This window comes from Symphodus melops (genome assembly GCF_947650265.1).
Source record: "Symphodus melops genome assembly, chromosome: 18".
Lineage (NCBI taxonomy): Eukaryota > Metazoa > Chordata > Actinopteri > Labriformes > Labridae > Symphodus > Symphodus melops.
Window position 1 is genome coordinate 15,841,831 of NC_136708.1, and position 72,089 is coordinate 15,913,919.

General features: G+C 39.5%; 4 protein-coding genes across 5 annotated transcripts; all 4 read right to left on the bottom strand.

Moving 5' to 3' along the window:
• Positions 1–386: 386 nt before the first annotated feature.
• rrm2b (ribonucleotide reductase M2 b) lies at positions 387–5,163 on the bottom strand. Its single transcript, XM_079367707.1, has 9 exons — positions 4,965–5,163; positions 4,253–4,417; positions 3,958–4,074; positions 3,680–3,813; positions 2,493–2,587; positions 2,246–2,379; positions 1,601–1,705; positions 1,321–1,434; positions 387–949 (listed from the first exon to the last, which is right to left on the bottom strand). Exons 1-9 carry the CDS (start codon positions 5,010–5,012, stop codon positions 797–799), a joined length of 1,065 nt encoding a protein of 354 aa, XP_079223833.1. The 5' UTR covers positions 5,013–5,163; the 3' UTR covers positions 387–796.
• A 184-nt stretch (positions 5,164–5,347) lies between these two features.
• On the bottom strand, positions 5,348–9,643 carry LOC306839178 (nuclear transport factor 2-like). Its single transcript, XM_079367720.1, has 5 exons — positions 9,543–9,643; positions 8,802–8,923; positions 7,612–7,683; positions 7,252–7,350; positions 5,348–5,641 (listed from the first exon to the last, which is right to left on the bottom strand). Exons 2-5 carry the CDS (start codon positions 8,904–8,906, stop codon positions 5,525–5,527), a joined length of 393 nt encoding a protein of 130 aa, XP_079223846.1. The 5' UTR covers positions 8,907–8,923; positions 9,543–9,643; the 3' UTR covers positions 5,348–5,524.
• Positions 9,644–10,653: 1,010 nt separating this feature from the next.
• Positions 10,654–14,749, bottom strand: bloc1s4 (biogenesis of lysosomal organelles complex-1, subunit 4, cappuccino). Of its 2 annotated transcripts, none has more exons than XM_079368927.1 (5): positions 14,298–14,749; positions 13,060–13,131; positions 12,857–12,958; positions 11,941–12,075; positions 10,654–11,711 (listed from the first exon to the last, which is right to left on the bottom strand). In XM_079368927.1, exons 1-5 carry the CDS (start codon positions 14,625–14,627, stop codon positions 11,613–11,615), a joined length of 738 nt encoding a protein of 245 aa, XP_079225053.1. In that variant the 5' UTR covers positions 14,628–14,749; the 3' UTR covers positions 10,654–11,612. The 2 variants fall into 2 exon arrangements, with proteins under 2 accessions (XP_079225053.1, XP_079225054.1); XM_079368928.1 differs by having other exon boundaries at positions 14,310–14,748.
• A 2,250-nt stretch (positions 14,750–16,999) lies between these two features.
• On the bottom strand, positions 17,000–47,645 carry pard6gb (par-6 family cell polarity regulator gamma b). Its single transcript, XM_079367704.1, has 3 exons — positions 47,262–47,645; positions 41,093–41,315; positions 17,000–18,615 (listed from the first exon to the last, which is right to left on the bottom strand). Exons 1-3 carry the CDS (start codon positions 47,331–47,333, stop codon positions 17,549–17,551), a joined length of 1,362 nt encoding a protein of 453 aa, XP_079223830.1. The 5' UTR covers positions 47,334–47,645; the 3' UTR covers positions 17,000–17,548.
• Positions 47,646–72,089: the final 24,444 nt, after the last annotated feature.

The following is a 72,089-nucleotide window of genomic DNA, read 5'->3' on the forward strand; positions in this document are numbered from 1 at the left end:
TATTAGAGAAGAGTGATTAAAAAGATTCTGCAGATGTAAGTAGAGTAACCAAAACTAAACTGTACTCAAGCAAAACTACTTTAAAGTTGCAAAACAAGCACACAACTATTATTCAAGCATGCACAGATAAAGAGCCTACCATCAGCCTCAAAATGTTAACATTAAGATTCAAATGTCAGTTTACTGATGAAAGTGGTGCATTTGGGGATATAGCAAGATTAAACAAATTGTACTGTATATGATTATCTTCAATTAGATTATAATAAAAAACAATGGTTGAATGGTTTCAGTTGCTGAACGTATGCAGGATATAAAATAAAAATGGAGAATAGTTTGAAAGTAGCTGAAAAAGCATTAATAAAGAAAACAGCGGAATTAAGAAATAATCATTTTCAAAACAATTTATTGTACATTAAAAATGTGTAAAACAATCATCACCTTTATCATCTCATAAACGTTGGAACTCAAAACTGTTCATACATCTGCCTTGAAGTTTGTTGAAGTCTGAAATAGCACTTACAGCATTTTTGTTTTCATGTTACATTTCGCAAGCTATTTGGATGCTAACTAACTGACCCAAGTTATAATTCTGAAAGACTAATATAAAAAGAAAACAAGATAAGTGGGTGCTGAAAATTGCAGCTCGTACCTGACAGTCATGTTTTGTTCTTTAATATACTGTAAAAGTATTTCAACCATATTTTAGATTTATTTTGCAAATAACTTTATACAAAAAAAAAAATGTTAAAAGTAACAACAGTAACACATCTTGATAACATTATTCAATCTTATTTTTTTAGAAATCTGCATCCAGAGTGAATTCACAATCCATCATGTTCGACATCACTCCAAATCTCTGATACTCTCCAACTCGTTTCTCGAAGAAGTTCGTTTTCCCCTCTAGTGAAATAGATTCCATGAAGTCAAATGGATTTTCTGCTTGGTAAACCTTGGATGAAGGGAGAGTAACAAATATTATGACACACATGTTGACCACTTTTACAAACAGAAAACTAGAGTAAAACCCACATATCTTGTGCTTAGTGGTACAAACATAAAATGTACCTGGTAAATAGTTAAGTCCTAGCCATTAGAGTCCAATTTACTGTATAATGAGACTTGAATTCTTCTCAACCCAGGGGTCATTCACTTTAACCCAACAGCTACCATTACTGTTCTTATATCTATTTTCAGATCATTTAAATTACCTTAGACAGGCTACAATCCTCAAAGGCAGGTTCTCTCTCTGATTTACAACTTTACCCACTGTCTTATCTCTCTCTAAAAGGCAATATAGGCCAAAATATACACATATTTTACCTTAGCCAGTCCAAGGTCATTGAGAAGCCTGTCAGCCACAAACTCAATATACTGCTTCATCAGACAACAATTGATTCCAATGAGATTCACTGGTAAGGCCTCAGTCAAAAACTCCTGCAACACCAAACATTTGTGTTAATATACAGTTCCACATCTGTTATGGTCTGCCCAGATTTTGGCAGAAAAATGACAAGTGACTGTTAAGCCACAACTGATATAATTGCAGGCAATATTGAAAAAAATAACCAATTCTAAACAGTATCCTCCATAAATGGCTGACCTGCTCAATGCTAACAGCTTTGGTGATGATGTCCTTCACACGGTCCTCTGACGGCTTCTTCAACAGATAGCTGTACAGCAGGCAGGCAAAGTTACAGTGCAAGCCCTGTAACAAGAAACACATCCATATACATGTTAAAATAATGGATACTTGTAGAATAGACATTAACCATGCTTAACGGTATATGGAAGTTTTGACTACAAAAAAAAACAACCATAAAAAATATAAAATTAATACGTCTACTAATTTTAACCATTTGAGGAATGATGTGATTGTGGAGTATAAAAAAGCCCACCATGTAGTTGCAGGGCCATGCAAAATTGTGTTAGTTGACTAAGGCAGACTAAGGAAAAGGATCTGCCCTCACACTTTCTTAAATGGCACAAGAAGTTTTAAATGATCACATTTCGACCAAAAGACTTCTTAGGGTGATCATCTTTAAAATTATTTAAAATAAATAAATAAATGAACAATAAGGTTCAATACTGAGTAGAGAATTGTTGAAAAGTCTTTGCATTGCAACAAAAATGACCAAAATCAAAGGCTTTGACAAATCCTTCCTACCATTGGATGGACAGGTATTACAAAAGGAGCTCTATTTGACAGATTAAACAACATATTATTTTGTCTTTTAATATATCTCACCTCATCCCTGCTTATCAGCTCATTGGAGTAGGTAAGGCCTGGCATTAGTCCTCTCTTCTTCAGCCAATAGATGGCAGCAAATGAGCCAGAGAAGAAGATGCCTTCCACTGCTGCGAAAGCCACAAGTCGCTCTCCTGAGAGAATAAAGTGTAAAATCTTTGTTCAATAATAGGTAATAGTAAGACTCGTCTACGTGAGGAGCTTTCACTATTAGGGGATCAACACTATCAAGCTTTATCTCCCTTACCAAACGTGGATTTGCTGTCATTTATCCACTGGAGGGCCCAGTCTGCTTTTCTCTTCACACACTGCATTGTCTCAACAGCGTTAAATAAGTATTCCCTGCAACACAAAAGAAGAATAAACACAATATAACCATCACTATACATCCAGCATCAGCATTAAAAGACACATTGCATATGAGAAGTATCCAGTAACTTGCACTTGTTTTAGAGACTCGACTGTGAATTGAACTAGATGTACTTAATGTTTTAGGAGAGCATGAATTAAACTTAACTGGTCAAAAAAAAAAATTCAAATAAAGATCAAAAAAGGGACTCAAACAATGGAAGGCTTGTTAAGATAGTTACATAAATGGAGCAAACATGTAAAACAAAACAAAAAAACATTTAGTTCATATACTTTTTGAAAAGCAGGTTGGCACAAAGTGAGTAAAGCTGTTGTCTTCAAAGTAACGGCAGCTGGGAATGCAACAGACATCACCACAAGGTTCTGTTGGTGTAGCCTGTGAGAGCAGGTGCTAGTCTTACAACTTTGTCATATCTTCAGAAGATTACATTTCTCTGTATGTGGTTATACAGTTACTCCAAAGGCCCTGAGGCAGAAGGATATGGTTGGCTTTATCATATCATTTCAATTCATAGCAAGTGTATAAAACCAATTTTATGTATCTGACTTGTTGATATTTATTCTGAATTTAACTGTTTCACGTAACAGTTATCGTACCCTGCTGTTGTTCATTAAACCGGGGATTCTCAAACTTTTGTAGAACATGGATCCCTTTCAGATGAGAAATTTTTCCATGGACCCCCTAATTATCATAATGTTGATAAGCACATATTGGTGCGACGTATTCATGTACTATGGAATACTTTGCCACAGTAGAATTAGGCGACATTCATACTTTTCAAATAATTTGTTTTATAAACTTTGAGAAAATGTTGGCCACGAGGTTTTTTTTTTCAGAATCAGAATTAATATATTGGCACAACACTAAAGTGGGTGGGAGTATTGGACAAAATAACTAATTTTATGCATTCCCAATTTGTGGTGCAAGTCACAATTTTTTGTAAATTATTCCACGGACCCCACTTTGAGAACCACTGCATTAAACCACAAAAATAAAATGAGACCCTGTGCATCACAAGTTAAGACTGGACTGGACCATATACACTACATATCTTACACACCAACCTTTCCTTAAGGTCCCTGATGTAAGTGTTGATAAGCATGCTGTACATCTCTGAGTGAACTGTCTCAATAAGGATCTGAAAGCTGTAGAAGGAGCGTGCTTCAGGGACCTGCACCTCCTGGCAAAACCTTTGCACCTGTTAGATGAGACAGAAACACACAAAGATTCAACCCCAAATTCAATTGAAACGTGACTTTGGTTGTAATAATTGAAAAACATATATTATGTTATATGTTTTGGCAGCTGGAAAGTTTGCCAGGTTGAAAGTGAACCCTCTTACCAGGTTCTCGTTGACAATGCCATCACTTGCAGCAAAGAAGGCAAGTATGTGGGAGATGAAGTGTTTCTCCTCAGGTTTTAAACGGTCCCAGTGTGCCAAGTCTTTGGAAAGATCAACCTGAAAAATCAAACATCAAAATACACATAAACTCATTTAGATACAATCGACTACATTTTATCAATACAACTAAATCGTTCATCTTTACTATGTATCTGTGCGTCTTAAATGCCACGTGTTTATTAGATTAATCCAGCAAGATTCAGATCATCTCTTTGAAAGTGAAACAGGCACCTACTTCCTCCACGGTCCAGAATGAGGCTTGAGCCTGCTTGTACATCTTCCAGATGTCGTGGTACTGGATTGGGAAGATTACAAACCGTCTGGAGTTTTCTCGGAGCAAAGGTTCCTCCTCCGTAGCAGATCCATTTGCGCAGTCTTGCTCTTTATCTTTCAAGCCATTCTGAAAAAGAAAAAAAAAGCAAGAGCCCCAAGAAGTCAAGATTAAGAACATAAGCAAACACATATACCAAATATTTATTAAAGTCGAAATAGTTTGCTAATTTCTACTCAGAATTTTGCTTCGACAGTGAAACTGTACCTTTAAAAATAAAACTAGGCCACTGCGCATGCTCAGTATCGCATGGTATCCAAAACAAAGGATATATCCCAATTAAATGTCCCTTTAAGGTGATTTAAATGCGTATAAAAGCTCCTCTCTTACTGTCATTTTCTTCGTCTACAACCAACTTTACAATAAAGGTTTTTGTATTGTTATTGCTTTCATTTTCTTCAGGCTTTAACGTCGTCACCCGACAGTTAACTTACTTAACATTACACATTTAAATCATCTATACTGACACTTAACGTTTACTCTGATATACACATGCTTTTGTGTAAGATAAGTATTAATACCTATATTATCTAGAAAAAAGGGTGACTTGCTAATAAATAACAGCGAGGATACTTATCGACGTGATGCTAGCGTTACAACATATAAAGCTGCTTACCGTATCATTCAGGCTAACACATTGCACATCTATTTTCAGTACATCCATTTTTTGAGACTTTCTTCACAGTCGATGTCATCGAGTTTGAATCTTCTCTCTGCTCCGCTGTGTCATAATAACCTTGCAATGTGAGTGCAGCTGCAGCTTTGCTGGTTGGGTTAAACAGACCACAGATGGTGTAGCGCCCCCTAGTGCTCATACAAGGGAAATGTTTGATTACAAAACCTCACATTCTTTCTGGTAAGATGACTAACTTTGGAAATTACAACGATTAGCCTACACATAAAGCTCCCACTCTCTATCTTCATCTTGATATCAGTCACTCCAAATGCAGTCTTGGTCATAAAGAAAGTGAGTAAAGAAGAGGAACAAAAATAACTTACTCAAGATTAATTGACAGGTTTATTTGACAGGAATGTGTTGTATTATATGACATCTCTAGCACAGAGGACATGCTTACAGTTGCATTGTAAACATGGAGGAATTTACATTTCCCAGCATGACAATGATATAAATTCAAAGCTGGATGTCAATGTGTGAAAGTTAAGATATCTAAACTGTTACACTGGTATGTTGTGTATCCCCAACCGGAAAACATCGTTCGTGCAGGCCCACGCACAGTTCTGGGACTTGAGCATAAACACCTGGTGAAAGGCCATTGGTGGATCATCATCGACCTATAATAGAGACAAGAGAGTATGAGACGGCAAAACTTTTTGCAACAACAATCAGATTTAGCAGGTGTACATTGTTTAAGAAAGAAAAGTAGGTTGCAATTGAAAAATGTTCAAGGTTTTATATCTGTGGATCTACTTTGTGTACCACATATCAAGATTAGTGGGTAACAGGAAATGTCTGGCTTAGTTTCTGGGTATCAAAAAGCTATAAGGGTAACCAGTACCAAGTGGCACCAGCTCCGGGCTACATAAAAATGTGGCCCAGTCAAAATGTCATTTCTACTTTAGAACAGAGTTTATGCACTACTAAGATTTAGCTGAGATAGTTTCAATGTAGGCAGAAGTTACACCTTACATCTTAAACCTAGTAGCTGTAATGTCATTAGCAAAATATGGTGGTCATGTTTATCGCTTTGAGAGGTGAAAAACACTTTGCAGACCAAATTGGAGAATGTTTTATTAGCGTCAGCAGAGCGTTCTCCAAAAGAGGGTATGTCCCTCAGAAACGTATGATGACTTTTCTTATTTCCCCCTGAGAAGAGAAAATCGAATCTGTCCAACAACAGAGTACTGTTAAATCACTTTGTGTTGTAGTTAAATAATTTACCACTTGGCATCACTGTTGTCATCTGCACTAGCTGTGTAGCCTAATCATAATGCTTCTTCATATTTTTTACAAACATTTTTGGTTTTTCAGCAGTTAAGTCTACTTTCAGACGCAAGACTGTAACAAACACTGCCTTTACAAAAATGCTCGTCACTGATTGGTTACATCATTTATTAGTTTGGACGTTACATCCTACAAGTTCATATGAATCATACGTCTCTGAGGTGTGACCAAACAATGATGACTCCAGTGACAAACTAACTAGTGGACACTTAGGGTTTAGACTAGAGTGAACTTTATATAATAACTTAAGACCCAACTAACACAAAGCCAGAGCAACAGACCATTGCCTCTAACATGTTCACTTCAAAAAAATTTAAACATTCACTGCCTTATAAGGTCAGTGGTAAAACTAAAATCAAATGGCAGGATTGTGACAGGTTAAGTACAATTCATGTTTTTATAGGTGAGCTCAATCATTTGGTAGTGACAGCTTTAGACTGATAACACACAATGACAGCTACATTTGGTTTTCTTTGGTTTCTTTTATTGGTTTCCGTGCACCACATATTTATAGCAGTTGGTTCGTTACCCAACCTCCTTTAGAGGGAAAAAAAGGGATTTAAAAAAAATGCATCAATCAAAAAACTCAATCCATTCACTTATAATACTTAGCACAAGGGCAGAGTAAAAATATTGATTCATAAGTGCATTGCCATATATTCCCCCCCCATTCATTATCGGTTCGGAAAATCCTGAAGTCCATTTTTCCATTGTAATGAAGCCCAATGGAAATGACTGCATTTCATCTTCTTTATTGACACTTGCGCTGTCATTCTAGCCAATGTTAATCTATTTTATACTGAGTTCTTTCTTCAGATGTGTTGTTGCCATTAATGAATTACACACACACTGGAATGGACAATGACTTTACACAGCCTGTTGACACCGGGTAACACAACCAAAAAAAAAAATGGAATGATTTTATTTTTTACTAGCTTACCTGTAACTGTCCAAAGACCATGATGAGGATACAACTGTCTATTGTGGGTTGGAAGTCCTGTTTTGTGATAATATGCTTAATACGCTTGAATGGCAGCCCCTGTGTAATCAGAACAAGAGTTCAAAATGAATATACATCAGAACACATTGTTTTGTCTTTTTATTTTTTTTTGTGGTAAACCCAGGACACCAGAAAAGGTTTGAAGAGTGACAATGACAACAGAAACTGACAAGTGTGCACATTTCATCATGCCACCCGTCTAGTCTACCCAGAAATGACTGTTTTATGTCAAATCACAGTCGGATAAAAAACAATGCACACATCCATACTAAAAGATGTTTGACTCTCAACTATACTTACAGCTAGTTTAGCAGCAATGGCTTCTCTCCCTTGAAAAGGTGCTCCTTCCCATGTCAAACAGGCCTCAGGAGACTAAAAACAAACAAACATTAAATGCATATGTACCTTTAAAAACACAAAACAAAACATGGTTTCAAATAGAGCTGAAACGATTCCTCGAATAATTCGAATTTTCGCTGCCTCGAGGCTTCGTTAAGTTGTTTTTTTTGCGTCATCAAAACTTTGGTATGAGTATAAAACACGTTTAATGTAGCTGCAGTTACCTGCTCCTCTCTCTTACACACAGACACTTCAGCGCTAACACACACACACGAGCGCGGCGTGCCCCTTTTAACTTTTAGTCAGCACACAGTTGATCCGTGATCCATACGACCCAGTCGGGAACACGTGATCCGGTCAAACGGTCGGCTTTTCTCCGTTCACTCTCTCCGTGTTTGCAGCTAACATAACGATAGCAACGTCCTCTCACAGTCTGTCATAGACGTATGTCTATGGTCTCTGTAGTCTGTGAGCGCGCTGCAGGAGCAGACAGAGATACACTTTTAACAATATACAGGCTGATTATATGAAAAGTCTAATGTCTTCAAAGCTAAATCAAGACAGAACTTGTTTGCGGAATAATAATTTAGCAAATATATATTTAAAGTTTCTCAAATTTCCTTATCTGACATAATGATTGATTCGGTGATTGATTCAACAGAACATAATGCTTTCTCAATTAAATGTACTGTAACAGATGTGTAGGCTACACAAAACACTATTTGCTATTTCAGCCATTAAAACGTGTTTGGCCTGTATTTTTCATCTACCTGCCGCCTTGACCAGTGAATCAGTAAGTGAATTTGGGACCCTGTCAGTAATATGGTGAGCATCATCAGCAGCTGTAGAGCAGAGGTGGTTGGCTGTAACAAGCAGGTTTGTAGGGACGACCAGAGACGAGTTAAACCTTAATTAAGCAAAAGTATGATTTATTCGATTACTCGATTAATCGACGGGATATTCGATAGAATACTCGATTACTAAAATATTCGATAGCTGCAGCTCTAGTTTCAAAGCATTCACAACAATGAGTGTCAAATATGTATAATAGTCATTATGCTTGTAGGTATGGACATCACATGATGATGTCGATTTTTAACTTTAACTTTATCAGAGCTGGAAATAGTTAAATGAACACTTGACAAACGTACATATAGGTTACCCAACTCCATCCTGTTGGTATTGTCAAACTGGTTGTAATACGCCTGCACAAAGCCTTCTCCAATCTTCTGCCATATTTCTTTCTCTCCAGCCATTTTTTGAAGCGTTGGATCTGTAAGAAGAGACGAGTGTGGTCATGAGCAGTCAGTCAGAATTCACAGTGGATTGAAGGCTCTTCAATAGTCTTGTTCTAGTAGCTTCTTCAAGCAAAAAAACAGATTTTTCTAATAGGTTAAACAATAATAACAATAAAAACAGACGATAGATAAAGAGCTGGAAACACTGTTCGTTTATGTTATAGATATTTTAATTTCTAGTGTTCTCCGTTGGTTTCTAGTGTTCAGTCCGTATATTTGAACATTGTTTTCTGAACCTTTATTAACTGTGTATGATGTTAGCGGAGGCTACACGGAAAACAGCTTCTGCTGGATCACAAGTTAAAACCGACCCAGTCTGAGACTTTTTTACAGGTAAACTAATGCAGCCCTCGTTATATAGAAACTATCAATAAACCATTTCTACAGCAGGAGCCGCCGTCCTAACTTATCCTATACAAAACTTTCAGCTAGCATTAGCTCACTCTGGCTTCTTCTGTACATCATTGTATCATGGTGAACACCGACTAATCATAACCATTGTAGCATTTAGTAATGTTTAGCACGTTTTTGCTGGTAAGCATTTGACTAAAAATAATTTCTGGATTATGTCTGTAAAAGAAAAAAAGTGCTTACTTTTCAATCCGCAGACAAACCAGCGTGGAGACAGACTCAGTACAGTCGAGGATGTTGCTGTTCCCGCTGCCTTCCGACCTTCTTCTTCTTCTATTGAATTTGATGGCAGTAGACATCCACAGGCGTTGCATCATCGCCATCTACTGGACAATCAAACCTTCTTCTTGTCCGGGTCAGCGTCTTAATATTTACAGTGTCTTAATATTTACAGTCTATGGTGTGTGCGGAGATCTCCATCCAAATAAAGATGAAGTTTCACTTCAGGTGCCCCTGTGAATTATTTCTAATATACATATATGACTAGTTCTTAAATTTAGAAAAAGGAACTGAATCCCTGGTTAACAATTCGTCAAATATATTCGGATGCGCAAAATGTCAAGTGCACATAAAAACACAATGCTGCTTTATGTGTCACTTAACACTTGATTGTAACAAGTTATCTGTAGACAGACTTAATGCTTAATTGTAATGTTCACAAAGAATTGACTTGAATATACATAGCCATCAATGAGTGTCAGAGGCTTCTTGTCATTCTGACAGGAATTTAGTGTTTTCATTCTTGCTTTGGGAGTGAGTAGACATTTTTCATAGGCTGACAACTTTCCCTCTTTGTTGAATAAATTAACAGACAAGCAGTATGTTATCTTAAAATAATTTGCTAAAAAAATATATATACCTATTTACATTTCAAACAAATACTCCTTATTCCAAATGTACTTATTGAAGTGGTTTATGTTTATATACCAGAGACCAGCAAAACAGTCGCTCTCTGTGAAAATGTAAGAGCTTTACAGGAAATGTTTCCAACATAACATTGTAATTTCATCTCTGTAAAAAAATTAATCCCAAACTTACTTTTAATACATGTTGAAATTTAATTCCCTAATGAATTTTGATAACCTCTCTGGGTTCCTGCTTGCGTTCGAGGTATGATTCATTTAGGATGTCTCATGCTGGATGAACAAAGGTCAAATGATTCGGTCCTTTTTCTGTCCAAAGTAAAGACTCCTATGAATTCTTTAGCTTCGTCTTAAACCACATCAGCACCCCCATTAGATGAGCGAAGAACCATGGCTTTTTTGGTGCACTGACAAAAACATCAACAAAAATGTATCTCAATTAAACCTTTAATTGTTGTATTAAAAACATAAATTATCCTGTAAATGAAAAATTTGTTTTTAAAACTACTTTGGCAAATAATCAAATAATTAATCACAGCTGTGACCATTGTTGTTGTTTTTTTGATGGGTGAGGGCATCGTCACATTTCAAAGGTACAGTTGTCTCCAAAGGACGACATCCAAGGGAACAAAACTCTACCACAACTCCCGCCTTAGGCCAAACTTGAATTCATCACAGTCTCTCTAAGCAAGATAGCTCATCTATCGTGTGCTTTGTTAAAAAAAAGGTGCTATCAAAGTGCCATGAGGCAACTCTTACCCATAACCTGTAACGTAAGGCTATTAGAAAAAAGTGAATCTTTTAAAATGGAAGACATTAAATGCTTGATGGGATGAAATCTATTTTGTTTAGGGAGAGTGCTGAGACATTAAAAATACATATTAATGCAAGAACAGCGTGCAGGTCTTTACAAATACAATTTACAGGAATGTTATTTATAAAAAAAAAAAAAAAAAAAAGCCGGGTTACCTTCATGTGGTACATCTATAGATCTCCAGAGCTCTTTCTTGCCTACCTTCTTTACAGTGTCCTATAGGCATATTGGATGACTTTTAACCCCCCCCCCACCGGCATGTCAGAAATCCATCAGCTGACATTGTTTTCTTCAAACATTGTGTAAAGAGAAAACTAAGATCCATTTAGGCACTTTTTTTTAAATCATTTTGCTACAGTTCAGTGCTTTCTTGTTGCTGTCAGTAAAATGACACTCAAAATGCAGAATGTCATGATACACGTCACATCCAGTTACTTGTTCATAAAGGCTACTATTGCTTATTTGAGGCCACTGCACCAATAGCTCCTTATTCAATGGATGGCAGTAAAAGTTCTCTCTACAACCCAACAGGCCTCTGAGGTTAGAACCGAGTTATGTGTTAAATGCTCCCGTGTGTCACTGCTCTGGCTGTGATGGGAAATAATCATCTGTTCGGAACACGCTGGGAATTTCTTGACGTTGATGCGGTGCTGGTCTTCTTGGGCTGGATGGTTTCTGTTCATGAACAAACAAAAGTACATCTCAATTAACCAATAACACAGTCAAGAGCAGAATTACAGAAATGTTGAGAAAGATTTAAAGAAAATATTGGAAACGTTTTTTTCTGTTTAATGTCTCCACTGGTTGGTTCAGGTTTGTTGATTTAAAAAAAAAAAAACTCAACCTCAAAGGTTGATCAAAACAGAAAATAAAAAGCATTAAAAGTACATGAAGGAGCTCTCACATTTAGGAACCCTGGTACACTCATTGTGCGAAGGATTTTCTTGAAAGCACCCGGCAGTGTTCCTAGCTCTCCTTCTGCCTGCGTGACCTGTTCCTCCATCGCATTGACATTGGAGCCAACCATCTTTACGAAAGCCTACAGGCAAAGCAAGAATCATACAGCAAAAGCTGATAAAATTGAGATTCTATGAAGCATTGGTGAGACAAATTAAATGCCAGACAGTTAAACGTCAAACAATTATAAATGTCAACGACTTCAAAAGCTCATGCATTTGGATATTTGTGAAGAAAATAATATTTGATAATTCTTATAAGGGAGGCAAATAATTGATTTTTAAAGGTGTTCGATACAAACAACATTCAGGAAAAAGTAATAATTAAAGCAAAAAATATAATTCATAAGGAGAAAATGTACTTAATTAAACAAGTACAAGAAAAAATTGGAAAAAATAGCTCACATTTTGAGTACTACAAAATTATGGTCTTGGTTTAAAGACCAGTCTCGAGACCATTTTTTGAAGGTCTCGCCTTGGAATCAAAAGAATTTTCACTCTGTCTTGTTGGGCAGACTCCAGGTTTGAAAACATTGGTGCCTTGCTCAAGGGCAGTGCTCCAGCATCCAATCCCATTTTTTTTTTCTCCATAACATGAACTGAACTGACGACCCTCTGGTTTCCAAGTTAAGTGACAATTCCGCACAGACTGAGTTACTGCTGACCTAATTAGCTTCTTTCAATCGATAGATTAGAATATGACCTTCTTTTCATCTGAACACCCACACCACATTACAGTATGTTAAATTTATGGTTAGTTTCTGTAGTTTGCAGTCGAAAAATGTGTCTTATAAAAACCATCAAACTGATTTTCTGTATATATAGTAGAAACCTTTTTAAATGTGTCTAAGTATGATGACTTACCTCTAACTTATCAATTCTTCTGTATATTTGTCTCATTTCTTCAGACTTCTGTTGAATTTGAGGTAGATTTTCATTTACTATCTGGGAAGTATCGGTACGGATCTACAATAAAAACAAATGATTAAACAAACATGCTAAAGTTCCATAAAAATCAGATGTGGTTCATGCATATTCATTCACAGTCAAAGCATGACTTAACTCACCATGTCCAGCATTCCTACAAACTCATCCACCCTGGTCAGCATTTCTTCTAAGCTCTTCTCCAAGCACAGGATCTAGAAACAATATTACAGGAGAAGGCTGTGAAATGATCGCAAACGTTAACTATGTAGAAACCAAAGCTACATCACATGAACAAAACAGACCAAGTCTGGTGACCCTTTATATTCACTTCAAATTCAAGCCCACATCGTCATTTAATGCTGTAACTCTACTAAATTGTGTTAGCAAGAGAAACCAGAGTATAAATACAGGGTCCTTTGTCTGCCCAGTCAGCCAACTAGCTAGCTAAGCTTCTTCCCAAACTGCCTGGAATCACACATTTCCACTTAATATTAACTCAGAGCCTGGTTCAATCTGTTTCAATTAGTACTGAAAACTCTCTCCCAGGTTTCCTCTCTTAAATGGGACATATTATGAAAAACCCACTTTTACTGGGTTTTTGAACATTTATTTGGGTAACATGAGTGTCTATCATCCCACAAAATTTTAAATAAACCCACCCAGTCCTTTGTTTGTGGTCTGCCTTAGTCTTGCTACACAGAAAATTACTCAGTTTGTGACATCACAAGTTGTAAGGGGTGGGGGTGGGGTCATTGCATTTAAAAAGACACACACCCCAAAATGAAGCGTTCTGCGAGAAATGGTTTATATAGGCTCACAAACCTCCTCTGTTGCTTGATTCATGTTATATTTTGACCAAAGCACAGTACAGATGTTTCATTTAGAGCATAGGGGGCTGTTTAAAAAGATGGGTATAACATGTCCCCTTTAAAGAGAACCAGTGGAGTTCCCCTTAATACACGGTTTATGTTTTGTAATTTGCTGCAGCTTCTTTCGCGGGCAATACATTTTAATTAAAAAAATGCCAGTAAACTGACGAGTGACTAAAAAAACCCACCATAGACTGTAAAAAAGAAGATTATTTACAGTCTATGATAAATACAAACCCTCGGACTAGGACTTAAACCTGTACAGAACCAGTGGCAAGGGACCAATCAAGTTACGACTTCAGTGTCGCTTAGCAACCGCTCTACTTAGTCGTTGGTCACAGCTGCATTGCTCGTTGGCTTTAAAGATTTATAAGCCAAGACCACTGCAGAGATATACAGCCGTATATGTAGCTACACATTTCTAATAAACGAAGAGCTGGCGTTTCGTTAACTAATCTAGCTAGTAGGTAACGTTATGTGAGAGTTGGAGGCGCGTTTGCGTAAAGCACCTCAGCACACACCTCCTCTCCAGCTGTAGCCCTGATGTAGGCCGAGTAGCTGAAGGCGGTGTGTCTCAGGATTTCGTCGTCCTGCTCGGGGTAGTGCTGGTCAGATGTCCCAGGATCTGCTGATTCGTCGTGGCTCGGGCTTTGAGGGATCACGTTAGCGGCTGCGCCAAAGCTCGGGCTCTCCGACACGGTACCGCTGCTGAGGATTTCGCTCACCATGGACAGACTGCTCGCACTTTGGGACACAATGCCGCTATCTCTGCTAATCTCAGCACTGGACTCCTCCAGGGGAGACAGTAGTCCAACTCTGTCCACACGATGAAGGTCCATGTCTGTCGCCCGTCTTTCTGAACCACTGCCGTGTTTTGCCCTGTCAAATGACTGGGTCACGTGTGTTGTGCTGTCTATGGCGACTCATGTGGGCCAAACCAGTGTAATGCGCAATAAAGCGTTGATCACTTCATGTCCATTTTTAATTTTAACCCTAGTTTATTATTTACATGTACACAATTAATCTACGACTAAATAAAAACTCACATTAATTGTCCCTTAAGAAAATTAAAATTATATATACCACAAACACTGTGATAAACCACTGCAGTATATCATTACAATAAAATAGCTTAGTCAACACCTTGTAGCATCTGAAAGGACAGAATAGTCGTTATTTGAAACAAATAGGAAATGAAAAAAAAAAACACGAAGCGGATTCTGATCATTTGGTTAAACAATGTCAGTATTCAAAGGCGTGAATTGACTTTAAAAAAAAAGTTAGATAAAAGTAAGTACCATAAAAGACAATGCAAATGCCAGTAGCCTACATTAATGAGACATTTTTTAAAGACAGGCTACATGTCTCAAGAGTCTCGGCCAGCAGATGGCAGCCAGGATAACTTCATTGCAAGACTTGAGCTGTCTTGTCATGGATGTTGCAGGCGCATGCATTTTTGTTTAAATAGTTTATCTCATCTGTCATCATAAACAATATGCAAACCAAAGACTTGATCTGCAGATTCTAAAACAAGTATTTGTACACGGTCAGGTCAAAAACTCAAATGGTTAGCATCAAATGGGCGATCTCTAAGAATTTTTGACGTTATATTTTAGCTTTATTTTTAAATGAGAGATCAGTCTGTCTACACTTTAAGATAAAATATATAAAAAAAACTAATAACACATCTGAATCACGTGGGTGAAATGACTTTAACTCTCGTAATCGTAATCTAATCAACTGCAGTTCTTCAAAAACACCCATATCTGCTGATCAGTGTTACAGACCAGCTAAAGTAAGCCAGTTTGGTTGTCAGTGATCTATTAGCTGTTTGAGTACTCCGGCGCCTTGAGTAAACACAGCAGACAAACATTCATTAGCAGGGAGGTGAGAGGAGTTAGCTGCTGCTGGCCTCTGACCCAGGACAGAGATGCATTCCTGCTGCAAGACCATGTTAGATATATTGGCAGTCGAGGATGATCGTGATTAGAATAGTAATTTTCTGTAATTAATAATTTCAAATAGCAGCAGAATGGCAATAGTATTTTCCAAAAGAAGACCCACACCCTGCACAATGTTTTGTGGTTGTGCATTCCTTGTGTACAAATGCTGCAGTTTGTGAAGAAACTGGGATGTCAGCCTCCGCCTTACTTGTTCCATTTGCTGACTGTGAGCATCTGACTTTTGGTTCTAAAGGGGTAGAACAAAGACTTTAATCTTTGTGTTGTTTTAATAGTGTCCTCCTACAACCCAATCCAGCTGACCGAGGAGTTACTGAAATGTATTTTAAGTCTTTATCCAGCAATTTCGTTTCAAGAAAGAAAGTTTATTTGAGAAGACCCACGTCAACTTCAAGTATTCTGAGTTTTCAAAATATAACCCCTTATGATTAAATATAAGGATTTAAATTGAAGCTTAACTCAAACTAAGTGATAAACTCTGATTCTTCTGTGCAATCATTTCTTTAACTTTAACATTTTCTGACTTAAGCCACCTCATTTTTAGATTTTCAATCTTTACTTGTCACTTTATATATCAGACTACTTACAGTTCAAAACACAAACATTATTCTAATTGGTAGAAAAACTTTTGCACATCAATTTCCATAAACAGGTGCATAGCAGCAACCTGCAGTCTTGAAAAATGAAGCCAATGCGAAAGTGCAACATTTTCCAGTTTCTTGAGCAGCTGCTTGAGGTTAGCTCCAGGAGCCCTTGAAGTCACAAACAGACATTAAAAAAAATACTGTTTATAGTAGCCCCCTGCCATAACAGATGGCTGACGTCACTCAGGCTTTCAGTCCATTAATATTTTAGTCTATGGTAGGAGAGCAATGTGTTTCAATAAGTTTGCCGGATGAAGGTCTAGTCCCGAAACATTGCCAATAAATGTTTGTTTGCAATTTAGAAAGTGTGCAGAAGTTTACTTTCAAGTTTTTGCTAATTGGTAAAAAAAATAAACCAAACAAACAATAAAAGCTACAACTGCACAAAAACAGAGGTAGCATATTTGATTGCTAAAATATATATAAATATATTTTAAATAATCTATTTTCCAAATTCACAAAAAGTACAATACTAGTGGTTATCCAAATAATATGTCTGAGCATCAGCTTCTTTAAATAAAAAAACAACCCCAAAACAAAACACTTTAGCATAGGGACCTTAGCATAAATGTATCAAAGTAAATGTCACTTTTTTAGTTTGAAAAATCGTGAGAATAATTTATTGGAACAGATACAGGTAATTTGATCACAATCATCAATTCATAAAAGAACTCTAAAAAAAACATCATACTCTACACAGCATTTAGAATATAAGAAATATAGATTTACTCTTTAAAAATGTCCACAAGCAAACCCCCAGTTGGTCCCAGTTATAAGAATGAAAAGGATCATAATAAAAGTGGTCACTAAGAAAAGATATCAGACTGTAGGCACATTCAGAACTCTTAACATACAGTGGACTCGCCTAAAAACGGTTTGTTCTAATGCTTAGTACAAACAAACATACACATTTTTTCATTTAAGACAAATTTAAAAAAAACACAAGAAATATACAAATTACATCTTCCTTGTTTCCTGGTTTGTAACTTCCTGTTATAAATCATCTTGTAAAAGCAAACACAAGTTATAACAATCGAATCTTACAAAACACAGTCATGCTCATCATATGGCCTGGTGTTCCAGTTTAAGTCTCTGAGCGGTTGGGATGTTTCTGTCCATCTGTGTTTGTGTGTATTTCTTTTTATTTTTTTTGTATTATAGGGTAATGACGGTGCCGTCTTCCTCAACCCCTCCCCTGGGCAGTGCCAGACTGTGCCGTGGGTCAGTTTTCATGGAGCTGAGGATTTTATGTAGGCTGCCATTGCTGTGACGCAGTGCTGGGTTGCTACTGTAATGTGGAGGCTGTACGTGGTGATGACGCTGCTGGGACTGTTGTTGGTTAAGGTTCAGGTCTCTGTGGAGCTGGTAGCTGAGGCTGCTGTGTTGGTGGTGGTGGTTGGACCCTCCGTTGAGGCTGGGCTGGGAGTGGAAGGAGGCGGTGGAGACCACCGATGAAGGACGCGTGGGAGGGCTCGGTGGTGCTGCTGGATTTTGAGCCGTCGATTGCGTCTGTTGGTGTGTGCGGGACGCAGTAGACGCCAGGGAAGCGTTGGACCTCTGGGATGGCCTCTTGAGGCTACTCTCGATGACGATGTCCGTCTCCTCGTCACTCTCCAGGTCGTCATGGTAACTGTGTGCTCCGGTTGACGTCACCCCTACTGTAGCGATGGACAAACTTGGGTAACCTGTTGACCCGCTGCTGTCAGATGATTGTCCCGAACTTCCAGAGATCCTGCTGCTGCGTACCACGTTATTTCTCTGGTTCACTGGCTTCACCGTCACGATCAGATTATGGCTGTTGGCAATCATCATATCTGTCACCTGATCTAAGGACTTTCCTGTAACCTCAATGCCGTTAACCTCCAGCACCTCATCGTTAACCGCCAGCAGCCCGGTGCTCTCCGCCAACCCTCCAGGCACCATCCGAGAAATAAAGATGCCAGGAACTTTCTCCAGCCCGTGTGGCGTCACCCGCACACTGGTTCCGTCTCGAATGTAGAAGCCAAGGGGTTTGTCCGAGCCGTGGCGATACAGTCGGACGCGGCGGTGAGATTCAGGCAGGATGTCCACGTCAATGATAGAGGAGACGGGCCGGAAGTCCTGTGGCATCCCGATGCGAATGTGCGGTCGTTTTCTGTTGACATCATTGTTGCGCAGAGCGACCACCGCCTTCTTCCTACGTGTGATTGTGTTTGTACCAAAGTTGGCATAGTCGACCTCTTCTGCAAAGGAAACACAAGGAGACAAAAAGAAAGTGTTAGAGAAGTTTGCAGGCAACACAGGTGAAAAAAACATATACTATTTGCCATGTGAACTTTGTCTTCAGATGGCGAAGGCAACAGGTGAGAAATGGAAAGAAAGTTTCTTAAAGGAGGAATCATTAACCCCCTTATTCACATTTTTAAACAGTCCCTAGTGGTAAACGAAACATTTGTGCTGTGTTTTGGTCCAAATTTAACCAGAAGAGGTTTGGGACCCTGTATTAACCAGTGTGTCTCTTTAAATTACATCTTTAAATAAGACCACCTGCACTACAAACTAAAAACCTTTTGTTTAAACTTTGCACACTTAAAAAGACCTTTCCTTTAAACGACCTGCTTATCATTGGCACATAACCGTGTTTATAACCTAAGCTTTAAACAAAGCTGCTTCACTCTACAGCCAATTATAAATATTAAGTTATTACTAACTAAATTAAACAGAATGCTATTTTTTCATCTGGATTCACAAACTGCTAATTCCTAGTTTTGTCTCCAAGCACATCTCTGTATGAAGTGCTGAGTGTGCAGAGCATTCCTGCCTGTTCTCACAGAGGTGACCCGCCCTTCTGCTACCAGCCAGCAGCTGCAGGGATTCTCAACATGTGTGCATTAACGCACCAAGTACATAAACTCATCCATACACGTTCTGCAGTACAAACATCTAACTCAAAATATATAATATATACAAATAATTCATCATGCTTCCTAACATTTTAAAGCCAACATCCCTCCATTAGCCAAAAAAAGAGATAACATAACGAACAAAGAACGAGCTGCGAGGGAAGATCAGTTTGTTAATAGCATGATGTTTCCAACTGGAGATTTACTCCAATCAATAAGACAATGAAAACCTTCATAGAAGACTAGATAATCCACCCACTGAGACAGGGGCTTCTTTGGAACAACACACATCTGCTGCCTAGCGTGCACAAGTACAGTACATCCTGAAAAAAAAAAGTTGATAAAACAAAGGAGACGATGATGGAGGCCTTGTAGGAGTGGCATGAAAAACAAATGGTTGAAAAAGAAATGCTTAAATGCCTTCGTTGAGTTGTGACAGTGTGGGAGAGAGGACTCATAAAGATTATGTGCTCCATGATGGAAAAATAAGAACACGATTGTTGTCTAATCTCTCCTTTTCAGGCAGACAGGAAATCTGGACACGACAAAGCCTGATGGGACAGGAAGTGAGGATCCCCCCAGGCGAGAGACATCAGCTCCTGCATGTTTCATGGCAACAGGAATGAATAATCTTTTGCCCTTCTGCTCGGGACACCTGCTTTATGAAATGATTGTGGATGAGCACTCTGTAATCTTTGGCCTCATCTTCAAAGGAGAAGGAGAGATATCTGAAATAAATATGCCTTGTCAGAGCGGAGCCAGCTGGCCATAGTCGTCCCTCCGGCCTCACAGGAGTGTGGACCTCTACCACGTGACTCCCTATGCAATGCTGACTCATCATTAATGTATGTTTCTCTCTCTCTCTCTCTCTCTCTCTCCCCTTCTCCTCATGCTGAGCAGAATGTGGACTAATCAGCAGTGTGGAGAAAAAGAAGCCATTTTTTCTGATGTCAGCAGTGACACAGACCTCACTCTCAGGGGGATTTGGTGATAAGGGGAAAATAAAAATGATAAATGTGTTAGTGAAATCGTAGATTGACGCCTCCTGGCACAGCATGAAATACTGTTTTCAAGTACTCACATACTGAGGCCAAACATCTCTGCCAAGAGTACATTGCACGAGATGGAGAAATAGCCTCAAAAATGCTTTTTAGCAACTTTTACTGCATTGAAATTACTTCTTTAATTTGACATTTATAAGCAGAAGCCTCTGCATATCATCAGAATTGAAAGTGCATGCTATCCTTCAGTTTATGTGCATGCAGCGGCAGGAGCTGATTTGAGTGAATCCAGACGAGGCATTTCAGGGCTGGAATTTCTTGCCACAAGTGCAAGTCTCCTCTGATGGGAAACACGTTTAAAAAGGGATCGCTGCTGAGGCTCAATGTTGTAACAACCTCCTCAATCCACACCTTCACCTCCATCTGAAACCAACGCACATCACCAGTGGATTTAGTGGGACAGATCCTCTTTTGGTCAGAATTCACAGATGACAACTATAATTATGTTTTCTGTTTGAAATGTCTCATAGCTGCCTTTCAAATCCCTCAATAAGTACACATTGTTGCAATCTGCTTCAAGAAAGGTACAAATAGAGAAGGCATGCGGTGTGTTTGATTTGTTCTACGGGTGAGTCAAAAGAAGTAGACTCACATTGAATGTGATTAGAGTCTCGAACCAACAGAAGAAATGAGTCCACGCTTTAAATTAAAGTTAGAAAAATCGTTTCTTAACAACAGAAGGTCAAAGATGACTTCAAGGAGGCGAAGTCATTATGGGCTATCAGGTGTTTTAGATCTGCAGTTCACACATGCACACAAACCCAACACAGACACACAATCACATTCAGAGCTAAAGTACACAAGAACTTTCCAGCTGATCTCACAAGGGTTATGGTAACAACTCCTGACAAACCTAATCCCTGCTTCACCGAAGCATCATGGGTAAGCTGAAGTGAACTCGTTAATCAAAGAGTGTCGGGCCGCTGCCAGTCGTTTCAGGCTAAACGGCAACTCAGATCAAAGCCTATTAGAAAAGCTTTGTACCTCAATTAGCTGTGGCTCAATACTTCCACAATGCTATTTACGATTAGATGTAATTTGTAGATCACAGCATGGAAAATAAGAAAGGCAATTTAGGAGACGCACAACCTAAGCACACAGAGAAAACACGCACATACCAGATGGCTGCAGTTACCCATAACTGGTTTGTACTACACTTAAGGTCAAGGGATTCCACTCAAAACACGGCTAATAGGAAGGCTAAATGCTGACAGGGATGGAACTTTTTCTCCCCACTTAAACATCTGTGGGAAAGAGTATGAGGAATCTTAGAGCTTCATCACAGCAGGTGGAAATATGGCTTCTGGGTCCCCTCTGCTATCTACTGTCTGCATGAGTCTGCACATGTGTGCATGACACTTGGGGGAATGTAGTGTCACGATGGAGTTAGCAATATCTCCTAACAGGTTGAGGAGTTGCAGAACTTTAAGGCACGCAGGGTGGGCCTCCTTTAAACCAGAGCAACTTCCTTTTTCAAATTGTCCGGGATACTGTTCAGCAATGCTTCAGTGATGGATTGCATTACTTTTTCCGCACACATACTTAGTGATCATTTAAATGAAAAGGAGTCCCATAATATATGCATGCTGTTTAATATTGCTGCGTAAGGGAAGCAGACCAATTAGAAGCCAGCTTACACCTCATGCTGTTCTTTGTGCTTACAAAGCAAAGGGGAGCAAAGGAAAAACGGTCTTTGTTCCAGTGTAGCGGACCTCTAGTTAACCAGAGCTGTGAGGAGAAGGCCTTTTTAAGTCCTACTGCTTTTCCACCGTCTCCCATAAAAAACAGGAATCTAAAGAGTTTTATGATCAGCCATTAGGGCCCCTCTGCACACTTGTTCCTGGCAGGTCTTCTTACATTCTCCACTGACTCAACAACTCAACTGTAAACAGAAGCTGAAGAGACGATGGAACCAAAACAGAAACACAGATCTGTTTGGACAAAGTGAAATCCCTCCGATGTTTTGGTAGTTTTACGTGTGAGAAAAACAGAAATGATTTTAGAAATTTATATAATGTCTTTTGTGTTTCTGCCCCTCTGGAAGAATGTATGTAAAAAAGTGGATTAAAACATTTAAACTCTTGACCCTGGCTTTACACAAGTGAATGTGCAATGCTGCAGCCACAACCTCAATTCTACGCTTTTGGTTCCCCTCAGTTGCAACATAATAACTCAGCTGAACTCCAGACTAATAGTGTTTGAAGAGGTGTCAGGGGCCCGCTTAATGTGTGATATTTCACACTGGGCTTTGTGAGAGTAGGCACGTTATATTAAGTTCTTTTGGTATACCTATCCTGGCAAAGACAACTTAAGGAGGACAGAACAAAACAACTAGAGAGGCTTCAATCAGTGCCGGTCTTGTTACGGTGTTTTATGCGCAATGCTAGTATATGTCCACGTACTGTGCCTGCATGTCACAACACATGAACATGTTAAATTGTATAGATTCAAGCTTGGTGGACAGTAAATGGAGAAACAATCTGCTCTGATTGGCTGGGGTACAGCCCACTCATCTGACGCAATGTGTAAATAAACAGTTTATTTTGTTGCCATTCAACAACTTTAGTGTCCAAAAGTAATTTGTTTTGTACTATGCCAAAGTTCAAACTTGAAATCATGAGTGGGAGTCTTTGTATTATGTGTAGGTGAGACTTGGGGTAGAGGTGACAACATCAACACCATGCTAACCGTTTTAACAATGGCCCCCTTTAGGGGTCTGACCCCCTGGTTATGATATTTTCACCCAGTGACACAGGCATTAACAGCCCAGCTGAGGAACTTCCAAACATACACTGCTTGCAGACTATCCTTCTCCTAAGCAATAGAACCAAATACAGAGGCTAAAGTGGAGCATGAAATAAATCTACACTACATGAGATGGATAATGACTGAGAGCCTAATGCTACATGCTATATGTAGCATCTTGAGCACAAATTGTCAAATTATTAATGTTCCATGAAAACATGGATGTCCAGATAAGATACAAACAGAGAAATGTACAATGATGTACTGATGTTGAAAATGTCTGATAAACTTAAAAGGGATAGTTCAACTTGTTTACTTCCAAAAGCAAAAAAGAAGATTGACAGCCAGCAGCTGCTTAGCTTAGCTTTAGGAAAAAAGGAGAAGGAGCTAGCCGGACTCAGTCTAAGTGTTACAAGAAAATCTGTTGTAAACCTATAGAGCCAGAGGAAAATATTTAACATGATATATCTCTCATTTCAGCATGTTATATTTCCAGATTCTACTTATGACATCACCATGTGTGCTGTTTCTTTCCTGTTTTCTGTCTTACTGCTTATAGCTTAGCTTTTTGTCCAGTAGTTGCAACATCTTGTTTACTGCACAGACATAACAAGCAACAGCATAACAATCTTATCAAGTCTCTAGAAAGACATTGAATGTCTCAAAATGTTGATTTTTTTTCCCTGGACAGAATCATGGGTTTATATACAGTTTGACAAAATCGCCTTATTTATAAGCTAAGACTGTTATTTAACAAAGTATTGAAGTCCTTGAATTTTACCGGAAAAAAAATATTAAGTGGTTTGTTACTGTATACTAAAAGTACAGCACATGACCTCTGGTCCGTTGGTGTGTCTGCTGCCGGCTACAGTCCATCTATGCTAGAGACATTCCTGCACCCCGACAACCCCCCCAGCCCCCATCATGGTTTTCATCCGAGCGTGACAAAGTGCTTAGTGACAGCAGAGACCATAATCACTGCAGAGAGCGAGGGACGAGGCGCGCAGAGAGAATGGTGAATAGTGCTCGACCCTGCTGCCTTTTGCATTAGGTCACTGGATGTGGTGGCAGTGGGCTCCATTCTTGGGCCCCACAGACACACATACACATTCACACAGCTGGAAGCCCCCTCACTTTTTCGCCAACAGGAATATGGCACGAAGTAGAACGAGATGAAACAGCACATGACAGAACACAGCCATGCAAGATGAAACCAGACAGTAGAGTACAATGCAGTACAGCAAGCGTGTTTCCTTTAGCCACATTTGCATTTTTTTGGACAGTTTGCATTAGAAAAGACAGGATTTAATGGAATGCAGTGGGTTTTGTGTTACTCTCTCCCCCAAAGCATTGGCTTACAAAAAGTTGGTTTTCTTGTCTTTAGTGGTTTCACACAACACATCCAAGTACAGCAAAACCAGTTAAATAGCAAATTTCTACATTCCTCTCCTATGTAAATAAGCTGCACAAAATATTAAAAACAGCCCAAACAGACTTCTCTGCTTCATTTTTTGAGTTTCCAGGACAACCTCTGCATTTGTTTGTCTACATAGGTGCATGTGGGACGTACAGACATGAACGTAAGGAACGAACCAAAACAATCAGTATTCTTAGACGTCTCTTCTCTTCCCCAATGGACACAGCCGGAAAGTCTATCTGTGTGTTTAGGGGCCGACTGCTGCCAAGACGTTCAGCTAACACTAACATGGAAAAAAATTCCAGACCGAAAAAAAAGACAACATTTTCTTTTTCTTTTTTAACATGCTAACATTTTTCACATTCTTGCAGGGGTGGTTGAGGCAGGGCCTGGGTGGAAATTTGGAGAAGCTTGATAAACCTTTGAGGATATAAATGGAGGAAAGATTGAACTTACAGTCTGCAGTTGAAATGGTAAATGGTTTACCTGTCCTGTACCTTTAAATAACTTTAATGTTGATACACATACATGCACATACAGTTACTTTTCAGTTTAGTGAACACCTGGTCTTTATTATATATCAACGTTTTTGACTAATACATTTGGTGTATAGATCTCTAATTACACAACAAAAAATATCGGTATCAGATCTTTTCTCCCCAACACTGATATCGACCGCAAAAAAATCCCATATTAGTCAGGCTATAAATCAGACTATTTTTTTCGACTGACATGTTGGTAGAGTTATCCTGATGGCAGTATTGGTATCAGCCCCAGAATAACTCGAAGGTTATGCAGCTGCACTCTGTTTGTAGTTTCTATTTTTTATCATTTAGGACATTTTCATTTGACATTTTAGGATATTAACGTCTAGAAACTGGGAGGAGAAAAAAAAGACAAAGCACTTGATTAAACAACCTAAGACTCAGGTGAAACTATGTGTAAGAGAATAAGAAGATAATACAAAACTTTTCCTCAACAGGAATCGTGTTCAAAAACATATGCATGCAACTATGTGCTGAGTTGCACCCCCTCCATTCCTCCCCATCCCTGCACTCATTTCAGCGGCAGTTACAGCAGCGCACACAGGGGCCGGGGCTGCACATCTGGGACAAGTTAAACCAAGCTGCCTTGTCTGCTACGCTCTGGCATGGGCCTTTGTGGTTGGGTGGGGCTGGGAGAGGGAGTCACAGGTTTAATATTCACTGCAGGTATCACCCACCCCCATCACGAACGCACACACGCGGACACACATGCACACACACAGACACACACACTTACTTAACCCTACTCACGAATAACAACTTTATTAATACACACAGATGTTTGTCCGACTCACATGGGGAACGGAGGTTAAGACCAAGTGAAAGGCATTTAAAGTGAAGGGTGTGGAAAAGTGTGTGCGTACAAAAGAAGATTAACCTGTGTGTGTGTGTGTGTGTGTGTGTGTGTGTGTGTGTGTGTGTGTGTGTGTGTGTGTGTGTGTGTTTGAGAGAGAGACTGTAGAGGGGAGGAGAAGAGGGGAGTGGGGGAACATCAAAGAGGGAGGTGGAACAGAGTGATGGGGACGACAGGTTCTACATTCCTACAACATTTCAAAAGGAACAAGCTCCATTCCATCAAGACTTTCCCCCCTTTCTAACATACTTTTTAAGGTTCAACGACCTTTCTTCCTCCTCCCTTTTTTCCCCCTCCTGCATTAAACCAACTGTAGCTTCTGGTTTTAATCCAGCGGCCTCTCTGCTGATCATGTGCATGTTTCCAACCAACAAAAAAAACCAAAAAAAAACACATGGTGTTGATATAAACTGCACAAAGTCTCTGCTGCCATCTGGTCCACAGGTACCCAGCCCTGCCTGCACTGTTTACAACCCATGTGAACATATAAATAGAACTAATGGAACACTGGACTCTTAGTTTAAAATGTCTTACTGAGCAATAAGCATGATATGGCTGACAGACTGAAACTGAAAGAGGACAATTAAGAGTCCAGTGCAAAACACTTCTGCAACCATATGAAAAAATGAATGTAAAAGGCATTTAACTAAGAGGGGGTCATGGGAAAAAAAATCTAGCAGTGATCTGGTGACATCAGTCCCAGCAGCAGACTTGGACTTGAGTCCTTGCCACCTGTCTGGCCTTCTGCTTGTGAGGGTTAAAATGAGTCATTAAATGTGTGTGTGTGTGTGTGTGTGTGTGTGTGTGTGTGTGTGTGTGTGTGTGTGTGTGTGTGTGTGCGCTTGAGAGAAAGACAGAGAAACAAAATAGATTGTTTCCTGACATTCATCCCTTCTTTCTATTTTTCTCTTCATTTACAGCCAACATTCCTTTTTAGCGATCCACTATGATAATTACATAATAACAACTCATGTGTAAAATCAATTCCTCTTACAGACCAAAACACAAGCTTGGCAGCATTCAGCCACTTCTACCATCAAATCATATTTAACAAGCCTGGGGATGAAAAAATGCTCCTTATTGGATTAGCTTCACATTGTTTAATCAAGAGAAGGATGTTTTTCAGGCTGCTCTGTGTGTGAATATAAGATTCATTTGTGCTATCTTCAGGAGTAAACAAGAATATGTCTTATTTACTTGCAGTGACTAAAGTCATGTTGAAATGATTCATGGTTTTCGATCATGAATACGCAACATTATGTCTACAAACCCCTCATTATGAGAAAAGTCCATCGTCTCCGTCTTTTGTCTGCTCTACTTTTTTAGAAAACGTGTGATTAAACAGGTGGTTTGGAGAGTTTCCCTTCATGACATCACAAAGGGCCGTAACCCCGCCCTCTGGTGAGTGACACTCCCACAGCTCGGTGTTTGTTCTGCCCTCTGAGTCTGTGTGTGACCTTTAAATAGGTGCAAAAAAGTTTGGAAAACTCCACTAACAGATGCCTAAGAGCTTAATGCTCCAAAATCTAATTTAAAAGCATTGACAACCATATCTTTTTTCTTTTATAGACGTGTTCAAAAGAAATCTGAAAGCTCTGATCTGATGACATTTAGTTCGATATGGTTCCTTTCACAGTTTTTTCAAGCTTAAGAGAAAAAAAAAAAACTCAGCAAGACTTCTTGTGTAACCTTAGTCCTCCTCAACCTTTTGGCGCTGATCTGAGCTGATGTCTCTAATCTTTTTTCAGTGGTGGTGGCAGACAACAAGGATTACCGTCTCTTGGCTTCTCTCACTGTTACAAACACAAACACAGTGCGGACAAGAAACATTTGAGGATGAAACATTTAAGCAAACAACAAGTGAGGAAATTAGATGACCGAGGACATAAACACCCAAACAGACATGAAATTGATGAATTCCCTTGAACATCCAGGAATAAACTTCCAGCTTAAGGGAAAACAAGAAGTGAGACTGTGGAAGATCAACACTGTGCGTCTCACAGAGGACGCCTTGTTGAGGAGATTTTCACCAGCTCACATGAAAAATGATCCTTTGTTATGAAGCTTCCTCTGGAGACATTCATCCCATTCACACTGTAGGCAAGAAAAACAATTCATCATAATTTAGTTTAGAAGTAGCCAGAGCAAATGTTGAATGAGATCATTTTTATACTAAAACCCAACACAAAATAGTGGCTGAATATCAGACTCATGGCCATTTTTTAAATTCAATTTTACGTCACCCTTTGTAGTCAGTTAATGGGGATCAAGCACTGGTATGTGTACCCTGTCCTGAACCTGAGCTCCCTTATTGACCCACATTCAGTCATGCACAAGGGGTCAGTGAAAAGCCCCTTCCTGGCCCCCAGGTGAGGCCCCCCCATTCCCCCCTTTGTTACTTGGTTAATGCTCTGCAGGCTGAAACAGGCCTCAGTCTCATCCTCCCCTGCACCTGAAAACACCAACATTCTCCCCCACACTTCATAAAACAACACTTCCTGAGTGTGTGGTGACACACATCCTCACTTCTTCCGGCTCCCGCTTTGCTCCAATGGCTCCATTTGTACTTTTCATCTTGTCTCTTCAGCCAAATCCCTCCCCTGTCTCCTATAACCAAAACATATATACACACACACACACACACAACTCAAAACTGTCTGTGTGAGTGTTTCCACATGAGCTGTCAGTGCTCATTGTTTCAGTGAGTCTCTAGGACACATTTCATATCAGGGTAAGAGTCAGGGCTTACTCCTCCCCTCCTCCAGTCCTTTCCTTCCTCTCCCATCCTGAAGTGCTGAGTTGGCCTGAATCGACCACAGGCTTGTGGCCCACATGGGGGGGAGATTCATGGCAGACAACTGTCAATTGGTTCATTGAAGAACATAGTTTTGGGTTGAAATCTAGTTTTTGAAAAAAGTAACCTTAAAAAAATCTTTATGACTATGATTTTAATATGCACTAATGGGGTGTTTTGATTTGGTAACAATTTCCAAATAATCAGTATGTAAGAAAAAAGACCAATAACCACATTATAACTGCAACTCTTTCAGAAGTAAACTTAAGCTAAGCCAGGTGCTTAAAATCTTCTTTATTTGCTTTGATTTTAAATCAAATCTGAAATGGCTTCTGACGAGCTCACTGCCAGCTCTGCTGATTTGAGACAGCCAATGAGAAATACTTTTGGCTGCATTACAGCCAATCAAATCACTGTTGAGCAATTTCAGGCTCAACAATTGTCAGACTGGTGAAGGCCATGACAGCTTGTCTCATTGTTTTAGCCTCATGACCTATATATGGCTATACTCTTTTAGTCAGCTGTAATTGTTCTTTAAGTTACTTCAGCGCACACATGAACAGTCCCTCTCTCTCGACAGCTTTCTTATTACAACAAAGGCAAAAGCTGCCCCCTGAAAAAAAGGATAACTTTATTGTTTTTGATGAAGTGAAAATGTCTAATTCAATCATTTTCAATACCAGCTTCCGACAGATTTGTTTTAATCAATAACTAACTAAAAAGTGCATCCTAATTACTTTAAAATACAAAAGAAACAACAACACAACCATTTTATGGTGTTACTGGCCTAGCCACATGAAAACACAAGAAGAGTTAACAACCTAAACAGCAATCAGCGTCCTCTCTGCAGAGCACACTTCAGCATCAACACGTGACATCTACACATCTTCATTTTTCATGCAAAAGCATGTTAATCTTTTCAGCATGACAATTCAGCATGGCATGCGAAGTTTACATATGCAGAGTTTTTTTTCCCCCCTACTCGAGTCTTCATAAATATAGCAACCCTGACATCCCACTGATCCCCAAGAAATATACTCACAGAAACAAATATGGATCTTCCCTTTGATACTCCACCGGTCACACAGGCTAACTAACAGAAGTGTTTACATAGTGCACTTATAGCAGAGGCCATCATGTTAAGTGGATTTGGTTGTGGATAACTTTTTTTTTTAAACTCAGGGAATGAGAACATCTGAACAGGTTCATGAGATGAGAAAAAGGTGACATGCTATGAGGATGAGTGCATTTGATTGGTTACAAGGGACAATGAGAGGGTTTGCATTTTACATTCTTGAGAAAACATGAGCAGCAGCAGCAGCTGTAAACACAACAAAAGTTACTTGTATAACAAATAAATGGGAGCTGCCACTTGATCATGAACACTAAGGTTAGCAGTTAGCATGTGTCTGTTTTTGTAGCCACGATACTGTTAGCCTGAAGTGAGCTGCTGCCTCCAAAGCAAACCTACTCAGTGGGGAGTGTGTTTGCTGCGGCTGAGCAGTCGTGAAGCAAAGTCAGTCCCTCCTTTGTAATTATGGGCTCCCAAAATAACCCTTTGCAGAGGCAATGTGAGGCTGATGTTGTGCTAGCTACTATAGAGCACTTGTCAACTTGCATTGGCCAGAAAGCCAAATGTTGTTTCTCAATCCAGAACCTGAAGTAAACCGTTTTATCAAAAGACGTTTTATATTAAAGGGTTTAGGAATAATGCTTAGGGCTCGTCCTCCATTAAATACAAGAGGCAAAGTATCCAAAGCTGTTAAAAGATTTCAAACTGTGGATCCTGGATAAAAGCTTTTAAATGCATGACATAAATCCTTTGCTAGAGCGTGCACTTGTTTTCATTACATCTGATCTGTATGTGTGAATCTGTGCTCGAGTTGATTTTCAGCCTTAAACACATAGCATGCCCGGCCTTGTCTTACAGTAGAGCTGTAATTAAAGAGGAACTGCAGTGAGCAGTCTCACAGCGAGTTGTCTCTGCACAAACCAGCAACTCCTCCCTCAAAAACCCACTAACATCCACCCAGCGTGCATATTCCCCCACTCACTCTAACCCCAAATCTTCACCCTCTTTCCTCACTTCGCTCATGGCTCACATCTAAGTTTGGCTTGGGAATTTTCCACTGCAGACTCTTATTCAGCCACTCTGTGTATGCTGTCTCTATCCTGCGTGAGAGAATACATCCCTATAATTTAATAAATCGTTATCCTGCGATACTTAATGCATTACAATGTGTTCTGATAAAAATGTATGATGAAGAGCAGGTGTGAACATTCAAATCTGATTTTCCTGTTGAGTAAACTGAGGATTGTTTTTATTCTTCATCATTCATCTTTTTTTCAATGCTAAAAAATGTTGGTCATCATTCAAATATTATTTGGATGGTATAAAATCCTTGCTTGTCATTTTAGGGGGAGTATTACCCACATGCTACAACAAACAACAAGATCCATTTCAGATTGGTTCAATAAAGATAACGGCTGGTTAGCTTAGTTGCAGAATAGGGCCGGTATGTGAACGTTTGGGGAAACAAGTAGCTCTGTTCTGTCTAAAAGTAACTAAATCAAACATCCAGCCACTTGAACGATTATCAATTTTAGATGTGATAATAAATGTAAAAAACTATGCCACGGTCGATTATGTTTTTTATTTATTTATTTTTTTAGTCTGTAAGCTAGGCTATATGAGCTTCTGGCCATAAAAAACATTTAACTATTTGGTTAAATGTTGACTAACAATTCTTTTTTATTACATTTTTCAAAGGTGGAATGAGAAAGTTATTCTACAACATCGAGCTTTTGTGTTTGTAATTACACAAAGAAAATTAACTGAAAAGTAAAAAGAAATGTATGGGGCACTAGTAGTGTTCCAGAATGGGCTCCAATTGTTCAATGTATGTACACTAGAAGTATTGTCCCATGCCATATCTATATGAATGTGTTATAATTCTTGGTATTTGTACTAATGTAAGGTGGGGGGCAAACTACCTGATAAAACCAGTCCCATATTCTTATGTCAACCTACAAACAACAACATTAAAAACAATGAACAAAAAGCCTCACACAGTTGGAAACTGAACGTCAAACATCTCACAGAATCTCATTCCACTTTCAAGCCATGAGCCCATGGAATGAAAGAAGGAAGGGAAGTATTTGAAGCTTGTTTTGTCTCTTTGAAGGCTCATGGTGCTGAGGTGTGGCCATGGCGGCGGTGGTGGCTGAGGAAGTTGTTTGTTTGTCCCTTAAGGACCAGGCTATATCCATCAAATCCAGCAGTTTACTTCCAAAGACGGTTATTTTGATGCCGGATGAGGTCAATTTCAACGCAGCCACTGAGTTTGGAGTAGGATCAGTCATAACAGAAAGTGTATTGGGGGTATGATGGCATTTATGAATAGAGAGCAGATGTGTATGCAGTTCCTTTTAACCAACACGAAGAACTGCAAATCAGCTGAATCCTTCAGGAAATGTGCACGTCAAAACAATGGGGCTAACAACTTGTTGAGAGTTGAAATTTCTACGACCCCATAAGTGGAACACTGGTAATTTTTAGTTTGAGACATTTTAAACTAAATCCTTGAAATGCAAGTTAAAAAAAAGGAACAGAAAGATGATAGAATAAGAGGCTTGCCAGAGACGGTCCTGCCACACAATGTCTGGAAACTTCATTGCGGGGGAGCGACGGGGGGGGATACAGTTCAAAGCGAGGTCGTAAAACCAAAATGAAAGCAGAGTCTTAGGAAACACAAACACCAATATAGTTTTGCCAAACAACAGCCTCTTACAAGTTTAATTAAAACACTGGGCCTCCCTTCCCACTCCTCAACAACAGAAAGAAGGGTCCACTTTGTGTGTCCACAGGAATCACATGTGCATCCTTTGCAAATCTCAAGTCATGCAATTATCCTAAAATTACTCATCCCAGAAACATGCTTAAATTAGCCGTAGTGAAACCAAAGTGTGTGTGCATGTTTAGCATGGGTGTGGAGTTTTTATTTTGCACGTGTTTGTCCTTTTTAGGGCCAGCCTGACATTATTTACAGCTCCATCCATGCTGGTTCACAGTCACAGGCACAAAGAGGGGCAGCTACCCATCGGACATGGGTGTCCAGCTCCCGGCAGGCACCAGGCATCTCCATCACACTTTAACTACGGCTGGCATTGTCTGCAGACACGCAGAGAAAAGGCCACACACAGGTTTTATTGAGAAGCCCACACATTACAACTTAAAAAGGTTTTACGGCAGAGAAACTTTTCCCAGCAGGCACAGGGATTTATTCTTTACTCACGTGCCGACTATCAGCAAGTGGGAAGAAAATTCCAACACTGGACCAGGCCTTGAACACCTCATTTGCCTGAGAGGAGCTACACTTTTTAAAGACAGTGCTTTGTCCCATGCTGCTGCCCGCTGAATGTGACACAGATGTGTCATCAAAATGTCTCTCTTAGGCTTACAAAAGGCTCTAATAGAAGACTTTGCTGTATAATGCTGTGTAAGACATTTACTTCTGCCACCTCAGTCTGCATTGGCCTTTCTCTCTTCCCAAGAAAATCTGATTTCTGCTGGCTCAGATTACAAGAGGATAAGAAGCCAGACCACAGGATGGAGGTGGACTCAACCTGCCCTCCCTCTCTCCTTCTCCCAGCCTGTCTGTCTTTCTTACTGTCAGGCTGACTCCCCACTGTCTGCCGTGGTTTCCACACCCCCCCCCCCCCCCTTTGGCCTTGACAACTGAGTCATATAATATGAAAAGAACAAGGATAAGGCTGAGCATCTGCCTAAAAAAAGGATCATGACAGTGGATCGGACAGGAAGACTTCACTAATTCTTTTTTTTTTTTGTCTCTTTTGGTAGGATTTGCATACTTTCACCACATTGCTCAGGAGGAAGACATCTCTCAGGAGAGGCAACAAAAAAAATCAAAAAGCTAGAAAAAACACGGACCATAAAATGACAGCTGCTTTCTTCTTTTTCCTCCATGCAGCAGTAGGCAGAGTGTAGGCCTGTTGTTTCCTAGCATTCCCTTTCACTCAACTATCCCAGCCCAAGGCCACACTCTGGTACCGAGCTCAAAGACGACAGCATAACAGACCAGGCTCAAACCCACCTCTAATGACTCTGATGTTGTGTAAAGACAGGCGCACAAGCGCGCTAAGGCAGTGGAATAAGGCAGTGCCTTTACACGACTAAAATAGATCTGCCGGAATGAGGAAAAGAATGCTTTCGGCTTGTGATTGTATGCCTGGCATGCATGTTTATAATCCAGCAAACAAGATGTGACTGAGCACAGCAGAAAAAAGCTGCACGTACACATCAATTAGTTCTAAATCATCGACACTAATAAAGAGATTGTTTCTAATCCCCCCTCTGAGGACTAAATCAGCTTTGAATTTGTCTGATGGGATGAAGGAGCCAAAGGCTAATAACTGAGGTGGCTCCTCCTCTTGTCCACATGGATCAAATACTGAGAGGTCAAAGTTTGAACCTAAAGCGACCATGACTGAGCACTGGCATGTTGACTCATCTGATGCACAATGCGGACAAAAATATTCAGAAATACACACAAGAGGCACGTGTTCTCCGAAGCCCTCTGGTCATGGTGCGAGAGTGGACAGCTGTGCTCAGAGGATCCCTGCAGCCAGTCATTACAGCAGCGCACACAGACAGAGAGGAACACAACACAGACCGTGCTTTCATAAGAGTATAATAGTTCCTTTGTTTTTACTCTGTATAAAGAGATATGAAACTATATATGTATAATTCTGAGACAATGATATATCATGTTTGTGAAGAATCACTGTGATAGCAATCTGATACCAAAACACATGTTTGTGTTGGCAGACACCCCTTCTTTACCTCAATCAGCTCTCTGTGCAACCAATCCAGTTCTACATGAACCTGAAACCTTATAAATAAATGATCACAATCATAGAGAGATGCACTGTTTTTAAATTTGAGGAGAAAAAAAATAAAAAAATGTCACATACTGTATTAGCACAAAAACCAAAGAGAAATGTGTGAAAAGGGTTGAACCAGTGCATCCCTTTTAAAAATACTACACTACTATGGATGCCCTAATAGGACATATTGCAAAAAAGAAGAATTGGCATGAAATAATAAACTACAGCCAGTACATATGGAACATTAGTTATTGAAAATAAGAGTCTAATAAGTCTATGATTACAACTATCAAATTTGCAGATATTAGATATAAGATGCTATGACAATTGACGCGAAACCAGACAAAAACAAGCCGTCTCTCCATTTTAACATTTTGACTGCAACCCTTTTAGACACTGGATTGTCTCCATGGCAGCAGCTTCTGTTTCACAGACTTTCATGGCACCATGTTACTTTATTTGATCTTTTTGACGATTACCCGATGATTTGGAATCACAAAAAACAAAAAGGGCAGACTGAATCAACCGGAATCAAATACTGTTTGGCTGTAGTCCTTCAAACCAGCGATCCAGGTTCGAACCCAACCTGTTGCTCATTGCTCAAATGTCAAACGTCACCGTCTCTTTCACCATGATTTCATAGCCACTGTTCTATCTCTCCACGAAGGCAGAAAAAAAGCCCAAAAACAAATCTTAAAGAAAAAAAAAAAAAGAGAAGAAAATGTCAAAGGATTTCTAAGAATCGATGATTAGTTTGAGAGTGTTGATTCAGTGACTGAAGATCCTGCATCAAGACAATACGACCTTATTTTTGGAGAGATCAGGTGAGTCAAGGTCAAGTGTTTTCCCATTATCAATGTGTTCTGATGTCTCTATGCACTCCATACATTGTTATGACAGCCACTTCCTCTTTCAAAAAAGGTACTTGTTTTCATAAATGTGTTTTTTTCCCCAAGATGGATTTTGATATTTGTAATTAAAAAAAATTAATTAACATTACCATTTTCTGTATTGTGTTTTCCTGAGCACATGTGAACAAGCATATCTGAAGGTTTCCAGTTTACAAAAGCACCTTTGGGTGATGACTACACAAAACACAAAATAAAAGTTTTCTCACAAAGTTGCCTCAGGTTTACCTGTTCTACTCCTGATCAGTCGTGGGAGTAACCAACACCTGTCTTTGCACAGTATGCCAAACTTTGTTCTGTAAACACGTTTATTTTTAACTCATGCAAAAAGGAATATGAAAAAGAGTCAAATGTGGAAAGAAAAAAAACAGTGCACACACTCTGCATAGTCACTGTAACGTAATAATGTTGGCATTTGATTGAACTCCAGTCGACTGCATGATTCAAGCTGTTGAGAAACACCATTGGCCTGTTCGTCAGTTTTAACTGGAGAGTTTAAAATGTGCCTCCTGGTGCTACGTCTCCCTTTAGCTTGGCTGATCTTACCACTCGAGTTTTCAAAGGTGTGGACGCACCAAACTCAGCATGCGCGATACAAAGCCTCGCCAGCTCAGCCTTGGCCTTCCTCGTCTGCTCTGTTTATTTAAACTTTTTGTCCTCTGCCAAACAGGGGTCTCTTCTCTCTGTTGAAAGTTTAGTCTGTGTTCAGGCCACTGGCACTGTCTACAAAAACAACTGCATTTTCCCTTGCAAAAAAAAATAAAAAAAATAAATCGAGCTTTGGAATTCAAGTCTGTGTTTTGCTTGGATCACGGTTTTCACTCACCCATATTAGAGGGATCACAGGTAAATCTTACAGCAAATGATTCAATATGCATTGCTTTATATAAACCCTACTTTCCCCACACTATCATCAAGCTTGCTTGAGGCGTTACTTTATTTTGGGAAATATAGTATCAGTGCATGTATGCAACAACACCTGAAAAACTGCATCAAACTTTAACTGTTTCAAATCCTTTTTAGCACATAAACAGCCTTCACTCACAAGTCCTAAACTACTTCAACATTTGGTTTATGGTCAAAAGATAAGATCATTCTCTTGTATCCACTGTTTTTATCTGTAACAACAAACATTTACAATATTTTATTTCATCTTATTACAGTAAAACACGCTGGGGAAACGCGGAAAACCAAGAAGTAAAGGTCTGCGTTATCACAGCCTAAAATAACTCTGTCAACACCGGCCACGTTCCTCTTATCGACAAGCTAATTTGCATCATTTTGCACACAAGCGAAGATAAGTTTGAACAGTTACTACTTCCAGGAGCGACATAGACCTTCGACAAAATGTCACAATGTCAACCGTTTCTCTGAAATATGTAACCAAGTGCATTCAACAGAAAACCAAACAACATGAACCGACATTTTAAAAATGGTAAAATGCACGTGACCCCTGTCTAACATCAGTGATTGGTCCAACACACATGACTGAACGACTACAATCAGACGCCCACACATTGGAAAGGACAAGGAGTCCAACTCCACTCAACTCCTCTGTGCTCTCAAACCTTTTGATGCATCCCACCGTTCCCATCACTGGCCCGCCCATCCCCCTCCTGTTTGTGTCTGCATAAGAAATGTAGAAGTGTCCCAGTACAAAACTTCCCTGTGCAGAGCGACTACCCCCCCCCCCCCCCCCCCCCAAAACCCCCCCAGCTCTATCTACACACTGCCGTTTGTCCCACACTAGCTGCAAGGCTGTTTGCGATTTTATATAAAGCTTTACAAGAGGTGTTCTGCCAAGGTTGCATGAGTCATGTTTTTGTTAAAGCATCAAAAGAAGAAAAAGTGGGATCACCCTTCTGACCAAGTGATGTTGTTTGTAAGTTACAAATTACATTGGATTTCATACATTTAGCTTTTACTGGAAAAACTGGAAACAAAATCTAAATTTTTAAAGTAAGACAGGGCACCATTGAAACACTGCAGAAGTCCTCTAATGTTGTTTACATAGTAGTCACTCAATAACCGACATAGTTATTCATCCCACTAAACATCCCTTCACTGCTCTGTGGTGCGTGACTAGTCCTGTCTCTTCTAATGTGTGTAAATCATTATGTTACAATCAGACTGCATGTGGTTTCAGCCATTATGGAAACAATTAACTAGGATTATTTTTTTTCATTTTGAGCGCTTTATACGGCTGTGTGCTGAAGATGAAATATTTTTTATGGCGCACTTTAAATATCAACTTTAGGAATCCATAAAGCTAAAAATTAAATACAAGCTAATAACGTAAAGTGACTATGATGTACTTTTAGTAGGAGTTTCTCTGTCAGGGCTCATTTGTCTGTGCACGGACTCAGGCAGAAGTGGCAGCATGACGAAGGGGAAAACTGACTTTTCAAAATAACAGTCAGTTACTTAAAAATGGTTGATTAAAATTTATTTTCCTATCTGGTTAAAAAAGGCGATCACTGACCCTTAACTGCCTCTTGATTTGACAGAAGACAGTGTTGTGTGTTTGTGTATTGTTGGAGATAACCCACAAACTTTAATCCTCTACTCTGTAAATCATCATTAAACAAGCTGACCCCCTCATCACAGAGCAACAGGTATCATCAGCAGGATGAACGCTGCTGTATCAGCTGTCAACTGCTTGCACGCGCTCAAAATGAACAGAGCAACAATGGCAACTTTAGCCCTGGAAGGGTTGTGTGTCAGGTAGATAAAAGAGAGGTGCAGACGTACGTAATAACACCAATTGTTACATGGACAAAGGACACACAGGCAATCTTGCAGAGGTCGCCTTTAAATGGTTAACTTTTTGTATCATGTAGCCGTGAGCTTGAGGGTTTGGAATGGCTTGTTTCCGACGGGCAGCTTTTCTCTTCAAAGGACAACTTTTATGTCCCGTCATAACTTTTTACTGCATTTGTGATGATCCTTTAACACTTTTTGATATAACAGTAAGACTAAAGGAAACACAAGAACAGTGTTACCTTCTTGAACTCATACCCATTTAAGATTTTAGATCTTGACACACACTGCAGTATAACTCACAGTGTCTTTGTGAGTGTCTGAAGGCTTTCATCTCTGGTGGTCTGCCCTGCTGACTGGGACAGAAGGGATACACAGTGACCTGTATACGAACAGGCTGGTACAGAGTGGTATCACACTCGCTTTATTGTGGATGTACTGTAGTGATCGCAGGGGCAGCTCTTCTGAGACATGAGGTACTCATACAGTCACACACTACTCTTTGTCTTGTGACTAACAATAGGCCGCAGTGAAGCTTAAGATGCTCAGACTGCCACAGCATCAGTCACAACAGTGCACATTCCCCTGCAGCTCATCACCCTGTCAGCGCTGTGTTTACACCACAAAAATAAGAGACAGGCTCCTGTGTGAGAGCCACCACAGCCGTGCTGCACTGTATTATCCTGTTTGGATAAGTGTGTCAGAAAGGGAAAGTGAGACAAAAAAAAAAAAAGATAAATTACAAGGAAAAGACAGATCTTTGCATCTAACACCCATGCGCAAATAATCTGTCGAAGGACTGAGTAATTACATCTTATACGAAGACACTAGAAAAAGAAGTGAAAATGGTCTTGCATGAAACCTCTTGCAGCTATCTTTAAATCGTCTCTAAACCTCTGGTAATATTTAAAAAAAATCCTTACTCACATTACTCTTTCATCAAATAAAAGATTAATGACCAAAATGAAAGAGCAGAGCTGCGTCTTCGAAAGCTTTTTTTTTTTTTTTTTTTTTTTTTAAAACAAGTGCGAGGGTCTTTTAAGGACATGATGTAGCAAAAATGACATGATCAGGAGATGAGATGCTTCAGAATTGTGGAGCCTTACTGTCTTTTTGCTAAATAATTTCAATCACAGACCTACTTTGCCCAAAGAATGACCAGCTGAGAGGAACATATTCCCTTTTTGTTCACTACAGGAGGAGGGGTTAAAAAATCATCTTTGTCTTCCGTCCAGTGTTTGCACAGTAAAAAAAAAAAAGAGTAATTTAATACACGTGTAAAATTTCCAAACAAAGTTGGTTGATGAAATCCAAACTTTCATTTTAACATTGAACATCTTTGGGAAATGTTTGTCTACAATAGCTTAATTTGTCTCTGTCCATAAGAGCTCCAAGACAGTGAGTCACACACTGAAGGAGTATGCTGGGACTTCTTTAATGTCCAAATCTGTTTCTCGATGAACATTTGCCACTAGATAATTTCCCGCACTGTGGCTTGCTTTTGTATTTTAACTACTGGACGACAATTAAAACAATTCCGTAGAGTGCACATGTTCGTTACACAATCGAGCGAGGGACATTCCAAGAAGGATTGTGGGTTTGAATAGATGTGAATGGCAATGGATTCATTGGTATGCTTGCTGGCTACCAGGCAGACAGTCGAAACCCACTCCAGAGTTTGGATCAATGAGAGAAGTTGGAGGGAGAGCGAGGGAGAGCGAGAGAGAGAGAGAGAGAGAGAGAGAGAGAGAGAGAGAGAGAGAGAGAGAGAGACAGAGAGAGAGAGAGAGACAGAGAGACAGAGAGCGAGAGAATGACGAGGACTGGTTCCCACTCAGGGTCCCGTAATGTTGTCTTTTGAACAAATAAGTACACACACACACACACGCACACGCACACACAAACGGAGGGCTCAGTAAGGAGTCTCTCTTTCATGCAGATCTTTTGTCTCGCAGTAATGTCTGGTATGCCGGGATACAGGCTTTGCTCAATGACCTGATTTCTATGGGGTTGCAGAGGCACAGGCCTGTGAGTGTGTGTGGGTCTGTCTGTGTGTGTTTTGTTTGTGTGTGTGTGTGTGTGTGTGTGTGTGTGTGTGTGTGTGTGTGTGTGTGATCATCTGCCTGCGAGCCCTTCCTTTGGATAAGGCACAGGAATTAGCCAGGCAGACAGACAGCCACAGACTGAGACTGATCCAGCCAATAACTAGGAAGCATCACACACACACAAAGACACACACAAATACACACAGAAAACTTGTATGAAGTAAACAAAATGGACTTGAGTTCCCAGTGGGAGGAAAGGGATGATTGGGTGAGGAAATATTCTGTGGGTAATATACTTCATCCGAGTCAGCAAAATGTTTGCAGCCCAATACCAAGCTATTGCAAAAGATGACTGCTTCATCGGTTTACCAGTTTAAGGATATTTGAGAACCAATATTCATCAAACATAAATCTATTCTCATGTTTGAGAGACATTTTATGGATTCTGTTTTTGTGTCTTAGCCCATGCAGTTATGGCACATGGCAGTTCACCAATGAATCTGGATCTGCTTGAGGTTCTGCCTGTTAAAAGGATGTTTTTTCTTTGCCAGTATTACCAAGTGTAATCAGTGTTGGATTAAGGCTGAGTCTCTTTGTAAAATATATCAAGTATATTACAATATAGGCCTGCTTTAAATGTAAAGTGTCAATAAATATATTTTTTGTCCATTTTAAGCTATGAAATAAAACAATTAATGGATTAATTTCTGAGGAAAAATACTACATTATGTCAAAAAGGCAAAGGAAGCCAATTAGTCTTAAATATGTTTCAGACATCCAACCTTGTCTCTGTATGAAGATCCTGAGCAGCGGATGAGCCGTCGATACTGCCTTGCAGAAGTTGTCGTCATTGTTGATCGGCAGCAAATCACCATGAATGTCAGCGTAGCCAATCATCACCTCCATATTGGCGATGCGGTGAATGTGCAGGATGAGCTTGTAAAACTCCTCAAACTTGCCCGGCTTGACTCGGTCCACAGAGAACCGGCGAAATTCGGCCCCATACTGTAAAAAAAAAAAAAAGATCACAAGAGAGAAGCCGTTAAAAAAAGGGACAGTCACTTCACCATCCAAACAGGAAAAGGAAAACCAGGATGTCCGACTTCATGCACTTATCTAAACTATCTGCCTGGCACTCATAAACTAACAAAGCTGTGGTCATGACCCTGTTTAAAATATGGCACAAGGGAAGCTGTTTCTAAGCACAATAAATACTGACATTTCTGCAAACTTTTGCACAACTGGTTTGCACACATTCAGAGCAGTAGTGTTTTTCCAATATTTGCTTAATACACTATCTTAGACAGTTGACAAAACAAGAGCAGCTCCAAACAAACACTAACACTTTAACATTTAATGCTCCTCAAAATGATTTTGGGTTTAATGCTTGAACATTTCTTTGGACAGCTGACGTATTTGCCTACTAGGCTGATGTGTAGAAAAACAAATTAAAATGAAAGTTTCTGCTTAACATTTGATTCAAAGTTTCCTGGAGTCTTTTAAAGCAGAGGTGAAACATCTCATCTAAAATACCTCCTAACCAGATGAAGAATAGTCTTTAGAGAGAGCAAGCAGGAGGATTTTCATACTACAAATGCAGTGTATTTAAATGAATAGACGACATGTTGTAAATGTAAATATACTGTAATGAGATGATAAACACCACAGTAAGGCCTTTACTGTAACTGGGAAAGCTCGCGGCAGATGTTTAGCTTAAAATAGAAGAAAAGAAAAGAGGAAAAGTGAACTAGCTAGCTTGGCCCTTTTTACAAAGGCAATGGAACCTACCTGGAAGCACCTCTGCAGCTAACCAACCATCACATTATAATATCTTGTTTATTTTATGCTAACAGCACCCTAGCTACTTGGCTGTTTTCTCCTGTTTATAATCTTCATACTAAACTGACTAAGCAGCTGCTGCCAACCATGGTCTATCCTTTGTTGAACATATAAATACAGTACATATATTTACAGTATCAGTGATGAGGATGAGCAAATTGGTTATTTTTCAGATTTAGAATAATTTTATTAGCTTTGACAGCTAGCTGTATCCCCCTTTCTATAATTTTCTCACTAGTTATTGGCTGTGCCTTCATTTGTTGTATAGTATGAGAATTGAAGTGATCACACGTCTAAAATGTTTAGCTATCCCTTTATGGAATGGGTCTGTTGTTGTTTATGATGGTAATGCTCACTGAATTAACAAGGGGCGATGAGGCTAGTCCCCTTAGCTTCAAAAATCCAAAATAAACAGCAGGAAAAGAGCAAGAGGTTTTGCTGTACAATAGAACAATGCAGGTATGACTAAGCTTTTTTAATATATAAATGACAGTGGTAGGCAGCTCCACCTCCCACCCACCGTTTACGCACAAGATCATATGAACAATTGTGGTGGGGCTTGCCCAGCTAGGTCACCAAACCACCAATGAGAGGACGTCTGAGGGTCACAGTGGGGCCATCATGTGACTCACAGACAAGAATGGACTTGAGGAGAGAGAGAGATCCAAGCCTTAAAAAAAAGCCATAAACCACAACAACAGACAATCACAGTAGCAGCTCTGGTGTTTAAATCACAGCGGTAATTTGTAGACTAAGGGTTTTTTTTTTGTTTTGTTAGTGTAATCGTCAGCTCACAGTGGAGGGAATCTGACAAGAGGAGATGAGGTGATGATCATGGAGAAGGAGAAAGAGGTGGGAGGGGGAGGAAAAGTGCTGACAGAATAGTTGTATACTGACTTGAAGGCAAAGGGAAAGATCGGGGATACATGAAACAACTCTGCACTTAGAAGAAGACATGAATTTAAGAGGAGGCGTGTTAGGAGAACAGTGGGATGTTAGGCAGGCGTGTGGTCTGTTGGCAAATTTCCTTCAGGCAAACTGTAGAAATTCAGGTTAATGCATGAGTCTCAATGTGACACTCTACTTCGATGAATGCTAATAAAAGTCAACCTAGATCTTGAGCTAACACGAGAAGTTGACAGACAGGTTTGTTAGTAATTCAGTAGGTGTACTTAACATTTGGCAAAGTAAAACTCACACACAACATATTTATGATTAACATGCTAAGACTTCGATATGCAACTCTTTACGTATTCACTGACGAGACTTGTGCGTATCAGAGATTACATTTGTCTCTTCCAAGTGTAGTTTTTGCGAAGCTCTTCCTGATTAAATCGGAACAATCTGTTTTCACAAGAAGTACTCGGCCCTCTGGTACAAGCAAGTCTGAACACGGTTTGATTAATCATGTGCCTCAGCGCTACAAAAACCCCAAGAATATATCACTACAAGCGTGACATCACTTGTCCTTCTGGCGTATCAGGGCAGAGCGATGTCAACAGGCTGAAACTTGTCAGGAGAACTCTGACACACTGAAGAAAAAGTAAGATAACTGACTTCTGTCTTTCACCTACAATGGGTTTGTTTTGAATTTCTTAAAGTCAGAGGAAGCACACTTCAGAAATATAGAAACATGCAACACAATGTAGACAATGACATAATGACCCCTAAAATGGATCAGGTCTGGAAATAAACTACCTTAAAATCTGGACGAATAAAACTAAGAGGAAAAGGAGAAATCCCAAAATCCTACCCATCCCCCTATGTCCTTACAAACTCTTTCCAATCCTGATAAGAGCTTTACACGAGTGAAACCAGCTCCTTGCTAAGGCTCCCTGACAGGCCGCCAGACACCTCCAGTGTTATCCCTGATAAGCTTATCAATGGAGCAGTTTCCCCTGAGAAAACCAAATGTAAACCATGAGAACCACGGCTCACAACAAGGACCCAACTCATATTACTCTACAGAACACAAACACACCACTATTTGTGCAAGGCAATCCAGTAAATCTGGACGCATACGTTTCATAACAATTTGATAAAGCTTTGATTTGATAGAGCTTATTTTCCCTTCCTCAAAACGAATTCAACTATGCTAGCTTCAGTGAAAACGTTTACATAATACGATGAATAAAGCGTGTCAGTTTGATGATGTATACAATGTTCCTACTGATTCAGTAATGAGCTTATTGACAGATATCCCTGTTATATCAATGCTAACATGCAGCTAGCTTGACTATCTTTAAACTTGTGTTAGCAGCACACTGTTGTTGTCTGGCATCCTTGCATAAATAGACCTGAAACCAGTCCTCCCTGTTACTCTCAAACACTATTTACATGCACTATTAGCCGTAATGCTATTATGTTATTGCTGTGTTGTAACAATTCATTTTATTTTATTTGGGTGTAATAAACTACAGTGGTATTAAAAAAGTGCATAAATGAATAGGGTACTAACTGATACTTCAAACAGTTTAGGCTCTAATGATGGCATTTTAAATACTGGTATCAGTATCAGGACCACTAGCTTAAAGTTACAACCCTTTATCAAAAGTGGGGATGGATAGCTAAGAAACATCTACACTTTGAGAACTAAATGGAGATGAATTGCTGTTAAATACTGCAATGGAGTATACGAGTCATCAATCAATACCACACATCATGTACAGGTGGAATTCTTTGTATTACCCAAAAAACAAACAAAGACCATTTTAAAAATGAGTTGAAACAGTATATTTAAGTATAAAGTGAGGTGTGAATGTGGATGAAAGCAAAACATGCACGTTAGTCAGAGTGCAACATTTCTTTAGTTTCCTTGTTGTTGGAATGAATGTTTGTAAACATATGACAGCTAGAGAGGTAGATATGAAGGTCATTCAGGAAGTGTATGAAGTTGATTATGCACTGCTGATTATGTTGTTTGTACAGAAAAGGTTTTTGTGTTTTATCACAGAATGTCTGTGAAATGAAATGCCCATTTTTTTTCTCTCTTCTGTTTTAGATTTGATTTTAGTAGAGGAGTTGGTCTTGCGGTTTGTTTTTGTCTGTTTTGTTATATTGTTGTGTGTATAAGTGAGGATGGCTGTATGTTTGCAGGAACCCAGGAGGAATAGCCAATGGAGAAATAAGGTAAACTGATAGCAGTGTTTGATTATTAGCTTGACACTTCATTAATAAGACTGTCGACTGGTATGATTCCATTAATGACGTCAGCCGCAACTTCACTCTTCGAACTTTTGTAAACCAAATTTGGACAACTTTAAAGATATTGCAGGTAGTCATAGATCCTTAAACATATGAGCTTGAGATACACTGAACGGGTTTAGCTTCCTTACTTCTTCCTTCAAGTTAAATGCCTGCACAGCCTGATTTGCATAATTTCATACATATAGACGAAATACACATTTTCAATAAATCCTGTCACTGATACTCAATACAGCTTTTTGAGCAAGTACTGGATTGATTTTGAGTTTCAATATGGGACCAGGCGTCCTAAGATTATTTATAGTCTACTTTTGTCACCCTCTACATGCAGTATCGTATAATGTGCTGAAAAATTCTTAATTGTTGCTCGCACATGTACAAAAAGAGAGACTCAACAGTCCTGGATGCACTTGCTTGATAAGAGTATTTTATTCAAATGTCCTTAACTGTCATCCTGGTTCATTTAAAGGGAACGTTTTAAATTTGGTTCTGAGCAGCACGTTTGTCATTTAGAAAACACGGAACGGTGTGACAAACTGGTCACAAACAAAAACAGAAACAGTACAACAAAAGGATGTCATTCGAGTGATCCAAAAAGGGAAACCTGGTGAGTCAGCACTGCAGTGATGACGCTGATGAACCCGCCCATTCCAGCCACACAGCTTCTGGCCTCATCAATCCCAACCACAAACAATCTCTGCTACAGCCACAGAGACCACACAACTCCTCTTTCTGTTCAAAAAATAAACACCCTCACTGGCTCAAAACAAAACAAAACAAAACACACAGCTTTAAAATGATGCAACACACAAGCACACACTGGAATAGATGCACCCATGTTTTCTTTTCACCCACAATCAATCAGTGCATTTGATGCCTGTCACAGCATTCCTACAGGTCACCCACCAACACCAACACAAACACCCTGCTGAAACTGGGCAACCACATCTAAAAAGACCTCTTTACAGGAGGAGTCACCTGTTTGTGCATCTCAACCTGAGTGCTCACCTGTGACTCAGGTTCTCATACTTCATGTATGTGCTCACACTCACGTGTGCTGGTATGCGTGTACACATACGTGAAAATTCCACTAAGCATTGTGTTCCCGGCAATGGAATTCAGAGAAAAATGTTGGTTACAAGAAGTCCTTGAAAGGTTTTTGGTACATCAAAAATAGATACACGTTTGTTGACTTTGTGTGTCAGGGTTGGGCAATGTGCCTTTCTTATATGATGTATAATATAGAAACACATGACAAGTGGCTGAACCAACATATCATAAAACGGTACTTATTTGTTAAAAAACAATTATTGTCAACACCTGGTTCACGTATGTTAACAGAGGTTTGACACAGAACTATCTTATTTTGAATGCTCTTCTTTTAAGTTCATTATTACAAAAAACTAAAGCTGATACTTAACTGTGTTCATTTACTTACTGTTTCATTTCATTTATTCAGCTATTAACCCACACTGCGAGACTCAGGCTCTTACAAACTACTCAAAAAACAATGAGCGGGATGAAACTATGTAGCAGCAGATCCGCGGAGACTTCAAACGAATGTTGCAAAAACATCCGATTCGCCCAGATAAATCCTCCTCATTGTAACAAATGCGAAAGAGTTGTTGAGGAAGAATTCAATTTCCCCATAATTAGCTGAACGGAAAGAGAATCTGCATGCTCGGAAGGAAGAAACAGATAATCCCTGCAAAAGACAGGAACATGTTAAGAGCTGATGCGTTCAAGTCGCTGTTTTATAAGACTCAGGAGGAGAAATGTTGTCTCGTTTGTTGCAGACAGTTTGTCCGAATAACTCCAGCTCCGTTACGGGTCGACCATGTGAACTCTCTCTCTCTCTCTCCTAATGTTCATTTATGATATTACACATTACAACCACAAAACACTCACCTTGCTTTTCACTTCCACCGCGTTACAATCCACATTTCGTAGAGGTTGCGATCTGTTAAAGCTCCGATTCATTTTTGGTTTTTAGTTGCAGTTAAAAAAAAAAAAAAAAAAAAAAGTTCAGCCGCCTTCGCCCGCAGAATGAGGGGCTCTGGTACCCGGGTTTACGGTAGGAAATCCTCCCGCTTCGTGTCCAGTAGAAACAAAGATTTCTTTCTTCAGTTTATTTCACCTCTTGCAGTTTTTTTTTCTTCAATAAGTTCCACCAGACAGACGAGAGGACTTCACGGGAGAAGAAGCGCTGAGCTACTCGCCGCGTTGACTTAGGAGTGTGAGATAAGTTTTGAAATGACATCAGCCCTCCTAAAAAATGGGATCCTATGGGGCCTTCACTTACTGCTTGTATTCCCCAGCTTCCTCAGTAAGGACTTTATAGTAGCCACAGTTTTGCAGTTCAGAGTCAACAATGTCACTATTTATAAGCGAATAGGCCTCCAGTAAAAAAAGTCTAAAAACATAAAGTTAAAAACATAGACATCTTAATTGCTGATTACATGTAGGCTATATTATGCCTACAAATTATAATAATGTTAAAATGTTGACTATATATTTTCATAAACGGTCAAGAACACATTTTTGAATATTCAGAGGTACAGATCATAAACACGTCTAGCATGAATTCTGAATATTCAGAATTAATCTGTGTGTGTGTGTGTGTGTGTGTGTGTGTGTGTGTGTGTGTGTGTGTGTGTGTGTGTGTGTGTGTGTGTGTGCGTGCGTGCGTGCGTGCGTGCGTGTGTGTGTGTTGTTGGTTAAGACGCTTCAGTAGTAAATTTAACATTTCCGACAGTCCATGAAGGTAGCATGCGAACATTGGTCCTCCAGCACGCAAGAGGACGCATTTCCAACTTTTCAGTGAATGGACAGAAACGTTATGGAAATGTAAGCGTGTGTTCATTGGCAGTAACTACAGCATTATGCAAACCTTTACTTTAATGTATTTTGAATGTATCTTTAAACATTAAAACACACATTTATAGGCTACAGGAGCATCAAGCGAGCTGTCAAGTCTGTTGTTACTTTCTCAAATCGTTCATTATATATGACAAATTAAATGTTCTTACAGGACACATATATGACCAAATATCTGTTATTATTATTTTTTTGTCTACAGAAACAGCTCATGGAGATTAATAAAACCATAAAGTTAAACTGACGCATGCTCTGTGCAGTATCAGGACAAGAACCACATTTCTTTTTTTCTTTTTTTTTTTCTTTTTTTTTATCATATGGAGCAAATACAAACAGTAAAAGGGACATGAACACTGTTTTGGAGAGATCACAAAAACGTCCACCTGTGTAAAAACAAGTCAGCATTAAAAATATTGGGACGGTCAGCTTATTGTAGCCCATAGCCTATCAATATCAATATATCATGACGTGGGTTAACATGAAATCCCAGAAGTTTATTATTATGATTATTTTTGGATCATGACTGCAAACTGAAACATTTTGACCATTTTGACCGTATACATGACTGACTGCTTTAACCTAATGATGATTCATTTAATGATAATTTACTGTGAGCCAGCATACCACCATTGATAGTGCTTTAAAATGGTAATTCCTAAGAAAACTAATTTAAAAAAACCCTCCCCTTCACCTTTACTTTCTGACTATTTGTGATATTTGGTTAAGACAGCCAAACATTGCTACAGTAAGTTACACTTATCTTATCCTTACAAAAAAAAATAATTCTCAATGTTGTGCCATTCAACACTGTGCCAAAAAGTATGCATCATCTGTCTTTAGGCTACTTTATATTATTTATAACTCGTATATTAAGAGAAGGATTTGGAAACGCTTGGGTGATGAGTATGCCTGACTGCTGTCTTGCTTTACAACATTCCTGAGGCCCCTGAAGCTGCCTGTGTTCAACAGCTGTGTTCCGCAGAGCACCCAGTAGCTGTAAATGTTGCTTGTTTACTCTCCAGGAATGTGTTGACCAGTTACAAACCCACTTAGTACACTGTCAGATTTTTCACTGAAGCTTTGCCTTCAAGGTTTGAAGTGCTTTTAGTTCAGATACATCTTTATCCTTGTTTTACTTCCACTTTGTTGGAGGTCTTAAGTTTAATTCTAATGAAAATTCACTCAAATGTTTGTCTATCTTATAATTGTTCAATTGTTGCTGATGACTATGAGATGACATGGAATTCATATGACTTCCAAAAATGGAGCTTGTATTGAAAGAACTCCATGATTACACATCTATTATGTTCAGTTCCTGTTATCGATTTTATTATTGCTGCTGACTGAGATGAAAGTTAAGACAATGTTTAAATTAAATTGTTTCTGCATCCTGCATAATGAATTGCAGGCAACATTTAGGGTGTAACATGATAAAGTAATTCGAAATAAATAATTCAAAATAATACAGTTATGAAAACAAAATAGAGCTTGTGTTGGTTAGTGTTAAATGGTGCCATCTCACGTCCAATATCAGGCACTGCACTTGTTTCTCCTCAGTTCAATAATGTCAATAATGACACAAAGCAAGAAGGGGTGGGATGGGCCTTAACAAGCCTCATCTAAAAAGGCTGAACTCCCCAGATTGAATGCAATAAAAACTGACCACAAAGAGCAATGGAAGGTGTTTTGTTTGTCATTCTACCATTTCATTCTACACTCGTAGTTCCTAATTGTTTTACAAGTGTGTTTTTCAAATAATAGCATTCAATTATCTTAAGCTCAATACACAATCTTGACTTTGATCACAATAATGTCTTTCAGTTTGTTTTTGTTCTAGTATAGGAATGATCTATCAGGGAATGATTGACAGGAAGGCAATAATTAAAGGTGTATAATCCATCTACATTTAAGTTTCACACACACACACACACACACACACACACACACACACACACACACACACACACACACACACACACACACACACACACACACACACACACACACACACACACAACCTAAAAAACAAAGGTTACTCCAATTTCAAGTTAATGTCAGTCAAATCCATATTAAAACCAGTGGTTTAAATGATATCAGGTCCAGGTTCTCAAATACTTTATTTTTCATGACTTAAAATTGTTTGGAATAAATCTGAGCAAAGTACATGGTTGTTGGTAATTTACCACAAGTTGTTGATTAAATCAATAATTTTACATTTTGATGCTCTCTACTTATCACATATGCTGCTTTTGTCAATTTGTAATGATAAGACATATAACACAACGTGTTTTTAAAGCATTTTTGAACATTGTTTCAGCCAGAAGCAAATAATATTAAATCACATTATCCGCCATATAAAAGTAGTTCCCCATTTTGCCAGCAGATGTCAGCACATGCCCATATAAAGCAACTTCGACAGAAAACCTTTTGCCCCTGGCTTTGTCATGCACAGAGAATGCTGACAAAACAATGACAAATCCCAAGTCTTCACATCAACTTCATTTGAAGACTCAAACGCCACATTATTTACTATTGTGGCACTGCAACACACAGCAGAAGAAAAACATGAACGTCTCATCCAAAATAGAGCTTGGGATTGAATGCAACTTTAAAACAAAAAAAAACTTTAGAGAAAGAGCAGCTTTTTTGTTTTGTGTCTTAAGAAAAAAAATATTCTCCCCCAGAACCAACAAAGAAGGAAGATGTGAGGTATGGGAAAAAGAGGCATTACTTTCTAAACAAACGAGGGATTGAAAGGCGAAATAAAGAAATGATGGCAGATTTCTTTTCACTATCTTCCTTTGATATTGGCATAATACTAATTCTTTTATTTGACATGTTACTTAGACTTAGACTCTTTTGTAGCTTGTAAGCCAACACGCTTTCTATTTACTCACAAGAACGCATTTACGACAAGATGTTATATAGAACTTTTATTTTTAAATGTAGTAAAATAACAACGCAATGAAGGGAAAAGTGATGATGAAATAGAAAACACTTATGAAGGAAAAAGGAGCCTGAATAAAAAAAAACGAAGGCTGACAAAAGAAAGGGAAAAGGGAGTGGAAAAAGAGAATGATCTGAGTCATTGCCTTCAGACTGCAACTTTATACCAATTGCAGTATGTGGTTTTAATCCAGTTCCATATGTCTAATTTCAGGTGGTCCCCTGGTGGTAATATGAGGAGGAATTCACAGTGAGATGAAAAGATACTGGCAGTAATCCATCCTCTGTGCACAGACTGAGAAACATGCGGAGCTGGTTATGAGAGGGTATTGAGACGGCAGCAGTGCCAGCCTAAAGTCAGAAAGGCCTCTGACTCAACCCTCCGCTCTGTTCTGCTCCACTCGCACGCTGATTAAAGAGAAACAAGGACACACACACACACATATACTGCTTTTATGCATCCTGGGGTGATCTCAGCATCCAGGGTTTATTAAACGGACATTGTGGTTGTGTTTAAACATAAGCAGGGTGACAGCCTTTCCTACGGATCACAGTGAGTCATGACACACCACCAGACTCCCCACGCCGTGTCCTCTGACTCGTCAACTAGATTAGATGAAATCACTTCTTTCTCTCTTGCTGCGCAGTTCTCATGCGTATACGTCAGTACGAGAAAGAGCGAAGGAGGAGGTGGAATCAAAGGTATAGCAGGATGTTTAGAGTGTGAGGAGGAGGAAGAGAGACAGTGAAGTGAACACGTGAAGTGCTGCTGGGAAAAGCTCTCGAGAAGGCTGTCACCTCTGTTGCGGAGGTGGCTTGGCTAAGTGGTGTTGACCACACATCTTCTCCCATTAGGATGGAAAAAAAGGAAATTATGTACACGTGATCATGATTGATCTGTTCCTGTTCTGCTGGACCTTGTCTAAAAAACTCAGTGTAAACATCGTATGAGGTCATTAAACGATCTCCCCCCTTTTGAACCTCTTTTGAGCTTGACTTTACACATCACACCCAGTGACTGTTTGCAAGTTAGATAAAAAAAAAACTTCAGAACAGAAACAGCAATTTGATAAAAATATGTTTAGTCAACCTAGAGATTTGAACTGTAATGATCATGTGGACAGAGCAGGAGGCGGAGGATCCTGCGTGCAGTCCTTACTTGTTAAAGGTCTGATGCACAGCATTAGCAATATGCATGGCACTGATGCCAAATATGTCGAGAAGCTTTATGAAAAAGACACCTATCCATAAAACATAAAGCGGAATGATATGACACAAAGCAAGAAGGGCAAGAAGGGGTGGGATGGGCCTTCACAAGCCTCATCTAAAAAGGCTGAACTCCCCAGATTGAATGCAATAAAAACTGACTACAAAGAGCAATGGAAGGTGTTTTGTTTGTCACTTCTTTCAAATTTGAAGCCACCATTTCATTCTACACTCGTGGTTCCTAATTGTTTTACAAGTGTGTTTTTCAAATAATAGCATTCAATTATCTTAAGCTCAATACACAATCTTGACTTTGATCAGAATGAAATGCACACACCCAAAAACACCAAACCCACACAGACATGAGCAAGGCTGCCAGCTGAGGGTGCCATTGACACACTGTTAACCACTGAAGAACATGAACTCAGACACGTACACAGACCTGCTCACCGCCTCTCTTTCTCACAATACACACAGACACATGTGCATTCAGCTGCACATTTACACACAATGCCAGCCTGCTTGGTTTCAGTCGCTCATGGACGTTGCCTCTCGTTCATGCTGTGAATATTTTGAGGTGTAAAGCAGCAAAGACCTGCAGCCTGATCTGGACTTTATTAATGTTATAGGAGTCAACAAAGTCCAGTGGAAGAAATAAAGATGTGTATGGTAATAGTGCTTTTTTGTTTTTGGATGTTGTCAAATAGTCTTTACTAGTGACCCAGCAGTTTCCTCCCTCTCTGAGTGGCACACTGTTTCTTTTCTGCTCTGACGCACAGTTTCTACAGTTTCCTGGGAGCCCCTGGCTGATTCAGCAATGGTTCTATCGAATTCCCCTGCTGATAGACAAACACTCCCCATCATCCTCCAACACTCTTGTCCATTCTTTGTAACGCTGTGCAATTTGGAGCCACTCCTGCTTTCATTTCTTCTCCCTCCAGTATGAAAACATCAGCCATCTGGTCCAGGGGTGGAAGGTCAAATCTCAGGCTGGTAATGAGGATGGCGTCGCAAGGGGGATAAAGGAGGTGTGTGTGTCTGCTTCCTGAGTGAGCATTAAACATTAACGAGTCAGCTCTGCGAGTCTGGAGAGACGAGAGTGGAGACAAGAGGGAAACAGACAGCACATGGACAAAGTCATTTCAGAGAAAGGAGGAGAGAAACGTGCAGGTAGACAAATGAATGCGCACTTGCACTCAAACACGTGCACACAGGTGGACAAATGCACAGAAAGAAGGACTGCATGTGGATAAACTCCTTTCTGTCAATCTCACCTCAAAAAGCTTTTCCTCTTGTTTATTGACTCAGCCTGCTGACATTCAGTACATCAATAGGTCTGGTCGATGAGAAGGAAAAAGGCAAAAAGGCTAGTGCTGTGGCTGCGATATCTGTCTGTGTGTGTGTGTTTGTTTGTGTGTGCATGCTCACCTACCATTTCTTCCACCCAGCCCATTTCATCCAACACATCCCATAATTTGTTCCAGTTATTTTCCACCATGACTGTCATAATTTCCACAGAGTTGTACTGGCGGCTCTATAAAAAAAAGGTGAGCTGTTAGATAACAGTAACAGGTCTCGTTTGGCCTCTGCACCACACATACCTAATTGACTGGAAATCACAATGGGCCAGCGGTCAGACTCAGCAGTGAAGTCAAGTACATAAAGCTCACAAGTAAACTGAATTATATACACTCCTTTTTTTCTCTACAGGAGAGGTAGGTGTGTCTTTGTGTGTGTGTGTGTGTGTGTGTGTGTGTGTGTGTGTGTGTGTGTGTGTGTGTGTGTGTGTGTGTGTGTGTGTGTGTGTGTGTGTTGGTGTAGTTGCCATGGTGATTCAAAAGATGATGGGTATAATGGAATACCAATGTCCTCAGACGTAAGCCCACCTATTGCTCTGTGCATGTAACCTTTGGGTGTAATTTATTTTAGCCTCTTCACCTAACCACAGAGCTCTTTAATCATAATGCATGTACAGCAAAGAGTTCAAACATACATTAAATGTGTAAGTGCTAATAGTGATACATGTGTGCAGAGCGCAACAATCAGGGTGTACAGGTACATGCATGGATGGTGAAGGGACACATACAGCCTTTTTATTTCAGCCACATCTGGTAATGCTATAGTTTTAGAGATCGGACACGGGTTAAACTGATGACTATATGAAATATTTTGGATGTATGTAGTCTCTCTATAGATCTACAATCCAAACACATTATTTTTTAAATGTCACTTTTTCTCACAAATATCTTCCATTCAAAAGAGCTTTCTGAAAATTCAGGTCATACATGTGGACACATCTCTGCCCACAGGAGTGGAAATAGTTTGTCTCTTGAACAGCAGTGAGTCAGAGCAACCCTCCGCAGAGAGCTGGACTCTCCAATTTTTAGTGTTTTGCCTCCAACTCCCCCCCCCCCCCATAGCATATCACAGAGTGGATGTGATGGAACATTTGTGTTTATGATGTGAAGACTATTGATTGCGAATCTTTTAAAAGTGAACACATGAATCTTTACTCAAGGGAAAACTCGTGAGAGTTTGGGTGTATTCTTTCCCTTGAAGGTTGGATAAGTGCAATTTGTTTCAGGTTTGAATGTTGGCGACAGCCTGAAGAAATTAAAGATATTATTCACAGTCTATTCACAGTTTGAACTCCAAGTAGGTGCAATAAAAATTCCCTTTATCTGACAGACCTGCAGACATTTTTATATCCTCTCTTTCGTTTGTTTTGACTGAATATAGGCCTTGAGGACACAGCCTTGTCTGCTAAATAATGTATGCCTTAAGAAAAACTTTTTATCGTCTTTATTTATTATTCATAAATGAGTTGGACTCCCTGTAAAACAAGATGAATATAACATATAAGGCTTTGATACTGATGACTATACACTCATGGTGCATTCTTCTTCTGAACCTCCTTTCTATGGCTGTTGGATGTTAAGGAAGACGTACAAATGTACATCATTTCCTGTGTAACTGCGCTGTGGTCTAAGTAAGGACCTGAATGTCATGACTAGACTGTAGTCCTTTGTAAAAGTCACCTTTGAACTATTTAAACCAAAATAATCCAATCCAATATTGACACAAAGAGTGAAGGCTTAATGTCTTTGTTAGCTCAGAGATATGTGAGCTGCCATGCCCACTCACAGTCCTGAAAAATGACAAACTATAAAACAGTTATAGTTGTTTAGATTCAGTCAAATTTTTAGTGACACATTACATGATATCACATGAATCTTTAATAATTAAAGTCAGGTTTCCAGGGGCTTTAAAGATGCTGTTGTATTGAAAGTCATAAAATTTGAAAAAAGATCCCATCAGGCCTTTGGGCAGAGATGAAGGCAGAGATGGAGACAGAGACAACCTGTTAATGACACAGTGTCTGGGCCTGTCGTCCTCCCTCCACCCGCAGTACAGAGTGTTTATGCGAACAGTCTGCAGCATGAGCGTTTCCCACATGGCTGCTGATTTAAAGAAAGCAACATCAATCCAGCACAGGCCCAGAGGCCTTTAAATAACCTGCAGCCTATAAGAGCACAGAACCTATTCCCTCCCTGCTGCTGCTGACTGGACGCAGTTCTGTAGAGTACACAAAACGCACACCATTTTCACAAACACATACATATAAATGTATAGATAAACTGCTCTTTATCTCTGTGTCAGTCCTTTACCATTCAAACATGACTCATATAGGATTGTTGTCTCCTCCCGTCTGTCCCTCGTTCTCCTAACTCTCTCCATCCCAAATGTATTGTGGTCATTTTTATTCATCGCCCCCAGGACGTTGAAATGTCAAGGTTAGAGTGTGCCAGTTTTCTCACACACACGCACGCACGCACAGATACACACACACACACACACACACACACACACACACATATGGCCAGAGGAGAGGGAGCGGAGAGGGACTACCAACTCTGAATACAAGAATTAGTCAAGCGTAAATTTCCCTTCTTCTTCCTTTCTTCGCCCCTCTCGCTCCTCTCTTTGTTGGCGGGGGCCAACTTATGTGCAAGTGTGTGTTTGAAAGGGAGAGTTTAAAAAGGTGAGTGTGTGTGTGCGTGTGCGTGTGTTGGTGGTGGTGGCGGGGTGGGGGGTGGGTGGGGGGCAACTTGTGTGTATTTGCATGAATTTAATCTAAATAGTTAATGAACAACAAGAGTAAATAAAAACTAGCCCCTCACAACCTCATTTTTGTCATATTTTTTCTCCTTTTTAGAAGCTTACATTAGATACAAAATTAGATGCATAATATTTGAAAATATAATACTTAACAGAAAACAAAATGAAAAGAAGTCCTTGGTTGATGGAAAAAAAAATATGAGACCAGACTTTTGATTAAGAATTTCAGGGAATAGTTTCTTTCCTTTTAAAATGTATTTTTGAAACACTTTGTAAAATAATAATTTAAAATTCGCCCTTCTTTTTTGAGACACAGAAGACTCTGTTCAAGGTTTCCATTGGTTGAAAGGAATATGTATTTGTCACTGTTTGGTTCACCTAAATGGTGGAATGATGGTAGGTTAATGTGAATAATAACACAAAGAGCAGCGTTAATGTAAATATCAAGAGGTAACTTTTGCCTTGAGGTGGTGCTGTTAAGACCTATGTTAATTAAATTCAATTTATTTTATTCACTTTTCAATCAGTTTTTATGGTCCGCTCCACTTGTTTATAAGAAAAAATTCATGTATGGAGGTATTAAAAAAAAGAACTTGATCACCTTTGTAAGCGGTGAACATGTGCAGGATAGTTGTTAGCTAATAAGATAATCAGTGTTACACTGAGTGAGTTTTATTCTCAGGCTTTTCCCAGCCTAATGATAAATATAACAGGCCTTGCTCAAAGAGGGCAGTGGAGGACTACACAAGCATCACTTCTCCAAATATCTAATTTTCACCCCTTATGTTAAACTCCCCTCATTCATCCCCCTCACCCACCCATCCCCAAAAGCAGTTCCCCAAGAGAGCAGAGGTAAACATGCCCCCACTCCATTCACCCGCTCAGCTCCCACAGCCCTCGCTCCTCCTCCTCTCTCCTCTTCTCTCTCTCTGTTTGTTTGCCAAAGGGTTGCTCTCTAGACTTTGGAGTTACGGCCTTAAACTCAGGGCACACTTTGAAGATGCGAAAGAAAAATAACCAAGCCTGTGATAACGATCAATTCATAGGTTTAGAGGGAGCACCTGTGCACGCTTTCGATTCGTTTACAAAAGTTCTGTTAAGTTTCCAAAGCAACTGAGAAGTGTCGATGCTGATCCAAGTTATTGACAGGTTTAAATGAAAGAGAGTCACAGAAAAAGCTAAAGTATACCTCACATCTGACAAACAACTTATTTTAAATGAAACAACGAGGCCGAGATTTGAATACTTGCCTGCAAAGTCCTAAAATTACTCCTGAAACAATAAAACCGTATTTCATTCTTGAGGAAAATATCCTACCTGCACTCCAGTTTTTTTTTGTTTTGTTTGTATTTTTTACAGTAAGCGCTGTGAAAGGCAGGACATGTCCTGTTTGAAAAAAAAAAAAAAGAAGAAGCTGACATGTTCACAGTATGTTCATGCAGTGTTGGAGCAGAGACTGTGTAGGAGTGAAAGGGAAGCGTGGGAGAGCGAAGAGCAAGGAGAACTGCTTTTGGGGCTACTTTTGTGTGCACATGTGCGAGTGCTGATTTGTTTCTCATTCACTGCAATTAATGCTCATCCAGAGAGACTGAAGTTACCGTACTGCCAAGTAAAGAAGAGTCAAAACACTTAAGTACTGTTTGTACCACTTACATTTTAGAACTGCTTGTTAAAGAAAAAAAAAACAATGATCTGCATACAAGCTGCAAAATTTGCATCTTATCCACTGCCAATGACCCCGCCCTCCTTCTCCCTGTCTTTGCTGCAGATGTTGAGACAGATAAAGGCGTAGTCGTGCATCTCTGTCACCCAGTAATGCAGTCCGTTGGGTCACCTGGTAAAACAGCCCATATGGTGGAAGGTTTTGACAACCCACGCACACACATGTGCATCTGAACACACATTAAAGCAAAGTGCACATGTATGCAGACAATGTGTTGAAGTGAAGGAGACGGGCTGCAGACTCCGCAGAAAATCTATCCCTCCTCAATTTTTTTCGAAACTTGGTAAATGATGCAGACCAGCCCCTATACCTTCCCCGTCACACACACACACATGCACACACACACACACACACACACACACACACACACACACACACACACATTTTGACACATGGGGTTGTTACGAGGTGTTGCTGTTTGAAGACAGACAAGGCAGGTCTGCTTAGGATTACTTCACTACAACCCTACAGCCTTGTCCTCCTTCCTTGTCATTGTATCATACTTCCACACCTGTTCCAGCTCTGATTTGTACAGTAGCTCTCTGAGTACTCGGCTATTGCATTTCCTTTGAACTCTAATTTTTCTTTTATGTGTGGATATTTTGTGGCGGCAGATACATAGCAGGGATCAGAGCATCAGAGTCAAACACAAATCTGTGTCTGAGAAGTTCCAGGAGCTCGGTGAGCACGCCATGTGCCCTTCAATGGTCCCTGCAGGCAGAATTTATTTGCTTCGGAGCCTTCAGGAAACAATCTCCACTGTCCTTGAAGATTTTTGAAGAGCTTTGGTGTAACACTAACATAAAAGAGACAGTTAATGTACTCTGACCCAAGGTGGGATTAATAAATCGACAGTCACTTGGCGCACAGAGAGGATTCACTGAGTGTTTGGCTGCTTCATTCAGAGCAGGTTGGACAAGGTGTTATGGAAACACAGATGTAGGATCAGCTATCAAACTAGGCTAACTAGGTGTTTTGGCTAGAGTTTTGACACACTATGTGCGCGGTAAAATGATGGAAATGAAACAAAGGAAAAACACAAAACAGTTGGATATGCATGCAGAGTGCTCATGCATACTACAGAATGTGAACATACGCATAATCACACAGACAACAGCTGTTTCCTCGACGGTGCAAAATGCAATAATTTGATGTGACTTTTACGATGAAGTAGTTTACAAGAGGAAGTTCTTTTAAAGTTCAAAGCAGCCTGAGACACATGCATCTTTGAAATGGTGGTATATATATCTATACACACAGAAGTGCATGTTGGTTTCCTGTATCGTTTTGAGGCCTCATCATACATATGACATGAAAAAAATAAGAGAGATATTGGCTCGTATTAGCTTTAAAAAACTTAAAGATGTACCTTTTTTGAAAGTGGCTATTATTTCTTTTTGGTAACACAAATCAATCAAACCCCTCAGTGAATATAAAGTCACTGGAATGGATTATTCAACAGAGAATAAATCAGTCAACTAGCAACTCCTGATACTTCATGGAGCTTTGTTATATTTTTAAGCCATTTGTTTTTAGCTGTGTCATCTGAACGTTATCCTTCTAGTTTTCTCTTACATGTTCTGTCTTTTTTCAAGCAGCAGGAGTTGAAGTAAAAACCGAAAAAATAAAGAGCTTGAATTTTGTACCCAAATTCATCATGTGGCCAGAAACACAACACGTTTCTCTGTGACAGCTAAAAGTTCAGATAACAAACATGTTCATCCATATCTACCCCAAAGTTGACGATGTGTAATAATATTGAGATCATTTTTTGTCTGTTCTTCCTCAATGATGTTTCACTGAGTGTGCTGAAATCACCGTTAAAGTAGCAAACATCAATAGCATGTAAGAAACCCGTCCCTGGAAACCTTGGTTTTGTTTTTTTTCTGTGTTGCTGTTTCATGCCCTGGCAAATATATTATTTTTGCCATTATTTCTTAAAGGAAGATTGAACTGTTTTACTTTTCATAGGAAAAGATTAACTATGGCATTTTTATCTTTTTGTTTGGGCTGCAATTTTCTGCTTTCTTGTTTTTTCAGGCTCAAAAGAAAACAACAGAAACCAGCAGGATATTAGTTAACAGAGCAGAGAAACATAATGCCTGGTATGATTGTATTTCTGACTAATATTAGTTGGATTTGTTTGACTCTGACTTAAAAATAGGTGTATTTGTCTGGTAGCACCACTTGGTCTATGCCATACTATAAATATGATATACTGTTAAAGACATTATCTTGATTCATTTTATTAAATCAATGAATTTTTTGTAGTTCTGTCTCAGTGCGATTTTTTAAGGGCTTCAAAATCGGACATGTTTATGGGCTTTTGTGCATCTTTGAATGTCTTCTGTAGATTCATACACCTACCTGACCTCACTCTGCTGCACATATAGCTGCTTGAGCACCTCGCCACATATACACACACATTCACACAGACAGGAGGAGGATGGAGGATGTGGTTTAGGCTTTCTTGTTTCACATACCTTTTTCTGTTTTGCATGCATATGTGTGTGTTTGTGCACACTGTAGAGAGGCCTTGTTTGAGGTAAAAAGACAGACGTGGTCACTCTTTCCCTTGTCTCTTTTTACTGTTTTTCCCCCCTCTCCACTTCCCATCATTCCCTCCTGTCTTCTCATTTTTTTTCTCAATCTTTCTCCCCAGTGGCAGAGTGATGGATGGCAGACTGAAGGGGTGAAGGTGGAGTAGAGTATGATCAACTGCCAGGCCTTTGTGTGTGTGTCTCTACGTGTGTGTGTGTGTGTGTGTGTGTGTGTGTGTGTACGTGTGTAGGTGTGTGTGTGTGTGTGTGTGTGTGTGTGTGTGTGTGTGTGTGTGTGTGTGTGTGTGAAGTTCTCTCCAGGAATGGTTGTTCCCAGAGGTAAGCAATGTGTGGTATGAAACCTGTAATGATAAAATGAGTCGCTAATCACAGTGATTAGAAGGGAGATGAGGGGGAGGTAGCGGTGGGCTATGGAACGCACACACACACACATACACAACATTCAGAGTAAAGCAATGTAGCAGTAACATTAAAACACACACACATTCTATAGCATTGATAAATGCACGTCATCCAAAGATTAAGAGGCATACACAGACATGCAGATGCATAAAATTAATTGATTGAGCTCATTTAATGGTCTGTGGGTTTATGCTCTCACGTGTCATCATCACTTACAATAGAAATAAAACCAGAGCGCATTACACTTCAATTGGCCATTTAATACAGCCCATTAAATGACTCCTATTTGAACTGGTTTATGATAACAGTTTGAAAAGTGATATAGATTTTATCGTCAGTAAATCTACACGATAAGGGGGCTAAGGTGACCGGACTTAATGCAATTAAATTGAGCGGCGATGATGTTGCTGTAAGGGGGGTAGACAATTTAGATGAAGGGTGGGGACCACTTTATGTGTCAACTTGGGTAACATTGAATTGCAGAAATGATATCATCATCCACCTATCCATCCACTCTGCTGCTACCAGATTTCAGTCCTGGTGGCATCAGGCCAGCCAACCCAGACATCACACCATGTGAAGGAGTAACGCCTTGAGTTCCTCAACTCTCTGTAAGGGTGAGCCCAGCCTCACTCCTGAGGAAGCTCATTTCGGCAGCTTATAGCAAAGATCTCGTTCCTTCAGGTGAGATGACGTTTTGTGGTATGGATTTTTACCAGTTGTCTTTTTAAAACAAAATGTACTGTGATTTGATTGCTTTGAATAGGTGTACACTGCTTCACATAGTCTTTAGAACAACCTTTCACCTAATCTACAATGAGAAATAGATATAGCACGGAGTCAGCTTTATTAAAAGTGTTCAATGACATCCTCTTGGCGAATGATTCCGGAGACTATGTGATCCTTGTCCTGCTGGATCTAACTGCAGCATTTGATACTGTGGACCACAAGATCTTAGTGTCCAGATTGCAGCACCTAGTGGGCGTTTGTGGTAGCGCCCTGGACTGGTTTAAATCTTATCTTGCAGAAAGAACAATGTGCGTAAGCCTTGGTGCTTCTGAGTCCCGCTCTGCTCCGCTGTCATATGGGGTCCCACAGGGTTCAATTCTAGGACCCCTGCTTTTCTCTTTGTATCTGCTTCCCCTGGGTTCCATCCTGAGAAAGCATGGTATCTGTTTTCATTGTTATGCTGACGATAGTCAGATTTATGTGCCACTGAAAAAGAAAGATGCCTTTTGTCTGGATCCACTGCTGTCATGTCTTGAAGACATCAAGTCCTGGATGTCGTTGAACTTTTTAAAATTTAACGACAACAAAACTGAAGTGATGGTGTTTGGCCCGAGTGGCTCTGTTAAAACCCCCACTGTTGACTTGGGCCCTTTGGCACACTTTTTGAAGCCGACGGTCTCAAACCTGGGTTTTAAAATGGACAACGATTTTAAATTGGATCGGCAAATTGGTGCAGCTGTGAAGTCCAGCTTCTTTCACTGAAGGCGGCTGGCAAAGGTGAAACCTTTTATTTCACAAAAGAACTTTGAAACGGTAATCCACGCCTTCGTCACATCTCGGCTGGATTACTGCAACGCACTGTACTTCGGAGTCAGCCAGTCCTCCCTCGCTCGGCTCCAGTTAGTCCAGAATGCTGCTGCTCGCCTCCTAACCGGAGCACGAAAGAGGGAGCACATTACCCCAATTCTGGCCTCCCTCCACTGGCTGCCTGTGCATTTTAGAGTTCATTTTAAGATTCTTTTATTTGTTTTTAAATCTTTAAATGGCCTTGCCCCACCTTACCTCTCTGAGCTGCTCCATCCCTACACTCCTGCCCGGTGCCTCAGGTCAGCTGACCAGCTGCTCCTGGAGGTACCGAGGTGCAAGCGGAAGCTCAGAGGGGATAGGGCTTTTTCTTTTGCCGGTCCCAAACTCTGGAACGACCTCCCTCTCCATATAAGACACGCCCCCTCACTGTCCATTTTTAAAACTCATCTTAAAACACATTTTTATTCTTTGGCTTTTAACCCAGCATGAGACTCTGTTCTTGTTTTAGTGTTTTATTGTTTTTATTGTTTTTATTGTTTTAACCCTGTTAGTGTTTTACTTATGTTTTATGTTTGTGCTCATGTATGTACAGCACTTTGTCACAGCCATGGCTGTTTAAAAGCGCTTTATAAATAAAGTTGAGTTGAGTTGAGTTGAGAAATGTCAATTTGGTAACTGCATCTGAACACCTTTATCTTGCACGCACTGCACCTTACATCCTGTGTGTGTGTGTGTGTGTGATCACACAAGAGTATATATGTCAAACCACTGTGGTGTCTCACCACACCTTAGACCTTTTCGAAAAGGCACACACAGGCCTGCACGCTTGTACACTAACACGCATAGTAGTCAGAGAGCCATGTTTGCAGCATACAAAACATGCCCCACTACCTCCTGCAAATATATTTCAATATGCTGTTATATGGCGGAGTGTCAAGTGGAAGGTGCCATATTTGGTGAAAGTGGAGGGGCATTAAGGTGGTCGAGATTGAAAATGTTATTGAAAAGGCAGTTGAAATGTGTTATGATATGCTTTTAGCCTTATTGCAGACATTATGTGTTGTTTGCAGAACAGGTAATACTCACCTGCCCCTTTTGGTAGGTTTCAACTCCTATATAAGAGGAGGGTTGGGGGCATCTTAGGTAGTTGGATTTGGAAGGTTTTAACAACTTATGAAAGAGTGTACAGAGCTACAAGGGCCCAGATCTAGTATTTTTTGAGCTCAGTCTCTTATTTTGTTTACCACTTTTTGAATCGTTATTTTTTTCTTGCAAGTATTTTTTTTTTTTTCATTTTTACAATTTGTGTCTTTTGTTTTTCGTAGTGAAGTTATCATCACAAACGTTGTGAAAAAGGAATTTTCCTCAAAATAAAAGCAAACATTTTCAGATATTATGTCCTGTTAGAAAATTGTGTGTTCATAAGTACCAGTGAATACACACTTTTCCAACTGGACTTCTTTTTAATTGTTGAAAAGAAACAATGAAAATAAAATCTCTATATTTTTATAAATATTTTAAGAGCGATTTTTTCCTTTATAATCAGTAGTGGGAAATCCTGCGACCCTCGCTCCCCGCCATGCTCTCTGGGGGGCGCGTGGGAGGCAGTCGGGTTCGCTTGAAATTGCGTGAAAAAATTAGAATGGGAAGAAATAGGAATAGAAATCAACAAACAAAAAACAAAACAAATTCATAGACCTAAATAAATAAATAATAATTTGATAATTTATTTTAATAATAACTTGTTATAGCAATGATTCAAAGTGCGACACAACATGTAGAAGCTGATGTACCTATGTGGACAAAGTGGATGGTTTTGTATGTTAGTCAATTAATGTGCATTGCTATCGGATAACGGCCTTACACATAAGCATTCACTTATCTGTGCACAGAACAGGCTACAAAGACATAGGCATAAGCGTCTACAAAGATTAAGAGCCTATTCACCCTTCATACATTCATCTTCCTCAGCGTGTGTTTGTACATGTGGGTTTGTGTTTTGTAGCTTGATTGTACATTTCTCCATGTCTCTGCTGGTGATTTTTCATGCACCTACAAGCCTTTAGGTACTGTATGTCTGTGTGCACCCCTTCTCTGTGTGTGTGTGTGTTTGCGCTTGCTATGACAAATTCAACACAAAAGGCGGTAAGCAAACTGTGATCAATCGATGATTGCCTGTGGGCAGCATTTATTTACATCTCTTTCTTTGCGTAATGAAATGTTAAGCAATATATTCCCCAACACACACACACAGTGGAGAGAGAGAGAGACCCAGAGAGTAAATGGGCGAGAAAATAGCCTGATTATTTGTCCATCTCAAACTATAATCACAATATAATCTGTCAAGCATGTAAATCAGCTTGCTGGTTTGTGCTGGTGATATCAAATTAGCCTGAATTACAATGTTTCCCACACACATGCTTTCTGCTGGAAGGATTGTTTAGACCACATAATCATTATATCCTTTAACTCAAACCAAATAAGTCATAATGTTGTTATCGGGGCACACTGCATTTCAATTCTGGTGTGTTATTGTTGAATATAGTAAATGAAGATGCTTGATCCTATCTTGATTTAATATCTAATATTCAACATGTTGCATAATTGAGCAAGTGCTCATCTAATCCTCTGGAAAATAAAAAACAGATGGATTGAATCAACATTTGAACTGAAAAACAAAAACTCCTGCCATGGGAACCATTTTGAACACCTGTGAATATGCCTAATTTAATTTTTTTCCCCAAACAGGCAAAGATTTGTTTGCGCTCAAATACACACAGAGATTAACAAACAGGCACAGAGGGACTTCACCACCAGAGGCAAACCTTCCCTGCCCTGTTGTCCCATGCTTGAGCAACATCAGATGGATTATGAGTGTATTCCTCACATGTACCTGCAGGTAGCAAAATAATCCAATTTTGGGACAGACTGTCAAGCGTGAAAAGTTTTATTCATCAATGAAAAGATGCTGCTAATGCATCCATCTTTGCTCCATTGCAGTACTGCAAGCAAACAGAGTCAGAGATGATAGCTATCTGCGAAGGATGAGCAAAATAATTCAGCACCCATAGTTTACCGTTGTGGAAGACAAGAATAAGCTCTTGTTGACATTACATCTTCACGTTTGTTTTTTAATTTCATTTGGTGACTTGTTAGAAAGGTGGATATAATGTTAAGAGTGTTTCTAATTTTTTTTCGATTTGCCAAAACTTGATTTAAAAAAAAAAGAGGCGTTTTGAACACAGATTGGGTTGTTTCTGCTGTCTACTGTACATTCTTAATAAACCTTCTCTGACTTTGCTGCTGATACTTAATCTTGATATGGTTACAGCTACCGAAACTTTGAATATTTACTCTTAGACTCTTAGGTAGACATATTTAAATGATCCATTTACAAAGTTACCGAAAGAATTCATGGAAATTCGTACGAACACCAACACAGGAGCAAATACAACTTTCTTCTACAGCACACCCATAGTTTTTAATGTTTTTTGGCAAATGGTATTGCAAAAACCAGAATGCTCTTCAGCTAACTTTAGTCATATTTTTGCCTCTTTCTGATATTTCTGCAGGATCCCAAAAAGCAGAACTCTCTGGGCTGTTGTTTGATTGTCAATAGGCAGCAGACAGTAGAGTTCTGACTTGTTGTTTGCTGATGTAAACTTTAAGCTCATCTGCATATCAAATTATTCTTCAACTCCTACCATGTCAGACTGAACATGTCAAAAGTTCATTGTTGAACAGCACTCAGCAGAAGTCTGGATTGCTCAATAAGTTTGTTTGTCGTTGGAGAAAGTATCATGAAAACTATATCTTGAAATGGTGAAACTTTATCTGACCTTAAAGAGCAACTTCTTGGCTGACTTTAGGTAATGCTGGACAAAATGGAATTCAAAAGACATCTTCATACAGACTGGAATAGAGTCAGTTTGGGAAATACTGGATACAGCGTTAAGATTTTATAATAAGAAAATGGAACTAGTTGTTAGTTTGGACTTTGGCAGGGATAAAACAACATGTTCATTTACACTTTACAGAATCAAATGCAAACTTCAACTTCTAAAAAGCAGCAATGCTCAACTACACCCATTGCACAGATCACTGTGTATCCTGTTTTATTTTGTAGTTCCCCTGTGTATAATTTCTAGTCTTACTTCCTCCTTTTGTGTGTTTCCCTCCCTTTTCGGTTGCCTTTATTAGTTTCACCTGTGCCACCTGTATGTGTGTCATTTTTTCATTTGTCATCCAGAAACTTCTCCTTTTGTTTTCCCTGTAGGACGTTTCTTTGTATTTTGATCCCTTGATCACTTGGGTCCTTCTCTATGTTTTTGACAAGCTGTAGCCGCTGATGCTCATCGATTATCTTTATCTTGCCTTCTTGAATCAAAGTTTCACACTTTTCTTCGCTGGTGTAAAAGCACAGCTCTTTGTTTATTTGAACTCATAGAGAAAATATTTATAAGTGCTGGTACTTTTCTTTTATTGCCCCCTACAAGCCTCTCAGCTTATCCTTCAAACACTTACTTATTTCCTAAACATTCATTCATTGTCCTTGTCTTCTTGTAAGTTTAAATGATGTCTCTGGTCATATATTACCTTTGCTTCTCCTGTCACATGTGATCTGGCTGCAAGGTGTTTGTTGATGTGAGGCCGATCCTATAGCAGAGCAAAGTAAATCTAATTCCTGTTCAAATTGAGGAGATTGCTAGAGCAAAGAGGAGTTGACACTTTCACAGAAGTAAACCCATCAGATTCACTCTCAGCCAGTGAGGGCAGGCTGGATATAACAGCTGACAGACAACAAAGTAAACAAGGGTGTAAACAAGTGTATACAAGGGCATGTAAAAGACAGGGGGAGAGTCGGTCAATTCCCAGCTCCTGCAGCCACATGTTTGATGTGTCCTTGGGCAAGATGCTAAACCCCAAGTTCTTCCTGCTGCTTTGTTGACGGTGTGAATGTTTGAATGGGATTAGAATGATGGACACTTTGACAGTCTCTGCCATCAGTGTATGAATGGGTAAGTGTGACCGGCGATGAAAAAGCTCTTTCAGTATTCAGACTAGAAAACTTATACTTATAAGTTACAGATATCATCACTGTACAATGATTTGAAATTAAGTTCTCCATGGATATTAAAGTGGGCATTTAGTCACACGAGACACAAGACTTATAGGACAAGTGTTTGCCCAGGGTAAGAAAAAGTAGCTGTACGTGTTGAATGCTAAATAAACTAAGCTCAGAGATCTTGCTGGATGCAGGATAAGCTCTGCATTAGATGTGTTTTGGAGAAAAGCCTACATTTCCAGTCAACGAAAAAAAAACTCTCTCCACAGGCTTGAAAAAAAGCATGTTTTGGCATTCTTTTTGGTTTGAACTTAATATCAGATTTCTGCCCTCCACTTATTTTGGACTCAGTTAAACTTCATGTTGCAAATAAAATATATTTCATATGCAAAGAATTGCGGTACAGCAAGTACCTTCATAAGCACTGGCAGACCAAAACTACTTAGACACTCCTATAATTCAGATCTAAGCAGGGATCAGAGATAATGTGGGAAATGTCAACCAAAATTGTGTGCTAGAGTTTCTCTGCTTTTCATGGGCAAGGAAGATTTCACTTGAAAGAATGTGTGTGCTTTTTCTGTGTGTTTATTCAGCTTTTACAAATGTGTCTGTACAAATAAGGGATATCTCTATATGTATATCACTCTGCAGACCTTATCTGCACTCTGTGGCAGCCTTCCATAGAATAGCCTCTGCTGCCTGGTTTTTCAATTTGAAGCATTTGCTTTTCAAGTGTTACCACATGTTTTATATGAGTATGTGTCATTTAGGGAATACAGATGTTTGTTTTTTTTAATGTTCCTGAGTTCTAGTTCTTTTTCTGACACAAGAAGTTCACTAAATTCAAGCTTAAGTTGCTATTTTCATAAAGTCTAAAAGTCATGTTCTTTTATCTCCCTCATCTATACCTCTGTGTTTCCTCCTTGTAACATCACCTCTGAGCACAATGTGAATCACATCTGTTCCACCTGTCTTTCCTGTGTCAATTCTCTTTAACACAATGTCACCTTTATTACCCAGGTTGCTTTCTGCATTGACCCGCTCTCACCCAAACTCTCCGCCCGCAGACACCTTTGTATCACCTGTTTGTCTGACACTTCTGCTGCACAGCTGGACGTCATGTGTGTGACTCTGAAAGGAATGAGAGGAGGTGGAAAACTCCTTCCTTCTCCCTTTTGTTTGCTCGCGCTTGCTAGACTCAGTCCTACGCACCCCTCTCCTCCTCCTCCTCCTTCTCCACCCCCTGCTGTGTCCATCTGTTCATCTCTCAGTGGAGCAGGGTGTGGAGGAGGTGAGACATGCATACGCAGGCACACAAACACTTACACGGGCTGTAAACACAGAGTCTCTGCTGACACGCACACCCATGCATACATACACGTACACACAAAAGGTGTTACTGAAAAAAAATACAGAATCAGCACTACCTGCTTATTATAAAATCAATATTACACACATCGAATGGCAATCCATGACATTCTCTCCTCTTACGGTTTCATAACCAAAAAGAGATCTGGTCAGATTCTTTTTTTATTCTCATTATTGGTATAAGAAATGTATGTTCTTAAAAAAAAGTCAAACAAGATCTGCACATGTTCCTTTTGGTTTGTAAGTTAAAGCTCCTGTGAGGAACTTTTGGGTTGTGTAGATTTTGGCGCCCCCTGTGGACAAAAGGGAAGGACAAAAAAGGTCTCATCCTCTTTCACTTTTAATGTCTAAGATGCAACTCGCAATGAGTCATTGGCGCCGAAAATAAAATTATAAGTGCATGCTGTTAATCATCTTGAATGACACCTAGCTGGTGGCAGTGGTTACTGTCATATGCAATTACTTTATAGAAATATTCACTCTATTTACTGATGATCCTGTCTGCTCTTTAAGCTGATAGAGAGTCATCACTATTACATTTGGTTCAGTTTCATTAACAGTCAAAAATTCCCACAGGAGCTTTAATTGCAGCATTTATCATTGACAAAGTGCAGACATGTAATTGGCTTCATGACAGAGAACATGCAGACGCTAGAACCAACAGACTTCAAGAATAGAACAAACTACATAGCTTGACAGATACATTTGCCATTATGGAAAAATCATATTAGATTTTTTCGGTCTACAATAGCTGTATGAAGAGAAGCAGGTTTATGGAAGATGTCCTTACAGTGTCATCAATGCTTTTAACTGAAATTATTTGCTTTATTATTATATATTTTTTACGTCACAATTGATAAGGCATCACTAGTTGGGTTAGGTAACCTCACACGGGTGGGAATGTTCCCCCTGAGAACCATGTTACCACGGCAATAAGGGCGCGCCCTTTGCTCTCTGGCCCCTGCCCTTTGCCTTCGCTACCCTTGAGGGGGCTTGTGCCGTCAGAACTGAAAAAAAAAAAAAAGACACACCCCCACCCCACTGATGAAAATGAATGGAGCTGAGAAAGTGTGTGTCAGTGTGAATCTAGGTGTGTGCGTGTGTGTGTGTGTGTGTGTCAGCATGTGATTGTAAATGCACACAAAAAAGAAGGAAAGAAAATGCAAATATTTGATCAACTGACAGCTGCTTTAATGTGTGAGGCAGCAGTGCAGCAGCAGAGGAACACTTCCTTTGTAGAACCAGATTCTCATTTCCTTTGCACACAATTGTTTTTTTCCTGGCTGTGTGTTCCTCCTCGTCTCCCTGTCAGGCAGAGTGGGGTGTCATATACACACCCTGTTCCTCCAGTGTAAGTAATTTTCACACAAATCACAAGAAGCACTTTAAATTCAATCATTTTTATTCATTTATAACACTACCAAGGGTGATTAAGACATTGTCAATGTGAAAAAAGGGCTTTCATGTCTGAAATAAATTCAGGATGTGACATTCACAAATAGTTTATCTTTACTCACTGGGGATTTCAGATTGATTCAATGCCAGACACAAAGGTAGGACTTGGGCAGAACTGTAAGACCCTTTAATATCTAAAGACATAAAAAAAAAGATGAACGAGAAATTATTCAGCCATGATGAAATGTTCTTTGTCAGCTTCTTCTGTCAGCTTTAACAAAACAACAGGACTAAAATAGCTGTATTATACATTGCAAAGGTGCGGTACAGATTTTGTACACTAAAAACTCACACAGCACTTTAGGATCATAACTGATCATTTAAAATGAAATCATTCTTAACTAAAGTTGACTCTGTTCACCACTTTGGTCAAACTGCTTCTGGTTGTCATTTGAATCCTTAATTCATCATTTCCATTTTATAGTATTCTCTTTTTGTATAATCAACTTGAGGAAATCCCTGAACATGATGCACACATTTACTATAAACTGCATTAACATGAAGCATTTTACGAAGTCGGGAGTTTAAAAAATAAGAAAACAGAAGCCATTAAAGATTAGTCATTGTAGGAGGCAAACTGAAACTGATTCAATGGATAAGCCAAAAGATAAAGGAGCTTTGATGATAAAAAAACATCCAAAAAAGTTAACACAGTTTGTTAGTTTGAATGTTTTTGGAAGAGGTTCTTGTCTTGTTTCGTTTTGAGTTAAAACACGTCTTTTTGTGTTTTTTGTTGGCTGACCACATTCAGGTCAGAATAAAAGTTAGATAGGTTAACAAGCAAACTTACAGACAAGTATAAAAGCTGATACTACAACTAGTGTTTCACATTGTTTTTCTTTGTCACCTCTATCTGTATTTATTATCTCTCCTTTTCTGTATATATGTCGAATTGGCCCCCTTTCAGACACATTTATGGCAACTAAAGCTCTGTCTCTGTGCACGTTTCCTTAATCCCCTAAAAAGAAAGAGGGAGGAGAATCTTTTCCACGTTCTACTGTTCAGGAGATGAAGCTAGATAATCTTTTAAAGGAGCGTAATAGTTTGTGATAACAGCCCAGACTATAGCCCTGTAATTCTTTCTTTGTTTGTGTGTGTGTTTGTTTACATCAGTGTTTCAGTGTTTGTGAGTGTGCAGAAGAGTTTACTAGAGAGAGAAAACATACAGTTGTGTTTGTGTGCGTTGATTTGTGCAACTGTTTGTAAACAATCGTGAGATCATGGGATGCTCCTAATTTTGTCATCAAACACACACAAACACACACAAATGGAAACCATGGTCTCTGTGTTCCCACAGTGAACACACACACACACACACACACACCCACCCACACCCACACACACACACCACTCAACTGCTTCTGCTTCGGTGCTAGCTTGGAGTGTGTGTATAATAAGTGTGAAAAATCTCATTAATGCAGTGCTGCTGCTGAGCCGCGGCTGCTGCTAAGTCTCTTGTATTGTCACTTTTCTCCAGG

Coding starts and splice junctions, on each gene's coding strand:
- bloc1s4 (XM_079368927.1), bottom strand. CDS start 14,627: ATGGACCTTCATCGTGTGGACAGAGTTGGACTACTGTCTCCCCTGGAG. Junction 13,132..14,297: donor GAGAGGAGGTGTGTGCTGAG/GTGCTTTACGCA, acceptor TATTGTTTCTAG/ATCCTGTGCTTGGAGAAGAG. Junction 12,959..13,059: donor TTGTAGGAATGCTGGACATG/GTGAGTTAAGTC, acceptor TTTTTATTGTAG/ATCCGTACCGATACTTCCCA.
- LOC306839178 (XM_079367720.1), bottom strand. CDS start 8,906: ATGGCTGGAGAGAAAGAAATATGGCAGAAGATTGGAGAAGGCTTTGTG. Junction 7,684..8,801: donor TGGAGTTGGGTAACCTATAT/GTACGTTTGTCA, acceptor GTTTGTTTTTAG/TCTCCTGAGGCCTGTTTGAC. Junction 5,642..7,251: donor TGGTCTTTGGACAGTTACAG/GTAAGCTAGTAA, acceptor TCTCTATTATAG/GTCGATGATGATCCACCAAT.
- pard6gb (XM_079367704.1), bottom strand. CDS start 47,333: ATGAATCGGAGCTTTAACAGATCGCAACCTCTACGAAATGTGGATTGT. Junction 41,316..47,261: donor CGGTGGAAGTGAAAAGCAAG/GTGAGTGTTTTG, acceptor TTTTTTTTACAG/TATGGGGCCGAATTTCGCCG. Junction 18,616..41,092: donor GATCTTCATACAGAGACAAG/GTTGGATGTCTG, acceptor TTTCCTTTGCAG/AAGAGGTCGACTATGCCAAC.
- rrm2b (XM_079367707.1), bottom strand. CDS start 5,012: ATGGATGTACTGAAAATAGATGTGCAATGTGTTAGCCTGAATGATACG. Junction 1,706..2,245: donor AGCTGATAAGCAGGGATGAG/GTGAGATATATT, acceptor TTCTTGTTACAG/GGCTTGCACTGTAACTTTGC. Junction 950..1,320: donor ATGACCTTGGACTGGCTAAG/GTAAAATATGTG, acceptor CCTTCATCCAAG/GTTTACCAAGCAGAAAATCC.